Below are 72089 nucleotides of genomic sequence, written 5' to 3' on the forward strand. Positions count from 1 at the left end.
CTTTGCGCCACACGGCAATACAGTAAAAGCATGGACTCACAATCTAATTTACTAATTAAAATCTACTTGTCTAGTTAAATTACGGTGTCTACCAATTAAAACAACCTTGTAACCAAAGGCTTATATACAGAACGAAATATTATGCTACAACGTATTTACCAAATCATGCAAAATTTTAGAGGAACAAGGAACAACCACTACGAAAGACAGTGAAAATGAGCTTGGGGTGTGAAGGAAGGAGATGCAGACTCCAGGACGAATTAGCATCACGGGATGCGAACCAGGCGGTGCCGTACAGGCGTAAATATTAACTGTCAAAAATATCCGGCGAACTAAGGTTTTGGTACCTCCGACCTGTAAACCGTAATCTACGTGCGGTCTCAGACCTTTGCAAAGTTAGAATTAGTAGCAAATTGTGCCCTTTCGCCAAAGCTTTAGAGTCAAAATAAAGAAAAACTTTCATCACCATTCCTAACTCATCGAGCGCCAGAGACATCAACTTAGGGCCAGTTGTATCAACCACATTTGCCAGACACATCATCGTCACGCAGCAGACGTCTATGGAACATCCCATACAATAAAATTTAACGAACGCTTTAACGGTGACAGACGGTTTGATGCAACCGGCCCTTAGCCTTCAATCCTTTCGATAAAGTTCAAGATGACGTCCCACATCCCTTAACAAGGCATTCAAGGGTTAATATGTTAACATCCAACTTACTAGACATAACCTGTTACGCCCTTGTCTACTGGTCAGAATCCTCGAATCACTGCCTTCCGTAATTGTGTCGACACAAGGCCTATTGAACGCCAAAAACACCTAAATTAATCGTTACCACAGACAATAGGTTATGACGTCCGTAACCTTGACACTTTCAAAATAGGTATACCTAGCTTGCTATCTTTAGTTGAAAAGGTGAAAGAGCACACGTAGGTTAGTGGTGCAGAGCAGAGACTGGTGTACTCGGGCGTTACGCGGTACGTGAGTGTGAGTAAGGCTAAGCGGCGGACTATTTGCGTATCTTGGCCGCGTTGGCGGCGTTGTCCTTGAGAATCTTGGACTTGAGGTGGTCCTTGTACTTGAGGATGCCGCCCGTCCACTTGGTGCAGGTCGTGTTCTCGCAGATCCAGATCTCTTCGGCAACCTGGAATGAATGAAGGTCGTTAGTTGGAAGGCTATTCGTAGATTTTATAAAATATAATAAAAAAGTTTATCTTCTTTTACACCGTGTTTTTATTGTTTTCCATTAAATTCAACACGCAGTTAGGTTCATCACCAGAAACCATCCTGTATATCGCTTTTCGTTAAATTCGATTTTTTTTCCTTTCCACACAATAAATGAATTAATTAGTGTGACCTTAATCATAACATTTAAGTCAGTGTCAAGTATCTGACGGCAAATGTCAAAACAAATAACATAAGGAAGTGGTAAGGGATGCCATACACATGTACAGTATTATAATTTTTTTTTAATAATTCTATAACCTTAAGGGTTAGGACGCTAGTTTCTTAGAGAAATTATTTGTATTTGACCTAAAGAACCTTCCCTTTAAGTTAACGGAATTCAATAAAAACAGGGTGTAGTGCTAAAAACGATGAAGTTTTAGCTTGTTTGACGGCAAAGGTTCAAAAGACGACTCAAACTGATTATTGAATTGACACGACTTCTTGTTTAGGCATTAGGGGATGACATCCCCTAGTTCGACTTCTATTCCAGTCATATTTTTGTGGTAGTATTCATTCCGGATTCTTAAGTACGGTGTTGAGTGCAGAGTTGCAGACAAAGCTACAGATTACATACAAACAGCGCGCACAACGTACGGCACCGTGCCGACTGCCGAGCACCAAAGGCAGCTGATTAAGGCCAACGGTCAGCGCGCACTGTGTCCAGCCTGCAATAGACATAACATACGCTCATGATGCGCAGACACTCACCTGGTTGATGAGCCTGTAGTCGTGGCTGACAAGCACCAGTCCTCTCTCGAAGTCGATGGTCTCCATGTCCAAGTGATTGATGGGCTCGTCCATGAGCAGCAGGTAATCTGTTATACGATACAATTGACGCCAGTGACACCTATACACGACACTCACCTGATTTATGAGCCTGTAGTCGTGGCTGACGAGCACCAGTCCTCTCTCGAAGTCGATGGTCTCCATGTCCAAGTGTTTGATGGGCTCGTCCATGAGTAGCAGGTGTCTGCCACACGAGACGGCTGACACCAACGACACCTATACACGACACTCACCTGGTTGATGAGCCTGAAGTCGTGACTGACGAGCACCAGGCCTCCCTCGAAGTCGTTGACGGCGTCCGCGAGCGCGTCGATCGTCTCCATGTCCAAGTGATTGGTGGGCTCGTCCATGAGCAGCAGGTGGGGGGTCTGCCACGCGAGCCACGCGAATACCACTCGGCACCGCTGCCCGTCGGACAGCTGACGCATGGGGCACACCTGGGAACACCGGGCCAAATTAGTTTGCTAATTTTAAAGTGGATCGTAGTGTTTATATTTAGCGACCAATTCTTAAACGTCCGACCGGAAAGCCTAGGTATCGATGGAACACCGACGTTTATAGAGATTTGTGCGACATTTAAGCGGATGAATGCGAATGAATTTGCGTCGCTACTGGATAGGGTTAGGGTATAAATGACTAGCCACGCGCCACTAAATAAATAGATAGCCAATCTGCAGGGCATGTAGAAGAGACAGCCATCCACATCATTCTTGAATAGCTTGGGGTGACCGAATATCGTGCATAACATCGAGATTCACCGCGCTCTTTCCCCGAAGCCGTCGGCAACATCAAGGATCTGCTAAGCTTCTGCGAAGAATTAGGGCCCATTAGACGGTACGAGAACTCGCATATGACTTGATATTTGATAGTTGTTCAAAAATGTATGTAACCTCATCAGCTCGCAATGTAGCTAAAATTGCATGTGAGTTCGCACGCCGTCTAAATTAGGCCTTCGGTTAGCAAAGATACCGTCGAATAGTGCCGGCAACCCATCACGCAAAATAGGCGCAATTTTCTTATGTCCGGCATATATGCAATAACCGACCAAATTTCATAACCGGTTATGGTTTCAGTTACCTATGCTCGAAAAATAACCTATAAATAGGTTACGGTTATTTTCAACAAAAAATGGTAATTTTTCAATCAAATAATCGAAAAACACAATAATATAAGGTAAAGTATTAGGGAATGTAACAATAAGTTTGTGTTTCTATAATAAAATCTGCAAATTAGTAAAAGTCATAATAAGACCTTTCACGTGATATGATATTCAATCAGAATCGTTCACAAGTAAGGGAAAAAATATGATATATTTTCGTTACTAAAGTACACGAATGACAAAAATGATAGTCACAGGCAAAAAGGCAGTAATTTTTAGTCACTAAAAGATGAAATTCATCGAAATAACCGATAATAACCGTAACAGTTATTTGAGTTTCCTAATAATCGATTATGAAAATTTGTCAAATAACCGGTTATAACCGATTATTTCGTTTACGGTTATAACCGGTTTGCATTCCCTAGCCGGGCACTGGAGCTGTTTGTCAGTGGAGCGGGTATAGTACGGTACCTGCTGGCGGCCAGTGAGGCCGTACCTCCCGATGATCTTCCTCATCTCCTCGCGCTCGCGCACGTCCGGGAACTCCTTCATCATGTAGTCGAGCGGCGACAGGTCCAGGTCCAGCAGTTCGTGCAGGTGCTGGTGGTAGCGCCCGATGCGCAGGTGGGAGTTCTTGCGGATCATGCCCGTTGATGGTACCAGCTGGAAAAACAAGGGTTGTTTAGTGTTTGCTATACAACTTTTTCTTGTTTTGCGCGCATGTAACGTCTCGGAAGTTGCACACATTTATAGACTACAATGGAGGCATAGCTTGAAGTTGAAAATGGTATAAATAAGTATGGCTAAAACCTTGGGTAAGATTGCATCATCTTCTTTCAATTTCGGCGCTAAGTACGTGTTATTTATCTACTTATGTACACGGCTATACCTTAGACTACACCAGAAGAGTTGTGTTTTTAATAATAAAATACAGCAGCAAGGGACCTTAACCGGTAACGGTCTTAGTACACAATTGTAAAGATTTTCAGCAGAAAAATAAAGACGCTTATGAGACAGCATTGCCTGTGCCTTCTAGCTACACCATGGAATGCAGTTACTCAATTCACAACATTTCATATTTTTGAGTACTACTTTTTATAGTTTGGTTTGAAAGAACTCAATATTAAAAGATACACGTGTTTTTTTATCTTTCAAAAAAACTGCTAATTTAATGCGAAAATCCCTTTTTATTACAAATTCGAGCAGAAGCGTAAGTTGTTGTTTCATACACCTAAGAAAACGACAAAATCGTTCCTAAAAAAAGTTTTAACAGTCAGCTTAAACAGCCCGAGACGTCTGACTGTCAAGTGTCACTGTCAAAACATATGAATAACTACGAGCTATGGAATGTAGAAGTCAAAGACATATCGTCACTACTTTTAAAAAATCTCGTATCTCACGCTGTTCCTCATAGTTAAAACGCAGTAAGTCTAATGCATTCCATACATACTTACTACAATTTTATTTTCATTGACAGACGAAGATACAAGTTTTTTTTATTTAAAAGTAGTGACGATATGTAACTAACTCCGTATAAAGTCTAAGAAAAAAACGTACCTCAAAGCCACAGAGAAAAAGGTACGGTGGCTAAATGGCGTTACACCTTTGGGGAACGCTCGACTAGATGGCGCTAATACTAATATTTGACTTTTTAACACATACCAAGCTAACAATATGGGCCAAATTGTCAAAACTGAGGTTCAAAAGTTTTAAGCGTGTGTCGAGAGATGACAGTCTATGCACTGTGATTAGACATTTTACTTTGAAAGTAACTCTCTATAATACACGATCCTCTTTGGTAGAAGTATAAGGAAAGAAATCTGTCGAAGTAGAATAGTCGAAAAATGGCGTGTCAAAACTGTCAAACCCTTATGTACCTGCAATTTCAGCGCCACCAGGCCCCGTAGCCGAATGGCATTTCTCCGACGCCAAACGAAAGCGATACGCCGCTGGCTCTGTCGCGCCAATACGCAAGCGCGATAGAGATAGATATCTACTAGCGCTTCGTTTCGTGAGCGTTTCGTGAGCGATTGTGCCATTCGGCTAGCCACCCTGGTTTTATATCTGCACTTCTGAAACTTAAAGCTTTCGCTCCTTACCTCTAATCTCCATACTACGAGCGGTGATAAGTGTCACAGTCAAACTCAAATGACATCCCAACCGGAAGATTTTTTTGGTTATAGTGGCAGCTCTGAATAGTCTGAATTGACTATGTGACGTCACTTACCCTTTAAACTATTTTTAAGAATTTTTTACTAAAAATAAGGAAGAAAAATATTTAAAAATATATTTTTGTGATCTACAGGCGTATAACTCGAAATGGTTTTCGATTTAGGAACATTGAAAATTTTGAAACGTTGTCAATTGCCGTTGTTATTAGACCTCGAATCAATTTGGTACTATAATACTCACGTCTCCATATAACAGCTTGAGCAGCGTGGACTTGGCCGCGCCGTTGGGGCCCAGCAGCGCTAGCCGCGTGTCCAGGTCTATGCCGAACTCCAGGTCCTTGTATATCCGCGGCGTGTTCTCGTTGGAGCGGAACGACACGTTCTGAAGCGGGATACTATCGGATCTCTAATCTACATGGTATATACTTACATCTCCGTACAGCAGCTTGAGCAGCGTGGACTTGCCCGCGCCGTTGGGGCCCACCAGCGCCAGCCGCGTGTCCAGGTCTATGCCGAACTCGAGGTTCTTGTAGATCCACGGCGTGTTCTCGTTGTAGCGGAACGACACGTTCTGAAATGGGATACTGGTTATAGAAATAGTCATGGGACAAGTCAAATGGCTTTTCATCAGAAAATATGTTCGTAATAACTAAGATAATCTTATTTAAAAGCCAAATAACAGGGGTTTAAATACGGTCTGAGATATTTAACCCTTAAATGCATGAATTTTTCTTTTAACGAGATATGAATATACATAGTCTAGCCATAAGTTCTGTTACAAATGAAAATAAACATATTTTTAAAATAATGTAATTTATTTACCACAAGTAAATGTTTATTTGTAGGTAAGTTAATAAGGTTTCTAAACAATATATTTTTTATTCAAAATGCCCGCCTTTAGCTTTAATACATGCCCTCTTACGATCCGGCCACTCGTCTATAGATTTCCTACCTTCAAAGATTTTTTGTAACAGAACTTATGGCTAGACTAGGTATGTGATAGACAATGGTTTTCTGACTCTGGGAAAAATAATAAAAAAAATATTTAAGACCGATTTTTATACTAAATCAGTGTTAGAAGTTAAATCTTATTTATATAAATATATCGTTATTGGTAAGTTTTATTTAAAAAAAATGACTACTATTAAAAAGGTACACTATTTGTGAAACCCCTATGATAAAATGTTTAAACATAAACTAATTACTAACTTAGAAAAAACAGCCTAAATCACATACTAAAAATCGCCATCATCCTGTTTTTTTACACTTTTCCGCCATTTCATCTTAATTCTTTAATAATAAATAGTAAATCATTATATTATTTAATTTATTTAATCGTTTATTAAATAGTAATAAATAATGAGTAATAATTCAGCAATAAATGTGATTGTGGATAGCTACATATCGAGCCACGGGCCATCAAATATATGATGCATATATACATCACCATGCAGCAGCCGAAGGGCAAATGTCGATCTTCGCATAATGCCGAAAGCCCGAAGCATCCATTGGATCAGTGGCACAGATTATTAATAAGTTACTGTACGTAACAGATCCTTCACTTGCCCGCAAAAACACATAATAATATTATTTATTTACGTCGTCAGTGCCGTTCAGTGTGCTGTCCCGCAAACCCCGCTGGCTCCACAGAAAACCAGCGCCGTTGACCACGCTAGCCGTGTCATCTGCAATGCTGAGTGGAGACCATTTTAGGCCTCACATCGTTATTACTACTTTTTACCTTGTGCAACTTTTTATCCTATTTTATCTATTGATGTTTGATGTGTTTTATCCTACTTTATCTATTGTTTTGTACTTACTGATGTGTTGCCTGAATAAATGAGTTCTATTCTATTCTAAAGACGAAGGCCAAAGGCCGAGCTCTGCGTAGGTCCGAAGGCCCGAAGCGTTCACACAAAATCAAAACTGCTAAAATAAAGGCCACATGACTCACCTGAACCATGATGACGGGCGGCGGCACCTTGCCGCACGACGGGAAGTAGAAGTTGAGCGTCTTGTCATCGATGACCTTCTCTGTGAGCCCCTGAGCCACCATCTTGGCTAGAGTCTTCTCTTTGGACTGCGCCTGACGCGCGAGCTTGGCAGAACCGTGACCGAAGCGGGCGATGTAGTTCTGTAAACATAAAAGATATATAATATCTCGATAATGTAAAACCTAAAGAATTTCTATGAACTAATAGATCTCGCCAATGGAATGGCTACTAAGGTAAACATTGATAAATTTACTCGTATTGCAAATAAGTTGAATTTTTATTTATTAAAAAAAATGTAAATACACACATCTGAGACACACAAAGACCTGGAACGGAAGCACTAAAAGTAGCGAGGACCTGGATACAGTATAGATATCAGGTTCTCGAGCAGCTCCATTTTGGCCACGAGTCTCTAGTGTAGTGCTGTGTCGCTCGTGCCTGTAGCCGCACCCGCGCGTGCGAGAGAGACGGTACATTCATGTGCGCGATCTGGTCCTGCTCCCAGTTGTACTGCTTCATCTGGTTCTCGAGCAGCTCCATCCTGGCCCAGGCCTCTAGTGTAGTGCTGTGTCGCTCGCGCCTGTAGCCGCACCCGCGCGTGCGAGAGAGACGGTACCTTCATGTGCGCGATCTGGTCCTGCTCCCAGTTGTACTGCTTCATCTGGTTCTCGAGCAGCTCCATGCGAGTCCGCACGAAGGCCTCGTAGTTGCCGGTGTAGTACTTGAGCCGCCGCTTGCTCATGTGCACTATGTTAGTGCAGACGCCGTTCAGGAAATCTTGAGAGTGGGATATCAGCACCAGGATACGTTTGTAGCTGGAATGGAAAACAAATTTTAGTTATCTATATACATATTAATATGAATGGGAAAGTGTGGGTCTATTTGTCTGTCCTTTTTTCAAGGCAAAACGGAGGGACCAATTTTATTGAGAGTTTTTAAGTGGACATAGTTAGAAGGATGGAGAGTGACATGGGCGACTTTTTGTCTCTTTCTAACTCCCCTAAAATAGGGGGCAAAAGTTTGTATGCAGCATTCCGCCATTTTCGAAGTTAACTCTAGTAATAAATAAATGTGACAAAGATATAATAAATAATAGTACCACCACGCAGAAAACATAGTAAAAGGGTCGAATTGAATTATTTTCTAATGCATGGCGCGGTCAATTTTGAAATAGACATTTAGGGTTGTCAAAAATCTTCGAAATTACGTCGTTACGTTCCATTACAGGAGGTACGTAGCCGAATTCGCCCAAAGTGAACAGATTCAAGACGCGAAGAGATCAAACAGAAGAGAAGGTTACTTACTGTTTGAGCTCCTCCTCGAGCCACACGCACGCGTCCAGGTCCAGGTGGTTGGTGAGCTCGTCCAGCAGTAGCAGATGTGGCTGCACGTACAGAGCGCGCTAACACTACACGCAGACAAGCTGTCAAGTATGGTGGAGGCTTACTGTTTGAGCTCCTCCTCGAGCCACACGCACGCGTCCAGGTCCAGGTGGTTGGTGGGCTCGTCCAGCAGTAGCAGATGTGGCTGCACGTACAGAGCGCGCTAACACTACACGCAGACAAGCTGTCAAGTATGGTGGAGGCTTAGTGTTTGAGCTCCTCCTCGAGCCACACGCACGCGTTAGGTCCAGGTGGTTGGTGGGCTCGTCCAGCAGTAGCAGGTGTGGCTGCACGTACAGAGCGCGCTAACGCTACACGCAGACAAGCTGTCAAGTATGGTGGAGGCTTACTGTTTGAGCTCCTCCTCGAGCCACACGCACGCGTTAGGTCCAGGTGGTTGGTGGGCTCGTCCAGCAGTAGCAGGTGTGGCTGCACGTACAGAGCGCGCTAACGCTACACGCAGACAAGCTGTCAAGTATGGTAGAGGCTTACTGTTTGAGCTCCTCCTCGAGCCACACGCACGCGTCCAGGTCCAGGTGGTTGGTGGGCTCGTCCAGCAGTAGCAGGTGTGGCTTCACGTACAGAGCGCGAGCTAACGCTATACGCATGCGCCAACCTGGGAAGGAAATATTGTTTTAGAATGCAGACCGCAAGACTTTAAAATCTCTTTTTTTTTCTCTATAATCTAATGGCATCACGGAATTGTGTACGTAAAGTTATAACGTACATAAAAATTTATTTGCCTAACTTAGGCTAATTCCAATCTGGGTAGAGCCGTGGCTGTATAGGCACAGTTTATTAAAGAGTACTATCGTACAGTATGGCCACTCCCGCTCCCCGCTGAAAGTGCCGCCCGCCCGCTCTCGGTTACCTCACAGTTGCCGCCTGTCAAAAACGCGCCTCTTTCTTATTTGATAGTCATTATCCGAAGTGTCTCTTCTTCTCTTCTTTACATCCTGTTACCCTCTGCTGGGGTGTAGGGCTCGAATCATATTTCTCCATTTACTCCGGTCTTGGGCAGTTTGCGCAACCTCCTCCCACCCCCTGCCCAGCACCCTGAGCTCCTGCTAAACTGAACGACGAAGTGTGCTAAGACACAAAGTAAATTACCTCCGGAGAAGTCTTTAGTGGCCTTCTGTTGCATCTCCTTGTCGAAGCCGAGACCGTTGAGGATGTTGGCGGCGCGCGCCTGCGCCGTGTCCGCGCTCAACTCGTCCAGACGCTCATACACGTCCATCAACTGGTCTTGAGACTCTGTATAGAACAAATTAAGAGTGAAAGAGAGACGAACTTGTGAAGCGACTATTTAGTGATAAGTAGTTAAATATATTCAACTAAGACATGTCTAATGCTGGTTTTAGTGTCACGCGGACCGACCGACGCGGATGACAACATCAATTTCGTTATCGTGCGGATCGCTCCGCGCTGTCGGTCCGCGTGACACTAAAACCAGCCTACCTTTTATCGCCGCCGGCCGCAAAACGTCCGTGCTCATGCGCGCACGTTTACCTCGCCCGAGCAAATTTGCTTGGCAAGATGGCGGCCCTCGGTCACCTGTTCATAATAGTTCTGCACGAGAACACATATCGTCACTACTTTGAAAAAATCTCGTATCTCACGCTGCTCCGCAAAGTTAAAACGCAGTAAGTCTATATGCATTCCATACATACTTACTACAATTTTCTTTTCATTGACAGACGAAGATACAAGTTTTTTTTAAAGTAGTGACGATATTTATTGCTGTGAATCGTGAATGATTTACTTTCCTTTTTAGGGTTCCGTAGTCAACTAGGAACCCTTATAGTTTCGCCATGTCTGTCTGTCCGTCCGTCCGTCCGTCCGTCCGTCCGCGGATAATCTCAGTAACCGTAAGCACTAGAAAGCTGAAATTTGGTACCAATATGTATATCAATCACGCCAACAAAGTGCAAAAATAAAAAATGGAAAAAAATGTTTTATTAGGGTATCCCCCCTACATGTAAAGTGGGGGCTGATTTTTTTTTTCATTCCAAGCCCAACGTGTGATATATTGTTGGATAGGTATTCAAAAACGAATAAGGGTTTACTAATATCGTTTTTTGATAATATCAATATTTTAGGAAATAATCGCTCCTAAAGGAAAAAAAGTGCGTCCCCCCTCTAACTTTTGAACCATATGTTTAAAAAATTTGAAAAAAATCACAAAAGTAGAACTTTATAAAGACTTTCTAGGAAAATTGTTTTGAACTTGATAGGTTCAGTAGTTTTTGAGAAAAATACGGAAAACTACGGAACCCTACACTGAGCGTGGCCCGACACGCTCTTGGCCGGTTTTTTAATTCTTATTCAAAAGATAATGCGAAAACCACGAATTACATGCATAAATAAACAGGTGACCGAGGGCCGCCATCTTGCCAAGCAAATTTGCTCGGGCAAGGCAAACCAGCGCGCATGAGTGCGGACGTTTTGCGCGCGAGGCACTGCCAGTGTGGACCTGGCTGTTGACTTGATAGGAAGCCGGTACTTTTCTGGGTAATTTATGAGCAATTTGAGACTTAGAACCACCAGTACCGTCGTCCTCGCAGTGCGCCAGCTCCTCGGCCAGCCGCTCCAGCTTGACGCGCTCCTCGTCCACCTCCATGACGCACTCCAGCGCGCTCTTGTCGGAGGCGGGCATCTCTCGCGTCAGGTGGAATATGTCGATGTGTTCCGGAATCGGCACCTCGCGGCGACCGAGAGCAGAGAGGAGGGATGATTTGCCTGGAAACGTTTACAATTTAGATAAGAAAAAACTTATTGACTAAAAGTAAGTGTTTTGCGTACCTATGACTAATAAAGTAAGCTTAAGGTCAGTGCGGGCAAGACCGGCATAGTTTATTTGAAATAAAGTTTGAGTGGATAAAACTCTATAATTAATGTACTTTAGCGTAATGCGCATGGTCCTATGGGATAGCAAATATTATATTTTACAAAGCTTTTACAACATTTTGGTGAATTAAGGCACTTTTAAGTGATAAAAATCACATTTTTTAAGGCTCGGCGGGTTGACCGTCCTCCCGCGATGAGCACGGAAAGACCGTCTAGTGCTTGTTGTCGCGTAATTTCATATGAGACTAGGTTCCAAAATCATGATCATTGTTATTTTACGTAATAACAGGGCATAATGTTCTAGATAATTAATAAAATAACGTTGAAATTTTGAACAAATAAGCATTTTTCTATTTATAAGGCAAGACCGGCACATGTCCCGTAGATGGGGTTCATAACCTTTTCTTTTCAGGTCCAGATATTGCATAATACTGTTTTTCCAACGAACACCTGCGAATCCAATTTAGTCACGATAATTGACCCATGACACACTGACCCATGACCCGTTGACCCATGACAAATTTTATCAAAGTGACAGTCAGCAATGTCAAGATTCCCAATTAGTCATTAATTTTGTAGGGGGTAGGTAGGGCGTAGCGAATGATATTTGTGTGAGCCCAACTGGGGTAGTACCTTACAGAACCACCTTACAGAAGACCCCAGCCAAATAGCACTAGACCCTACTCATAGTGTTGTGTTCCTGCCGGTGAGTAAGGCTGCCAGAGCTCAACGAGGGTGCGGTGTGCTGATGACGGGAGGTCTTACGGAACTGAATTATTCCGTCTATTGTCCTTTGACTCGTCGGCAACCCGAACCCTCCTTGGAACTTGTACACTCCTTTTTACTGTGTATTTAACACAGTAAAAGGGAATGTACGGGTTTCTAATGGGGTGGCAACGCGCATGTGACACTCTTTGAGTTGCAGGCGTCCATAGGTTACGGTGACCGCTTTCCATCAGGCGGGCCGTACGCTTGTTTGCCATCGACGTAGTATAAAAAAAAATTGAAGTCAGCACCCCCAAAAACCTATTGACGACTTTTGTGTCAAGTGACAGTCAGCAATGTCAGATTCTAGATTGGTTATTAATTTTAGAATCAGCGCCCCTGAAAACGTATTTGACCACACCCATGACCACTTTTGTGTCAAAGTGACAGTCAGCATCAGCAATGTCAATTAACGGTCGGGTCGGGTGACCAACTTGAAACCCTACTCTCTTTGGAAATATTTGTCGTCGCATGTTGTACAATATACATAATTATACTTAAACAAAAATAATAAGAAACGGGTACAACTTACGATAATTCTACATTCTACCAACTTAAATAATTGAGGATGAATAATGCAGTGTAGGCTTACTTCTGTTCACCTCTTATCATTCTTAACAACCATCTCACATATATTTTATTTAATTACTTAATACTTTTGAATGATTTTAGTAACACCATACGAATCATTATGAAAACCGTATTTCGAAGTTAAAATCAAAAACGGTACAACTATCATAAGCCAAAAACGTACTTATATATTGTTATTGTTTACACTCAACTTATTTCCAATGAAGCCTAAAAAAGGTTGGCAACTCCTTGTTTATCATATGCCGGTCTTGCCTTTCTCTTTTATGCCGGACTTTCTGAGTAGGCACAATTTCTAAGTTACATATTTCAGAACATAATACTAGAAATTGAGCTCGTTTTCAGTAAATTAATAGCACTAGTCAGAAAGAACGGTTATTAAATGACTACGTTACATACATGATATACAAATATTCCGACTACTTCTATTTTATTTTAATTTTTTGCGGAACCATGTTGAACTCGATGTTCGAGTTCGAAACACGAATCAAGTTTATTGTTAACTAGTGTTCATCCTAGGGATATGTATTGAAGACCAATGGATTAAGGATGAAAAACTGATATACCTCCGGAGGTGTGAGAGGCGTAGATATATAAACACAAAAGTTATAGTCAATAGACGGTCTTTCCGGGTAGACGGTCTTCCCCACACTGACCTTATCCAGAAAAGCAGTATGCATCGTAAATAACTAAACTTGCAATGAAGTGCCCTGTGGAAACATGCTCGCGTTCTTGGAGTTAAAAATAAATAATTCAGTACTATTTTCGAGTTATTCAGTACTAACTGGTTTGCAAACTTAGCTTCCATTTTGATAATCCTACTTCATACAAATATCCACAATTAGGGTTCTATTGGATTGTCTAGGTTTTTGCGTGAAATAGTATCAACCATGCAAGTTTATAAAAAATGAAAAAGATAAATTCGCTCGGCACACAATGAATATGTAATCAAGCAAAGATTTTCATGTACGTTTATTAAAAGCGGACAATTGTTTAATATTGTTACATGTTACATTGCATACACAATATTAATATATTTATTTTATGTTAATATAAAGGTGATGTCTCTCTCTTCCCGTACAAATGATGTCGAATACTCGTAATATTCTATTGCACGGCGTTTGTCGTAGTTATTCAAACCAGCCGCGAGTACACGGCGGCTCGCCATGTTTGTAAATTGTATGACGTCGGCCACGTTTCAGTACGTTAATTAATAATAAGTATTGTAGCGCGTGATACTGCCATCCAAAGACATATATAACTCCGTATAGACAGATAAAGTCTAAGAAAAAAAACGTACCTTAGTACTATACAGGAAAAGGTACGTTGGCCTAGATCTAGATGGCATTACACCTTTGGGGTAGGCTCAGCTAGATGGCGCTAATATTAATATTTGACATTTTAAAACATATCAAGCTAAGAATATGGGCCAAATTGCCAAAACTGAGGTTCAAAAGTTTTAAGCCCGTGTCAAGAGACGGCAGTCTATGCACTGTGATTAGACATTTTACTTCGACAGTAACTCTCTATAATACTCGATCCTCTTTGCTGCCATCCAACGCAATGAAAACCTATTATTGATTTAATAATTAAACTGTTATGTCTATACAAACAACTGCAAATTACAATATTTTATACCGTTTTGTAAACAAATGTTTAGGTATTTAAAAACGAATGTGTCGCGAATTCTTTTTTTATATGCTGAAGTTGCGCTACTGCACGGGAAGCATGGTCGCGCGATAGACGATAAAATAGCAGGCCGTCCCTATCGCACTAATTGTAAGTGCTATAGGGACGGCCTGATGTTTTATCGTCTATCGCGCGACCGTGCTTCCCGTGCTGGTGTGATAATTTACTGTCCCGTACATCTTTATTACAAGTCGTGATCCGGAATTATGTTTAAACCCATATGAGATTATGAGAAATATAAGTACCTACACTTGTACGAAGAGTAATAAAAAACCGGTCAAGTGCGAGTCGGACTCGCTCACCGAGGGTTCCGTACAAACTTTCAATAGTTGAATCATCAAAATGTTATTCATAGAACTCTACAGATTTGACTAAATCCCTCAAGACTCAATTTCCCACATAACAAGTAATATTTTAATATACAATTTTATTGTTAGACAACGTCCAAATAAAATCAAGACTATTCGACTTCAATAGTTTACGACTTACGACATGTCGCAAGGACGCTCCTGAACCGACCTCATTATATCAGGAAAAAAACCGGCCAAGAGCGTGTCGGGCCACGCTCAGTGTAGGGTTCCGTAGTTTTTCGTATTTTTCTCAAAAACTACTGAACCTATCAAGTTCAAAACAATTTTCCTAGAAAGTCTTTACAAAGTTCTACTTTGGTGATTTTTTTCATATTTTTTAAACATATGGTTCAAAAGTTAGAGGGGGGGGGACGCACTTTTTTTTCCTTTAAGAGCGATTATTTCCGAAACTATTAATATTATCAAAAAATTATTTTAGTAAACCCTTATTCGTTTTTAAATACCTATCCAACAATATATCACACGTTGGGGTTGGAATGAAAAAAAATATCAGCCCCCACTTTGCATGTAGGGGGGGTACCCTAATAAAACATTTTTTCCCATTTTTTATTTTTGCACTTTGTTGGCGTGATTGATATACATATTGGTACCAAATTTCAGCTTTCTAGTGCTTACGGTTACTGAGATTATCCGCGGACGGACGGACGGACGGACGGACGGACGGACGGACGGACGGACAGACAGACATGGCGAAACTATAAGGGTTCCTAGTTGACTACGGAACCCTAAAAACGCGATGTAGGAAATGAGCGTTCAACGTACAGCGACATCTATCGGCAAATTGAGTAAACTAATGCGCGCGAGCTAGTATGGAAGATGATTTTTATAGAATAATTGTTTATTGCGTGAACCGATTTTAACCATTTTGCCTCTATTTGAAAGCAGGTAATTTCATTGTTATTTTGTTAAAAAATACAGGTACAATAAACACCTGCAAGGGTGTTGAAATTGAAAATGTAAATCTGAAAGGTTTTTTATAAATTAAAAAAAAAGTTTTCAAGATACGTGTACGATTTTATTTTTCCTGTAATATTCATTTTAATAGCCATGTTTGGTGAAAATTTCATAAATTTATGTTGGTAAACTTCGGAGATAAGGGGGGGGGGAACGGTATTTTTTTTTTACATTTTCCTTCAAAAAACATTTTTTTTCCACAACCAAAAAATTATAAAAAATAGTTTTGATATGCACAGTTTGAGCTCTTTCTAACGATACCCCACTTGACCTAGTTACTTGAAATTTTCAGTTTGACCCCCTTTCATTTTGGCCATTTTCTATCATTTATATTAATTAATTAAAAAAAAAATTCTTTCCACTTGTAGAGGTTCACAATGTTTGTAACTATTCCAAATTTCATATCGATAGCATAAGTAGTTCTCGAGATATTTAACAATGTGACAGACGGACAGACAGACGGACAGAGTCGCACCATAAGGGTTCCTGTTGTACCTTTTTGGTACGGAACCCTAAAAAGGGAATGATTCTTTTTTATTCGCTAGTTTTAAAACACACGGCTTACCATAAATCGCATCTTGAAGAAAGTAACACTAACTAACTTCTATTCACTAGCATAATTTTTGTACCAGGGTACTCGCAAAAAATTTTGTCCCTCCGTCATGGCGAGGCGCCGGGCGCGACGTTATTGTTCTACCTAATTTTAATTTAGTTTTACTAATCATATTTTATTACTAAAATGGTTTGTTACTTTAAAGAATAATTCAAGACTAAATAGACTAATTCTAAACGAAAAGTGAATTCTCTGATTGATCAGCAGAAAAAAAAATCACAAAATTTGACGAACACATCATAGAAAAAACTAGAATAACAGCATATTTTTTTTAAATATCTAATTTATCTAAACAGACATTATGTAAAATACTAACTAAAATGGAAAAAGTAAAAAGTTTAAAACTGCGCGCCGCGCCCGGCGTCCGGCCGGTACGAAGGCCACTCCACAACTGAACGCTACGCCACCGCGGCACTCTTTAAACTACCCGCAAACTACTCACACGCATAACTCAGTCTTACCTATAGTATACTAGCATATTGGAATTTAGTCTAAAAAACAGCAAAGCAAAGAATTCAAAATAGAACAACACTGTTGAATGTTTAGAGAAACTTCGATTTTGCGCTACAGAATTCTAAAAAGTCGCAAAAGCCAAAAGTTATCAAACATAACTAACCATTATCCTCCATCTTATAAAGTTCTATCCACGTTAAATATTACTGGAGCATTAGAGAACACAAATACGTACATTCAAGAGGAAAATTCCGAAAAACATTGCGATGCGCTACAAGAATGTATTATTCAACATTCGCTATGCATTACGTTCAATATTTAATTGTTTTTGTAATACAGAAATCTATTTGCTTGCAAGTGACGCGGGACCTGGTTACATTTATGTGTTCATACATACAAACTATGGGCAATAAACAAAATAAGTTACGAGATCTACACGTAACATAGCAAGGCAACTTTGCCCTTGCATTTAGAGCATCATCGCTATTTTTTTTTCTTATACACAGGACTTCAACAGTTTAATTCAGTCTTGCCTGACGTGGCTGAGTTGAACAGCGTGACAAGGGGCTCTAGTAAACGACATCCTATTCCATACAGCAAAGCGCCACGTTTCACTGTTTACTCTATCGACTATCTTAACTGCCAGTCGGTATCCGCTCGGCTGGTGTTGTCCTCATTTTAAAGTCTATGTTAAATCTTATGGAGTCAAAATAGTTCCAATGGCCCGGGCCGGCTCTAGAATTAATGTTTGACAGGTTCATGAGATCAGTGCCACTCATTCACGGGCATTTGCAGAATTTGGGACCCCTAATTAGCGTAAGTTGTTAACAAAAATTAACTCACTGTCAGTTCTGTGACTTCTGTGACGATAATTAAGCATTAAATTTCTATAAAAATATTGTCTTTGTGTTAATGATATAAACATTAAGCGATAATCTACATTCAGAATGTGAAAAAGTAAATTTTAAACAGATTTTATGCTTACTTGTCGTCACAAAACTGACAGCGACTTAATTTTTGTTAACAACTTACGCTAATTGGGGGGTCCCAAATTCTGAAAATGCTCTCAAACACATCTTAAACTAACTACTACAGATACTACAGTACACTTACCGCATCCATTGAGGCCGACGAGGCCGTACCGTCGTCCGCAGTTAAGCTCGAGCAGCGTGTCCTGCAGCAGCTCGGACCCGTAGAAGGTGATGGAGAAGTTCGCGATCTTGACGTCACGGGAGCGAGGGTGGACAGCCAGGGAGCCGGTGCAGGAACGAGCTTCCGAGTTTATGCGCGCCTCTTCTTCCAGCTTGAGACATAGCGCCTCTGTGGGTAAAGGATACTGGTTAGTGAGAATAGTGAGAACCAAACTGAAAAACAGTGTCTGAATAAATAGGCTAGTTTCCTACAAGTCAAATCAACTTCTTTTTAAGAACTGTCAAAACGATTTGCTAATATGGAATTACTATGAAATACTGAGGAGTGACGTCACGGTCAATTCATTTACTTTATATCTCTGTGACTTATTAAATGGAAATCATGTTTAAACATAACTGCTGTCCATATTTTTCTTCTAATTATGTGGTGCTTTATTTCGTGCACTGCATAAAATATTTCATTTTAAGTATAGGAATCTAGCCTATTCTGTTCCGATTTATTTCATAAACGTTTTTGGACAATAAATTCTGTCGAAATTTTCGGTCAAGGCAAGAATCAAAAGCAAAAAAAGGGTTTAGACGAATTGAGAAACTCCTTTTTTGAAGTCGGTTAAAAAGCGGTTTCGGACGGACATTGCTGAAAATTTTATTCGCAAAATGTGTTGAATTTTATTAGAAATTGTATCAGCATAGGTTTCCACGGTGGCAGCATAGAGTTCCCTTGGCCGTGAGTCTTAGCTTTTTTTTTTATTGGGTTCAGAGTGTTCTGACTTCCTCCTCTTCACTCCTTAATAGGATAAATAACATATTATTACTAGTGCTACTCAGAATCCGTAATTTTTTTAAGATTTTGATTATTAGGTACATATTGATGCCGCCTTGAAATCGCTGATTAATGCACGTGAAATCATGAATTGAAGTAAACGTGCGCGTATATACACGTGTAAACCAAAACTTCTTTCGGGCAAACAAGCAGCAAAAAAGTATAGTTTATTAGTTTTTACAAAGTTCATTGCCCCTTGGGCTATAGAAAGTTTGTCACGGCAGACTGGGCACAGTTGCATTTCTTACAAAAACTAGACTGCCAGCTATCTTGCTTCATATTTGATAATAGATTCCAATGTCATCTTGTTAAAAATTAAATCTTTTAAAGTCTGACCAAACTAAGTTGGCAGCGATTTCGATTGCACACACTATGAGAGTGTTAAATGACATACATTTAAAATAAAATAACACAAATAGATCGCAATAGACTGTAAATAGTAAATTACGATACAAGTGCGAAGAGTCGATTTAAAACCTACTAACTCGTGTCGATTTAAAACACTCCCTTCGGTCGTGTTTTAATTTATCGCCACTCGTTTCGAAATTCCTTTTCGCATGAGTATTGTACAACGTTTTTCAGAAAAAATGGTTCTGCGAAGTTTCGACCTGACAAGAAAGGAACCACTTCTCGCACTAGTACGTAAAAAAGCACCATCTGTACGGAAATAGTATATTACGATACAAGTGCAGAAAACAGGAAGTTCGAATCGGCGATAAACTAAAACTCGACCGTGTGAAGCAGTGTGTTTTAACTAGATATTTTACAGTTATTTAAATTGAACAAAATAACAGAAAATTTGAATGAAGTCATACATAACAGGCGTTTTACCGGTATATAACCGGTGGACACTCTATTTAATAATGCAAACATTGTAAAACATGGACAAAATGGTTCAGTTATATTTGCCCATCTTATGACAAGACAAGACCATCTTGTTAGCCACAAACACAATTCATCATCCTCCTTGCGTTATCCCGGCATTTGCCACGGCTCATGGGAGCCGGGGTCCGCTATGACAACTAATCCCAAGATTTAGCGTAGACACTAGTTTTTACAAACGCGACTACCATCTGACCTTCCAACCCGAAGGGTAACTAAGCCTTAGTGGAATTAGTCCGGTTTCCTCACGATGTTTTCCTTCACCGAAAAGCGACTGGCAAATATCAAATAACATTTCGCACATAAGCCACAAACGCAATTGTAACATTGCAACACCACTATTTTTTTGCAAAAGCGTAATTAAAAGTTTATTTTAGTTCAAAAATTATGAGTGCAAATAAAGCGTAATTACTTCTGTTGGGTCATTTTCGCGAAAACAATCACTAAAAATATTTTTTTCTAAGGTAGGTAAATTTTATGTTTTTCCTACTCAGAATCACGAGCCCTTTCAAACTAGGACAAAAACCGGCGAAGAGCGTGTCGGGCCACGCTCAGTGTAGGGTTCCGTAGTTTTCCCCAAAAACTACTGAACCAATCAAGTTCAAAACAATTTTCCTAGAAAGTCTTTATAAAGTTCTACTTTTGTGATTTTTTTCATATTTTTTAAGCATATGGTTCAAAAGTTAGAGGGGGGGGGACGCACTTTTTTTTCCTTTAGGAGCGATTATTTCCGAAAATATTAATATTATCAAAAAATGATCTTAGGAAACCCTTATTAATTTTTAAATACCTATCCAACAATATATCACACGTTGGGGTTGGAATGAAAAAAAAATCAGCCCCCACTTTACATGTAGGGGGAGTACCCTAATAAAACATTTTTTTCCATTTTTTATTTTTGCACTTTGTTGGCATGATTGACATACATATTGGTACCAAGTTTCAGCTTTCTAGTGCTAACGGTTACTGAGATTATCCGCGGACGGACGGACGGACGGACGGACGGACGGACGGACGGACGGACGGACGGACGGACGGACAGACAGACATGGCGAAACTATAAGGGTTCCTAGTTGACTACGGAACCCTAACAGGTAAAAAAAAAATTGTCCCAAAATGTTTAATTTTGCATACTTTCCACTTTGTAGCCACTGTACAAAGTGTTTGAAAAATGATAACGAAGTGGAAAAATTAAATTTGGGACTCTTTTTTAGGGTTCCGTATACTGGGGACGCTATTGCTATGTCTTGTATGGGAACCCTGCATTTTATGATTAAGCACTGAGACTTGGCACAGTTGTTCATTGGGTGGCCCTGAGTAGATAAAGATCGGGAGGCATCGAGAGCCCCCCTTAATTTAGGAGGGAGGAGGGGGGGAAGGCTGGCGCCTCCGCGCTTCCTTTGAAACCATATTTCTCTAAAACTATACAAAATAGGGCATGCGATATATCATTTTCGGATAAATGAAGGACGAGGAATTCATTTTTTGAACAAAAAAAATGTATTTTAGAACAAAAATACAAAATAAAATGGGAAATTTTAAAAACGAGATTTTTTTTATACATATTATTGCACATTTTATGAAAACTGTAATGGTTTTTTTTAAATGAAAAATATTATTTAATAGCTACATTTATTTAGTTTTAGAAAATGTATAATTTATTATAGAAATATATTATAGGACGAGTGATAAAAAATAATTTACATCGCCCGATAGATTTGAATGCTCATTTCAATAAGTTTTGTCAATTATTTCAGGTAAAATCACTATTTTTAACACACGAAAGCCGTAATAATTGTAGTTTATGGCTATTTTAGTGATTAATGTACTTAAAACAATAAAAAATACAAAAATTAAAAAAAAAATGAAAATGTGATAACTTTTTTATAACATTATCCTATTTTTTTTTTTTATTTTTATTATCTAAAAGAAATAAATTTCAATGAAAAGCCACATTTATGTAGTTTATAAAAATATATAGTTTGTTATATAAATATATTACGAAACGCGAGATAAAAAATAATGAAAGTGACGTGGCAGGGCGATCTTTATGTACGGTACGGGTCAGCTTGTATGATTCGATGAGGTGAGGTAAAGGTACTCAAAGCTCTCAAAAAGTGTAGTTATTTATAGTACTTCAAATTAAACAACATACTCCCATGTAGTCTGAATTTAACTATTTATATTACATGAAATGATCGATTGATATGATATATACATCTGATCCTAATACATACATCTTGTGAAATAGTAGTTATCTATATGATTTGCATAATTTATGGATAATTCTTACTTGACATATTTATTATTCCAGATCTGCGTCCTGTACTTTGGTTAACGAGTGCCGAAAATAGTTATTAACCAAAAAAGACCGCCAAATTAACAGCATTTCACCGACAAAAGCTGCCTTGCACCATTTTTGTAAGGGTTATAGGTATATCAAGGTGTCCATGTATGGGGTCAACTAAACCCAATTCAAAATTTGCCATTATTTGCTACTTGTGGCTGGACGAAAGTCTGTAACAATTGGGATTTGGGAGCCTACTTGCCCGCAACGTTGCCTGTTCCTGCAGAAACATGCCTCGAAATTGTCGGATGCAGGCCCCGTAGCCGAATGGCATTTCTCCGACGCCAAACGAAAGCGATACGCCGCTGGCTCTGTCGCGCCAATACGCAAGCGCGATAGAGATAGATATCTACTAGCGCTTCGTTTCGTGAGCGTTTCGTGAGCGATTGTGCCATTCGGCTAGCCACCCAGGTGTAATAAAAAACAGTGCCGCGTAAGGTGCAACCGTAAAAAAAGACTTTTTAAATTAAAAGTTCGGAGCTGATGTGCTTATGCAGTGGATGTTGTGATATATACATAATTAAATTCAGACTATTCAATTATTCATGTTGTTTTATTTGAATAACTCAAAATAGCTACACTTTTTGAGAGCCTTGAGTACTAGCCCCGATACACATGTTTTCGTCTAGTCAGACCATTTTTTGAGGTTCTCCTTTGTACAAAAGCAATTTCTTAGTTCAAAAATCATTAATGTTTAATGCTAATACGAACGTTTATTTTTTATGGCACTATTGCGCAATAACTATCATTGATACTGAAAGGAAGAATATGACGATTTTTATTTTATCTTTTATGGATGGGTAAAACCGATTTAAGGGGGCCCAAAGGAAGTAACTAAATTCTGCTAGTAAACTAAAAAATCTTCAAGCCTATGCATACAGAACTGCTTTAGGAGAGGAGAACGTGATTAAGACATTTTTTTTTAATATAAGTCACATGCAATTTTATTTTACAATCAAAATAAACTATATTATAGGACTTTTACAATTTTCTGTACTGGGTCGTGATATACCTACATGTGTAAACGTTATTAGAATAATTATATTTCTGTATTACTAGACGAACTCCACTGCATAGCGGGTAGTACCTTTACCTCACCTCATCGAATAATGCAAGCTGACCCGTACATTAAAATTTTCATTTTCATTATTTTTTATCTCGCGTTTCGTAATATATTTATATAACAAACTATATATACTTATAAACTGTATAAATGTGGCTTTTTATTGATATTTATTGCTTTTAGATATATATTGTGTAGAAAGAACAAAATAGGATAATGTTAAAAAAATTATCACATTTTTAATATTTTTTTAAATTTTTTTATTTTTTTTTATTTTAAGTACATTAATCACTAAAATAGCCATAAACTACAATGATTACGGCTTTCGTGTGTTAAAAATAGTGATTATACCTGAAATCATTGACAAAACTTATTGAAATGAGCATTCAAATCACCCTATCGGGCGATGTAAAGAATTTTTTATCACTCGTCCTATAATATATTTCTATAACAAATTATACATTTTCTAAAACTAGATAAATGTAGCTATTAAATAATATTTTTTATTTAGATAAAACCATTACAGTTTTCATAAAATGTGCAATTATATGTATAAAAAAAAATCTCGTTTTCAGATTTTCCCATTTTATTTTGTATTTTTGTTCTAAAATACATTTTTTTTGTTCCAAAAATGAATTCCTCGTCCTTAATTCATCCGAAAATGATATATCGCATGCCCTATTTTGTATAGTTTTAGAGAAATATGGTTTCAAAGGAAGCGCGGCGGCGCCAGTCTTCCCCCCCTCTTCCCTCCTAAATTAAGGGGGGCTCTCAATGCCTCCCGATCTTTATCTACTCAGGGCCACCCAAGGAACAACCTGTGTCAAGTCTCAGTGCTTAATCATAAAATGCAGGGTGTTGTGCAATAGCGTCCCCAGTAGTAGTCAACTAGGAACCCTTATAGTTTCGCCATGTCTGTCTGTCCGTCCGTCCGTCCGTCCGTCCGTCCGTCCGTCCGTCCGCGGATAATCTCAGTAACCGTTAGCACTAGAAAGCTGAAATTTGGTACCAATATGTATATCAATCACGCCAACAAAGTGCAAAAATAAAAAATGGAAAAAAAAGTTTTATTAGGGTACCCCCCCTACATGTAAAGTGGGGGCTGATAGTTTTTTGATAATATTAATATTTTCGGAAATAATCGCTCCTAAAGGAAAAAAAAGTGCGTCCCCCCCCCCTCTAACTTTTGAACCATATGTTTAAAAAATATGAAAATAATCACAAAAGTAGAACTTTATAAAGACTTTCTAGGAAAATTGTTTTGAACTTGATAGGTTCAGTAGTTTTTGAGAAAAATACGGAAAACTACGGAACCCTCCACTGAGCGTGGTCCGACACGCTCTTGGCCGGTTTTTTACCTAGTAAGATCGAAAGGGCTCGTGATTCTGAGTAGGAAAAACATTAAATTTAATTATTTTTGAACCTTTTTTTCGCGAAAATGCCCGTCAACATTTAAACCTAACCATGAGTGTCTAAGAATAGTTATTTGTTATACAAGGGGGCAAAGTTGTATTTTAACGCCGAGTGTGGAATTGAAAAACGAGCAAGTGAAAGGATTCTATAGTTGAACCACGAGCAAAGCGAGTGGTTCGAGAATAGAATCCTGAACTTGCGAGTTTTTTAACACACGAGAAGTAAAATACATTTGCACCCGAGTGTAACACAAAACTTTTCCCCTCACTATAGCGAGGAAACTACAACGCAAAAAATGCGTTTATCACTGCTTCCAGTAGTTCCACAGGTGGTAAATCATCTTTATTACTAGATTCACCTACTTTTATCAATTTTAAAGCAGTTAATTTGACTTTATTCAAGGTCAAATTAGTTTACCCACTAGTGGATAAAATGCGTTTTTACTCACTGGTATTAAAGGACAAAACACGTGTTTCCGAGCTAGTGAGGGGAAAACAAACTAAAATGGACTAAGAGTCGACATCTACAAAGTGAAAACTTTTAATGAAGTCCCTATTGTTAATGGACTAATCAGGAATCCATGAAGAAAATGTTTACAACTTTCTTCTGTTTTTAACAGGTTTAAAAATGTAGCACTAATTGTATCAGCATTGAGCATTCTTAACACTAATATGAGCTATATCCTCTTCTATAGTCACACAGAACAGAACTTAGACATATGGTTTATTGGAGGTCAACAACTAAATGAAGAATTACTAGAGAAAATAGAGACAGAAAAAATGATAATTATTAAGGTTAGACCGAGATTCTTCGGTAGCATACTAAGTTCTATGAAGTCTTGGCCAGCCATAGTCTCGGTCACGCCTTAATAATTATAGTAGGTAGGAATTAAAAGACATCTGAAGTCAAGATCAGATTTCATTGCTACTTAATTCAATAGCTCTGAACAAAGAAGTGAACAGCAAACAAGAAAATTATTAAGAGATTTTAAATATTTTCTATGAAAATAATTTAATTTGTTCTTAGAGTATTAAGGGCAACGCCATCTCTCTTCGCTAGCTTGTAATCACCTGAGCTGATTCAGCTAGGAGGTCGAACCATGCTGTTCTTCGGGCCTTCGCAAATGTCATATACTTCGAAATTTCGACCCTTGCCTTTGTGTACCGATAGCCAAGTGGTTCAGGCATCCGTCTGGTAAATGTAGTACGCTGGTTTGATTCCAGCTCGGAACACTTGGAGGCCTTGGCACTTTTTCTTTGTATATGACATTTATTAAATGTTTATAGCAAACAAGAAGATTCAAAAAGAAAAGTGTGAGAGTGCTGCCCGAACAGTAACCTGTAGCTTCCAACTCCAGAGAACCAGGTGGAACGAAAATGAAACACGACAAGTGAATGACAGCCCTACTTCTGACCGGGCGTTCCTACACTACATCTACAAGAAGGAAACAGCAGACAGAGATGCAACATCATTTCAGTTGTTGTTTTGTATTGTGCTTAGCATTTCAGAGCCTAATAAATAAATAAATAAATAAATATTGGGGACACCTTACACAGATCAACTTAGCCCCAAACTAAGCAAAGCTTGTACTATGGGTGCTAAGCGACAATATACATACTTAAATAGACAAATACATACTTATATACATAGAAAACATAGTAGGTTATTTGTAAATAAAACCATATTGGAGGTTACGGATACTTTGAGTATATAACCTCTAACCTCCAAAGTTAGGTTCCGATTCAAATGATGTAATTCATTTGCAGTTGAATGTTAAGTGTATGCAGAAGTGTTCCCTACAGGAAAAATTCTAGGTACTTGAATCCATGCAATAATCATTGTATATTAAACAAACAATCTTATTCACTATTTTCTGATATAATATTGTCATCCTAATGTTAAAACATAGATTTTAAATGCTCTAACTGTAAAAGAAATACTTGCTATAATAATTTTTATTTTGACAATTAATTTTTATATGCAAATTTAGGAATACATCATAAACTACATTTGAAAAGACATAAAACTTATAATGTTTACAATCTCATCACAATGGACAAGAAAAACCACGTTACGACAACACGCGAAATAGGAAGTAACACTGAATAATGAAAATGTTCGAGTCAAGCGTGACCATATATAGGATAGGACAAGACTTTTATGAGGGTTATGCCACACGCGTACCTTCTGCCGTGAGCTCCCGAGTCTCCTCCTTTCCAGTTCCGTTCGTCGCGGTACCGTTCTCCTCGGCGGTCGTCACCCGAGTCACATTCTTTTTGTTCCTATTACTGGCTGCCTCTTTCTTCTTCTGTTGTGCTCGCTTTTTCGCGTCTGAAGGCATCTTGATCCGAACCTAAGCTGAAGGAAAAAAACCATTAATGCGTCACCAACACATGAGTGTAATCATAAAAACGTTGTTAAAATTCACTCCACCAGAATCAAACGTATCACTTCACGGTTTTTTCCATGGGTACCAAATTTCCAGGGTCACTTGGGAGGTATCTATTGATTCGCAATTTCACAGGCTTTACTTTGGTAACAACTATACTATTAAAAGCTTTTAAAAATAATCAATTTACCGAAATTATTCTATAAGATGATAAGCAAGTCGTCCGCGTCTACACGTGCTGCTATGAAAAGGAAGATTATTGAAAATTTGAGAGGTAATACCAGTCGTAAATAAAAATGTCTGCAAATGACAATGACTCATTTGTCAAATCGCAGCTGTTTTGTTGATGTTAGGTTTGTAATGTTGTCATACCTGATTTTTCTAGTTATTTCGTTTAAAGTCTCATCAGTTTAGGTATATTTTCATTACAAAAATCGCTTTATGCCTGTTTTAAAATTCACTGCATTTATCAAATATTAACCGCAAACGACTCTGAAATTACCATAATAATAACCATGAATAGAAGGGAAGACGGACGAAACTTTCATTCGGTTTTTTCTGACGGAATGATAGGATAGGAGTGAAGGAAACATTCTAATACAAATTCGTAACACAGATGGCACAGACCATATAGTATATTGAATAGAATGGTATAGAGTTATCAGTCTCGATTTTCGATTGCAGCGCCATCTATTGTTAGTTTACATCAACTTTTCATGTGACTTTCCATGCGCTGCAGGTACCTTATGGCATATTAAGCATGTGGGTCCTTTAGACATGGAACGCCACATATTTATGGCGGGCTTTTTATGGCCCCTGTACACACATGGCCAACGGTTCCACCAAACCCCTTGGCCAAGCGTGTAGAGGGCTACTTGGCCGTAAGTTGGCAGTTGGCGCTTGCGCTTGCCGGCCAACCGATTGGTGTCGGTTTTTTGTCCACACATCAAAGGATCTTGGCGCCAATGGCCAACTGCGTTTACACGTTGGCGCTTCATTCAGTTGGTCGTCAGCCGTCAGAGAGGACGGTAGTGAAATATTTATGGCCGCTGTACACACATGGCCAACAGTTCCACCAACCCCCTTGGCCATGTGTGTAGAGGGCTACTTGGCCGTAAGTTGGCAGTTGGCGCTTGCGCTTGCCGGCCAACCGATTCGTGTCGGTTTTTTGTCCACACATCAAAGGATCTTGGCGCCAATGGCCAACTGCGTTTACACGTTGGCGCTTCATTCAGTTGGTCGTCAGCCGTCAGAGAGGACAGTAGTGATATATTTACGAAAATAATAAGTTTATCTATGCCAATAATAGTGTAGATTTTAGGAAATAAAATAACCTTGCAAATGTTTAATGTATTTCCTAAAAAAGATAAATGTTCTCATCAGAATATTCAAAAAATTGTTAATATTGCAAATAATTTAATTTTACTACGGGGTTATTATTTTTTAATATTTTTTTTCTGACAACGTCTATGACCAAGAATTTCCTAGATTTTTTCATTCCACGTCCATCTTTCATGAAGAGCCAATGCCAAGTGATTGGTTCGCCAATGTGTAAACAGCGGCTCTTATCTTGGCCAAGGGGTTTCACAAAGGGCTGGTGGAACCGTTGGCCATGTGTGTACAGGGGCCATTACGAAAATAATAAGTTTATCTATGTCAATAATAGTGTAGATTTTAGGAAATAAAATAACCTTGCAAATGTTTAATGTATTTCCTAAAAAAGATAAATGTTCTTATCATAATATTCAAAAAATTGTTAATATTTCAAATAATTTAATTTTACTACGGGGTTATTATTTTTTAATCAAATTTTTCTGTCAACGTCTATGATCTAGAATTTCCTAGACTTTTCCATTCCACGTCCATCTTTCATGAAGAGCCAATGCCAAGTGATTGGTTCACCAATGTGTAAACAGCGGCTCTTATCTTGGCCAAGAGGTTTCACAAAGGGTTGGTGGAACCGTTGGCCATATGTGTACAGCGGCCATTAAATAGGATTGATGTTTGCATTCTGAGGCTATGTTCAGACCTATTAAATATTTACTCATTGATTCGTAGTGCTGTACCATTCGTTCTAGTGATCCATTCAATGGTTTGGTTTGGTCACGTCGATCTTTCATGAAGAGCCGAAGTGATTGGTTCGCCAATGTGTAAACAGCGACTCTTATCTTGGCCTTAGGGGTTCCACCAAGGGTTGGTGGAACCGTTGGCCACATGTATACAGCGGCCATAACATCATGTGTGCTTAGCTGGCGCCTGGCTGTTATGGCCGCTGTACACATATGGCCAACGGTTCCACCAACCCCCTTGGCCAAGCGTGTAGAGGGCTACTTGGCCGTAAGTTGGCAGTTGGCGCTTGCGCTGGCCGGCCAACCGATTGGTGTCGGTTTTTTGTCCACACATCAAAGGATCTTGGCGCCAATGGCCAACTGCGTTTACACGTTGGCGCTTCATTCAGTTTGTCGTCAGCCGTCAGAGAGGACAGTAGTGAAATATTTACGAAAATAATAAGTTTATCTATGCCAATAATAGTGTTGATTTTAGGAAATAAAATAACCTTGCAAATGTTTAATGTATTGCCTAAAAAAGATAAATGTGCTTATCAAAATATTAAAAAAATTGTTAATATTTCAAATAATTTAATTTTACTACGGGGTTAATATTTTTTAATCAAATTTTGCTGATAACGTTAATGACCTAGAATTTTCTAGCCTTTTTCATCCCACGTCCATCATTCATGAAGAGCCAATGCCAAGTGATTGGTTCGCCAATGTGTAAACAGCGGCTCTTATCTTGGCCACCAAGGGTTGGTGGAACCGTTGGCCACATGTGTACAGCGGCCATAAACAGCAGCTCTTATCTTGGCCAAGGGGTTTCACAAAGGGTTGGTGGAACCGTTGGCCACATGTGTACAGCGGCCATTAGAATTGACCTTGAAGGATAATTTTGAATCATGAATGTTTTAAGTTTACAGATTTGATATTTTACACTTTTCGGTGTCTGTTTCTTGAAACCTTATGATTCCACTTTTTGATTTTGATCATGCGGTCATGGGGTCTCATCCGGAACATCGTATAATTAATGTCAAACCAAAATCATAGATGGCGCTACGTGCCACGATTAGCCATTATGACCTATTTATTCAATAAATTTAAAGGTCTCAAAGGTATTATTTTAGTCTCATGCATTAAGAATATCATTAATTTAATACACAAATCCACAAAAACACGAATTCAATGCAATATTTTTCAAAATTCGAATCTAAAATTTATTACACGACTGAATACAACATCAGCAAACTCGCATTGAACGTTATTGAGTCGTCTAAGTATTATTACCTCTCGTCACTAGATGGAGTGACTGTGCATAACGTACGTAATATAATTAGAATAGCCACTTGAGTGCGGGCTAGTCATACGCCAAAAACCAGTGTAAGGGCGCTCTCCGGAACCATGATCTTCTTACGCGTCTAGACGACACATTTTAGACTGGTTACGTAGCCGCATTCAACTCGTGTGCACTCCGTAACCACATGGTATCGTTAATGAAACTTATGAATGAATGGCGTTGTTGGTAAAACGAAAAGCAATATGTGAAGCCTGGCGTCCACTAAGCGATTCGTCACCAATGCACGCACTTTCATAACAAATTCAGAAGGCGAATTAACCCTTAAGAGGATACGATACGATACCGAAGCACGAATTCAAATTTCAGATTTTTAGGTCTTTAATAAAGACCTAAAAATCTGAAATCTTTATCGCCGTCGCGCTGACGGGGGTGGAACCCACAGAGAGGCCCTGTGTGCGTGCGCGTGGCGCACGCACACAACCGCGTCCGCCGCCGGCGCAAGTAGCTACTCGCGATCGAGCGCTCTCTATATTTCTCTAGTTTCGGACTTCTGATGCGAAAGTGGCTTTCTGCGGGCAGCCGAGCGGCACCGCCCCCGACTGCGCGATGGCAATAAACACAAAAATCACAAATTTGAATTCGTGCTTGCCTACCTTATCGTGTTAGTTCTTCATTATTAATAAATCATTTTAATTGTTGAATGTTGATTAGAACTGTTATCTGGGACATTTTTATTTTTGACGTGATAACGTCTAATAACTCGTTACTACGGGCTGCATGCACGAAAAAGATGACGTCATTGTCCCGTTCCTCAAGGCCACCAAGCAAGAGCAAGTGGTTTGTGTATGGACGGTTGGGGTATAAGCAAAAGGGGCCCGATTTTAGGACTTAGTTTCTGTCTCTGGCGCCTTAGTAATGCTACGGGAAAATTGTCCAACTTTGCACCACTCTAACTCCTAAATCGTAAATTAGTAGGTTTTGAAAAAAAATTTAATTTATAAAAGATGCTTATTTTAATGCATTCTTTCAAATAAGAACAAAAAAACGTGAAAAAAGTCCTAGAATCGGGCCCCTTTTGCTATACTCTGACCGCCCCTGTCTATACTACTGTAATGTTTGACGTTATCACGTTAAACTACCGTCCGTAAACCGACTTTACAGACAACCAATTTTTTTTAGTCCTACAACACTGGCATATACTTTTTTTTCTTTCCGGTGTTTTCGTTTGGTTTTGGCAGTTGAGTGAGAAGAAAATATTTTGCAACGTTTTAAACAATAAGAGAAAAGAAATATAGCGAAGAATCTTTAACCGCAAATTATAAGCAAGAGTAACTCAAAGTTGCAGTTATTGCGAGAAGCAGTAAGTATTCAATTTTTTATCACACTTGCAGTATTTTTCAACGACCCACACAAATTTGCAAAATGACAAAGAATTACATTTCGACGCAGAAGTTCCTTTCTTTGCTGAAAAGATTTTGTTTTGCAGTTAGAATTTGCTTTTAATTCATCAGTTTTTAAGTCCTAATGATCACCGACAGTCAATACATTTTTTACCATAACTTGGGACATGCTTGTGACGGCCATCATGTTTCGGAGAAATTATTGTGTTTTCTTTTTGATGATTTGTCGCTTTGTGTTGATGGAGTCTTCTGGATTAGTTTTTTGGGAGCTGATATTATTATTGAGATTCCGATGTATATTTATTACTTACTTTTTCGAAGACCACATAAACCGTAATAAATACTTTTGTGTCGTTAAATTTTTATCTTAAACTAGTGAACTGATTCGGATTTTTATGGATTACACAAAACGAACTTTACAACGAAACCTTCCTCAGGAATTAATTAACGCCTGTATTCCCTAAAGAGATAGGCTAAGCACGTGAAAATGTTTTGAATTCAGTGTTATTCACAATTTTAACAGGTTAAAATAAACCAAAATTGTGATATTGCAGTGGTATATTGCTAGCTCAGGTGGCGACCACACCACTATTGATTGAACCCGATCCGACAGTCGGAACTCCTATGGGTCAATCCGACGCAAGAGTAACATGAGTCACGATTTTATGGCATGTTCCATTTATTCACAATGCAAGTTCAAATGATAATGTATCTCTAAATAAGTTACTTTCCCGATATATGTGTAGATCCTTTAATTTGCGGCTGTAGTTCAAATAAACACGTTCAAAAAAAAAAAGGGTAGGCAAAGAAAGCACACGTCATTTCACTTACGGTTTTTTATTTTGGGATAAAAAATACCTAATTGTTTTTTTACATCTTGAGAACTATACATATGTGTTATTAATCACCTCAGTGCCGCCCACAGTTATTTTCAACACTTAAAAATCAAGAACTGAACATAAAACTTAATTTCTCTTTTGTGCAAGTCATAGTGCAACAATCGCCAAATGGATCACTTGTCAAAGCTTCAAAACAGTGTGGAAGAGCTGAAGGCGCTCTTCTCATCTCGGATGGACAGTTTTGAGGAATCCCTCCCTGCGCAGGATTTGAGTGCTCCGGACTCAGTGGCAAGCAAATTTAATGAGTTCAAAAAATTCATTTGGACAGCTGTTGAGAGCTTGCAGACTCAGATGGATCTTGTTTTGCACACTCTTGAGGACCTGGAGACCCGGTCTCGTTCCAACATCTTGCTGCTACATGGAGTCCCAGAGGCTCAGGATGAAGTAGCGGTCGAAACAGTTTTGAGTGTCTGTCAAAATAAACTCAAAATGCAGGGTGTCTCTGAGTCTTCCTTCATAGTCTGTCATCGTTTGGGGAAGAATACATCCAGAAAGAAACCCAGGGCCATTCTGATTAAATTTGTCTGTCCTCGCACCCGGAGTGTCATGTGGTCAGCGAAGAAACTGCTCAAAGGGTCGGGCCATACAGTCTCGGAGTTCCTTACTAGTGCCCGGCATGCAGTCTTTGTCGAGGCCCGGCGAGTATATGGAGTCAAAGGCAGCTGGACCAGTGAAGGGAAGATTGTTGTGGTGTGTCCAGATGGTTCCCGGCGTAAAATTTCGACAATGGCAGAGTTGCTGGCTTTGCAATTGCCTTCAGGAGTGTCGGCCAGGTCCGAGCAGCCACAGGAGCGTCCGGGTGTGGCTCAGCAGTCGGGCGCAGCTTCAGCCGGCGGTGCGTCGGCGCAAGTGCTCCCTCGCCCCAACCGGGCCGCGAGGAAACCGGCCGTTGACACAGGGTCCCGATAGTTTTTATGTTTAGATTTAGTTACCGTGTTTCTCTCCTATAATGCATGAACTTTTATACACCACGCCTTAACTATAATGTCCTAACTTTTATTTTCTGTTCTACCGACATTTCTTTATTTTCTTTCGATTGCTTTTGATATACAATCACCAACAATTCTCAATAGAAAATTAATAGTCAAGTCAAATCAAATGACAAATTGATAATTCAATCATCAATGTCACTTTGGCATATGTCAATTTGATCGCGTTTTGTTATTGCTAATCTAAAGGTGTATTTTTCTTTTTAAACGTTTGTCGGTGGTTATAGTTGTTCCCGTGTGACGCGGGACGGTATTAATTGTTATAAATCAAGTGTATAGATTGAATTTTACACGGAACTTTATTGCATCAAATTTATATATTACTTTAATTATATTTTCATTGTATTTACAGCTGCTGGCGAGTAAATGAGGTGCCATACAACCGAGAGGATTTAAAAACAGCACATTTTACTCACACAAGTACATCACAAATTACTATATTTTTATACCGTTTTATTTATTTACACGTTTACTTTTTAACTTAAACAATTATCAGTACTTACCATGTCAGATGAACTTAACTTAAGCAATGATAGCGAGTTTTTCTCTTTGTCTTCCTCCAGCCTTTACGACTCTTTGAGCGATGGGTCTGATGTACCTGATCTCGCCGATCGCTTGCATAGCACGTTTCAAACCAACACAAAAAACTTTAATGTCGTGCACATTAACGCACAGAGCGTACCGGCCCACTATCCAGATCTCCTGGCTACTTTTAACAGCAAGAATATTCACGCAATTTTGATCTCCGAGTCGTGGTTAAAACCTTCACTTCCATCTACCCTCTATCCTTTGCCCGGCTTCCGTCTTATTCGAAATGACAGAACGGGTAGTAGCGATGGCGGAAACAGCATGGTGCGAGGCGGTGGGGTTGCCATTTACCTGAGAGGTGAGATTGCTTGCCAAATTGCAGCTCAGTCTCCCACTGTTTATTCGAATTCTCCTGAGTATTTATTTCTTGATGTCTCATTATATCATACTAAAGTTCTTCTTGGAGTTTTTTACAGCCCTTCCTCTAATGTTGACTATTTTGACACTTTAGAAAATACATTATTTAATCTTTCCCCTCAGTTTGAGCATATTATAATAATGGGTGATTTTAACACTTGCCTTGTTAAAAACGACCAACGTTCAAAAAGGCTTCAATCTGTCGTTTCTTCTCTCAATATTCATATTTTACCGCTTACTCCCACTCATTTTCCGCATAATGGCCCACCTTCTTTACTCGACTTAATCCTTACTTCTTCTCCTGCGCATGTGTCATGTCTTGGTCAAATTAATGCTCCTGCTTTTTCGAATCATGACTTAATTTTCGCCTCCTTCAAAATTCGCCCCCCCAAAAGACGTCATAAAATTATCATGAGGCGTAACTTTGCCGATATCAATAAGCATGCTCTTGTTACCGAGTTAAGCGAAATATGTTGGATGGAAGTGTTGGACTCCTCAGCTGATGTAGACCAGAAGGTAGAGACTTTCAACAATATTTTGCTTGAGGTTTTTGACAGACACGCTCCTCTTAAACCCACACGTGTCAAACATTTCCCAGCTCCGTGGCTTACTTCCGATATTAGAGACCTTATGAATAAGAAGAACCGGGCTCGTATAAGGCTAAGGCACGATCCCTCGGAACGCAATAATCAAGCTTATATATCGCTTCGTAATCGATGTAACAAAGCCTGTAGGGACGCTAGGCGAAAATACATACATCGATCTATAGACGAATGTTCCCCTACTAAGCTCTGGAATTTTTTAAAAACACTTGGTGTTGGCAAGCCTAAGCCTGGCACTATCGGGACTCTAGACCTGAACGCGCTTAATCTATATTTGAGCACTTCTCCTGTTTGCCTTGATCCGCGAGTTAAGCAACGTTCTTTGTCCCTTTTAGCCAACTCTCCACTCCCAGATATCTCAGTTTTTAATTTTGACCCCATTTCCCCACAAGAAGTGATCTCAATTCTCAAATCTATTAAGACTAAAGCCGTCGGGGATGATAATTTGAGCCTGGATATGCTCATGCTCGTAGCGGACTCAATAGCTAACGTTCTATCGCACATAATAAATTTTTCTTTTTCCTCTGGTGTTTTCCCTTCGTGTTGGAAACTTGCACATATAATCCCACTTCCTAAAATTTCAAATCCTTCCTCATTTTCCCATTATCGTCCCATTTCCATCCTACCAGTCCTTTCCAAGATCATTGAACATTTTGCAAATCGACGTCTCTCTTCGCATCTCAATAGGCACAATCTTTTCAATCCTCTCCAATCCGGTTTCCGCCCCGGGCATAGCACCACCACCGCTCTTGTTAAGGTCACGGACGATATTCGTTTGAACATAGAAAATAAGAAAGTTACTATTTTGGTGCTCTTAGACTTTAGCAGCGCTTTCAACTCAGTTGATTTTGACATCCTCCTAGCCTTCTTAAAACTTTTAAATATCTCACCCACTTCTCTGTCCTGGTTTCGCAGCTACCTCTTGGGGAGGCGTCAGAGAGTCCGAGTTGATGATAATCTCTCTGATTGGTGTGAACTCTCTTCTGGTGTCCCCCAGGGGGGTATACTATCTCCACTGCTTTTTTCTATCTTTATAAATAATATCACGAAATTATTGAAATCATGTTATCACCTTTACGCAGATGATCTCCAAATTTATTCAGCTGCTAGCCTCGATGAGTTTGAAGATCTCGTAAGCCAAATTAACGCTGACTTGGAAGCTGTCTGTTTGTGGGCTTCATCTTTTGGACTTAAAGTTAATGCCATGAAATCGCAGGCGATCGTTTTCGGTAGTCCCTACTACGTCTCAAGACTGTCGGAGCTGGTGTCACCTAGTATTTTCTTTGATGGTGTTCCAATTCCTTTCTCACCAACCGTCAAAAATCTAGGGGTCACCATGGACCAAACACTTTCCTGGGCCCCTCATGTATCTGAGATCAGCAAAAAGCTCTTTGGTTCTCTCCACTCACTGAGGCGCCTACAGAATTTCCTGCCTCTCGATACCAAAACTATGTTAGCTCGCTCACTGTTACTGCCGTTACTCGACTATGGCGATGCTGTGAACCTCGACATGTCGGAAGATCTTTTAAATAAGTTAGAGCGCTTGCAAAATGTTTGCATACGGTACATTTTCGGTCTGCGGAAGTACGACCATGTGTCTTACTACCGTCAAAAACTTAACTGGCTTCCTATCCGCCGCCGTAGGGATCTCCACGCTGTTTCTCTTCTCTTTAATGCTCTTTTTACACCTTCTTCTCCTTTATACCTCTCTGAAAAATTTACTTTTCTGGCTGATGGCAGTGGCCACCGTCTGCGTTCTAGCGCGAATTTATCTCTTGCCATTCCCCCTCACAAATCTCGTGGATACCACAAGTCTTTTGCTGTCCGTGCAGTGAAACTATGGAATGAACTGCCCGTCTCGTTTAGGCAGGCACAATCGGTCGCGTCGCTCAAGGAGAGGTTAAAGAAGCTATGGTTATCTGACTAATTTGCCTTGTTGCTTTGTATATATTTTGTGTTCCTTGTCAACTCTTTAGTGTATCTTTCACATTCCTTTTTGTGTGATATAGTTAGGTTTATCCTATTACTGTATGTGTATTTATTTATTTATTAATTATTTATATATTATTTGCCCATTGTCTTTATGGTACCATGTTGTACAAATTGCGGAATTTGTTACCCTCTTCAAGTTTTCTCTCTCATTTACTCAAAGGTTAACTGGAAGAGATCCCTCAAAGGGATAAGTTCGCCTTTGTACTTCACATCTTAATGTATGCTTTTTTTTTATGTGTTTTTGTACAATAAAGAGTTACTACTACTACTACTAAACACACAATGAAGTTGTGACTCACCTTACTTTAGGTGGATTCACCCCTATAACACCCACGGGATGAAAGGGAGTGGTGAAATTCTTAGCTTATCTGCACAGGGGGGCTGAGCTCATCACCAAAGTTTTAAGAAAGTCTCAGGAATAACTGAAACGAAAACCAAGGATTCTTATAAGATATTTTTCTCTGATAACAGAATTCTGTCCACCAGCTATCATACTTAGCTATAGCTTACATACAACTCAATACACTTACTTGGAGAGACTATACACCTCTAAATCATTTAATTGTTTTAGTATTATGAGATGGGACCTTATATATCCCTAATTTTTATTATTACCTACATAGACACACCATACTTCTCTGATTATTTATATTTTTTAAGATTATTTTTAAAGTAAAGTTTTTCATGTTATTTATGTTAATGTCATTCTATTTCATGCCTTGTGCATATTGACAGGTAAAAGAGCCCTTGTGTTTTTTGGATTTTGTATACTGCTTACCATATAATAGGGGCCAGAAGAAACCTCGAACAAGATGGGAGGACAAACTCAATCTTACAGTGGGCCCGAAGTGGAGAAGAGTGGCCCAAGATAGACCCCAATGGAAAGAGCTAGAGGAGGCCTTTGCCAAGCGGCACACTGAATTAAGAGATTAAAATTCAGAAATTAAAATTTAAAAAAAAACCCCGACCACGACATACTAGACCGATTTTCATGAAACATGGCTAAGAACACTCCTGACTTACTCAGCTTTCAGACAAAAAAAAATAAATCCAAATCGGTTCATCCGTTCGGGAGCTACGATGCCACAGACAGACACACACACGGACAGACAGACAAACAAACAGACAGACAGACACGTCAAACTTATAACACCCCGTCGTTTTTGCGTCGGGGGTTAAAAAGGGGCTTAATAGATAGATAGATACTGCACACCAGAGGCAACTGGCAGATACTTATTCTAATTAATTTTGTTTTAAATTTCAGGTGCCGATTAAGGCTCAATAGTCGCCATGTGCAAAAAGACTGCAGCTAGTGAGTGTAAGCTGGGAGACAATGTTCCCGGAGAGGTAAGTGATTGATTACTACAATCATACTAATACATATTATAAAAACTGTGTGCCTGTCTGTTACTTCTTTATACATAAACTGCTCAATGGAATGACAACTGATCTGGGTCTGGCCTATTGTGTAGTGACCCTGCCTGCGGTGTTGAGTTTAAAGTTGCAGTGGTCCTGGGATTGAATCCACAGTATTTGTGTGATGAGCACAGATACTCGTTCCTGCATCATGGATGTTTTCTATGTATGTAAGTATTTGCCATAGAGAACATGCAATTCCCAGGGAAGGATAGCATATTTTTCTATGTCACAAGTCATCCCTAAAGAGAGTGACAAGGGGACTGACTCCCCTTGGACTGGGATTGAGAAAATAAATAATTAGCATTGTTATTTATGATGTTTATATTGTTTGTTTAGCCTGTGTGGTGACGGTTAAGAATTTCACCATTCCCTTTCTTCCTGTGGGTGTCGTAGAAGGCGACTATGGGATATGGGTTAAATTGCGCTGTAGGCGAGAAGCTGGCAACCTGTCACTGCAATGTCACAGTTTCGTTTTCTTTCAACCCCTTATTTGCCAAGAGTTGCATTAAAAAAAAAGTTTCATGTGTTCTGCCTACCCCTTTATGGGATACAGGCGTGATTGTATGTATATTGTTTATTAGCGGGTCCACAGCCACACTGACGAGCAGGCCCTGGCTCATGCGCGCACGTATGCCTCTCCCGAGCAAATTTGCTCAGCAAGATAACGGACCCCAGTCAGCTGTTCAATATAGTTGAGCCGAAAAATAGGTGTCTATTCCGTGCCAGTGCTAACATGCCGCCAAAAATGGCAGCGTAAGTGTTTATACGATGCCTTTTTCAGGCGGCGTTTTTAGCTTAGGCGCCTCAAAATAGGCTTCGTTCATTGAATCCTTTGCTGCGTACCATATTCAGTGTGGGGTGTTCTTTCCGTAAATATGTCATTTCGCCCCCTTGAGAGAACCTACTAACTAATGTCATGTGTTTAAACTTCATTTATAATTTTTCAGGACATCCTGGTCAGTGACGAAGACCAAATGGACACCGATTCCGACGACTACTACTCAGAGAGCAGTTCCGACGAGGGCGCCTCCGAATCCGACGCGGAATCCGCCACCGGCAACCGAGTCACCCCGGCCATGATCGTGTGGCTGATGCTTAAGGAACAGGGCATAATCACACAGGAAAGGTATAACGAGAAAGCTGAGATCTGCGAAGATGATATCAAATCTTTGATACCTAAATTTCCTAAGGCAGAATCGGAGAGTTCTGAAGATGAAAGCGAGGGAGAGGATTTGCGGAAGGCGTTCTTGGAGAATATTGCGCGGATGAAAGAGAAGAAAGAAGCTAACGCGAATGGAAGTCAAAATGAAACGAAAGATACCAAAGATGCAGCTGCAAATAGTGGAAATAATGTAAGTGAAGAAAATAAAGCAACTGATGATAAAGCAGCTAATGGTGAAGTTACAACAAAGCAAAAAGAAGAATCACAAGAGAACATTGAAAAGGTAGAGAATAATGTGCAAGAAGTACAGAAATCTTTAGAAAGTAATGAAAAGGAATCTAAAGGTAAAGAAAAACAGCCAGAGACATCTCAAAATGTAATAAATGAAACTGTCAATGAAAAACCAGTTACAAAGGAGATTACCGTACCGAAATGTCTTAAGTGTTGTAATATTTCATCTTTGGTAGAAACTGCTGTTGATAGCAATAGACAGGATGATAACATAACAACTGAAGAAAACAACAAAAATCTAATGAATAAAAATGATACAGAACCAAAAGAGGCAATCGAAGATGAAGAACAACAGGAGAATGAGGAAACACAAGCGGAGAAATCTGAAAAGGCGGGTGAAAAATCAGAGACATCTGGTCCGGTCACCGGCAAGAAAACTAGGAGCTTCAAATTTATTCTAAAACATGTTGTCAAAGAAAAGCGAATTTCCGAAGAGTACATATACGTCGACGTGCTGGAAACTTATGTGAAAGAGTTAGACGCTCAGTACAAAAATAACAAGGCTAAAAACAAGTTCGGCACATCCACAAGATCGTTAAAAGAGTTTGCTCTCTTCCTAAATTTCTATTCACCATCATGTTACAAATATATCGTTGAGACCTTCAATACTCCACTACCTGACCGAAAAGAATTATGCTTATGGTACCTTAAAAAGGACGAACAACCAGGTCTCTCCGAAAGAGCCTTCAATATTTTGAAACAGAAAGCCGCTAAAAAAAGGCTGACATGCGTCTTGATGTCGCGCGATATATTCATGAAAAACTACGGTTTTGACTACGATCAAGTGGACTACGGCGGCGGGTGTAATTTCGAATACACAGACAAGGCCATCATGACGTTCGTTTTCGTCCTGGTGAGCCTCGATGAAGACTGGAAGATACCTATCGGCTACATTTTTGCCAAACACATCCCTCCAGAGTCCCAAGCGGAGTTGATCAGAGTATGCTTAACGCAATGCCACGAAACTGGGGTAGATGTAGTTGCGGTAACTCTAGACTCTCCCACTCCGGCAGAATTCTTAGGCTGCTCGTTCCAAGATGTTAACAACTTGAAGACCATCTTCAAACACCCGGTGTGTGACAGTGATGTAGCGGTCTGGGTCGATCCCTGCTTAGCGGTCCGCAGCGCGCGACATACGCTTAAAGTCAAAGGAGTTCTACACGACGACGCGGGAAATAAAGTACGCTGGAGTCTCATCAGGAAGTTGCGAGGTCTCTATTCCGATGAAACAATAGATTTTGAGCAACCAAAGTTCTTGGAACTGCGGAATCACATCGCGAAAGTCGGTCTCACGACGGAGATATTGAGCGAGAGCCTGGCGCCCGCGCTTAAGCTGTGTGAGGAACTGTTCCCGAGCTTCCGAGACACCGCGCCTACACGAAGATACATCGAAATTGTAAACTCCCTGTACAACATCCTCAACTCAAAAGTCACCAGAAACTTGGCCGAGGTCGAACAAGAATTGAACGCGGCGAAAGACTACATGATATCTCTGTTCTGTAATCGAGAGAATACCCTGTCGCCTTTTGACAAAGAAAATCTGGTCGAAAAACTTAAGTTCAGATCTTTCGTGGAAGGCAAACCGGCATGTGGATTTATCACCTTTCTGATCTGCATCGAGAGTTTCAAGCACCTGTGTACGACTTTAGTCGAGAAGGAGCAGAGAGTAGAAAGCTTGAACCCGCATCGATTGTGCAAGGACCACGCCGAAAATTTTGTAAAGAGTCTAAGAGCCTTTGAGCACCTGCAGCAGGCCGAAGATTTCAACGGCTACTCTTTCCAATCGTACTACGATTATTTATTCGACATTCTCGAGGAAAATCCAAACTTTTCCGATAAGAATGTTAAACTGGAGCACTGGCCGATGAAGAATAAGTATTCGCCGTCGAACGTCATCGAGCGTACGTCGAGCAAGCGCGAATTCGACGAGGTGTACTCCTTCCAGTACCGGCCTCGGAAACTGCCCAAGACTACACACAACGACAACGCCACCAAGCTCGTCCGCGACTACTCCAAAGCGATGGATACCGAAATGGACTTATCGACTAGAAAGAACATGGTCGGCTACTTAGCCGGATGGATTGCTGCAAAATTCGCAAGAAGTCTCAAATGTGAGACGTGCATAGACGCGATGTGTACTGACAAGAGGCAGTGGTTCCACAAGTTTATAACCTCAAAACATCTTAAAGGAGTATGCCTGCCTAGTGAAGAACTGTTTAGAATCTGTTGGGAGTGCGAGCGAGCTCTCCGGATGAAGACATCTCCGGCTCGACTGAGGGCCTGGGTGCTGCGAAGATTAGTCCATCACTTCCCGTGGACTCATACATCTGGTCACCATCCCATCCATCACATACAACTGGCCCGCGCTGTCATAACTAAGTACATTCCTATGAGGATCCCGGCGCCTCTGAACTCCAAAGACAAGCAGCGGGTCACAGAGATGTTCGGTATATTCTCGCTCATGAATAAAGGAGTCAGTGAATTGCTGCAGATGAATGCCAATAATGATGTAGATTGAATTGGTTACTGAAAATTTCACTTTACTTATAAGAAAAAAGAATTCAACGTGTAATTTGATTTTAAAAAGTTGAATTACTAACTATGCAAACTGAAAACGTTTTATAATTAAGTATTTTGATGATTCATTTTATGTTCAAGATTAATCGAAATTTTAAACATGAAGAATTTTAGGTTTGTAAAGTCTATGAGTCATTGAAAGCGATATGTTGATTTAATTACTTCAAAAGTGAGTTTTGTTTTCTTTATTTCAAAGTTTTTGTGCCAATTATTATCTATTTTTAAAATACTATTTGTTATTCAATTTAAGATTACAATCTTAATTCACTAAGTGAAGTTCTAAGATAGTTCTTAAGATTAGAATGTGAAAGACAATTTATAATAATCATTGTTTTAATTTGAAACTGATATGATCAGGGTTTAATTTCAAAATGTTTATGCTGAATAAGTGCCTGTAATACAAATTATTAAGAGAGATGAAGATACAGATTATAAACATAAACATGTGGAGGCACACTGAATGATCAGGACAGTTGTCGCTACAACAGCCGTAGCACAGTACAAGACCAGGCAGGCATGTATGGTCGCGCGATATATGATAAAACATCTGGCTATCCCTATCGCACTTACTAATAGTGCGATAGGGACGGCCTGATGTTTTATCATTTATCGCGCGACCATGCTTGCCTAGCTGTAGTAACTCTTGTAACAAACGTACGCCGCGCGGTGTGTATGTGTGCGCGCCGTGTCTGTACGCAACACAAGTAAGCGGATGAGAAAGATTCGTTCTCGGTCATTCTCCGCTTACATGTGTTGCGTACGTCCATGGCGCGCACACAGACGTAACGGACGGCGTACAGTCACCAGCACAAATAAGTGATGATTTCTGTACCTTGTCACTTTAACGTCGTGTTTGAAATGTCAAACGATTAAAAGCGACAAGGTACAATTATCATCACTTAATTTATGCCGGTGACTGTACGTTTGTAAGAAGAGTTATATACTGGTTTTATACTGTGTATGTAGTTAAGGAGTACATATTTACTGTGTTGCAAAGTCAGAAACAAATCTTCTAATAATTAATGTGTTAGTAGCGGATAGTAGCGCCACCTGGCGTGACAAAATGTTTGTTTGCCTCCTCATTTCTGTAAATTTCTTAAGTTTACTGTTTTTAGACTAAGTTTATTGTTTTCAAGATTTTGCTCTGTCTGTTAATAAACTGAGTACAGATCCATTCACGAAAGCGAATGGAATAAACGAAACTTGTTCACATTTTCATTCATTCGTTCCATTCGTGCCAGCTCTTGTGAATTGACCTGTGCCTCGAGAATTTCTGTAGTAAAGTCAGACCAACATAAATTGGCAGCGATTTTGATAGCCTCGCAAGGGTTAAAACGTCATAATTTCATTGAAATTTGACGTTTAAAATATTTGGTGAGGCTGGCAAAATCGTTGCCAACTTATCATGGATTAACCCCTCGTATGCAAGACACGGTTCCTTGCATGGGAATTTTAATCTATTGTTTTAAATGTCACTATTTCAATGAACAAAATTGACAGGCCGCATATGAGGGGTTAACTCTAGTACAGTCAAGTGTAAAAATATGGGTGCGTACAACTTTTTTTTTTATACAACGTCGGTGGCAAACAAGTATACGGTCCGCCTGATGTAAAGCGGTCACCGTAACCTATGGACGCCTGCAACTCAAACAGTGTCACATGCGCGTTGCCACCCCATTAGAAACTTGTACACTCCCTTTTGCTGATTTTGCTCACAACTTATCAAAAATATGTCCCATAGCACTTTATGTCGGCGGAATAAGGTCTCGGTACATATTTTTGAGCGGATAAAATCGATACGTATTTTTGCACTTGACTATACATATATACATACACCATTGGCCATGATGGGAAATTGCAGATGGTTCCTATCTTGTACTTCCAGTTCTAGCTAATGGCTGCTTACTCGAGGGTGAAAGTATTGCCTAAGGTTAGTGCTCGCAATGTGCTTCTACATGTATGAAACACATACTAATTCAGAGAGCCGTTGAAGAGTAATATGGGATTGAATAAATATATCTATAAGTATCACTTTTTTGTGAAAAGCGCCTGAATGTTAATGCTGCATTGCAGGCAATGAACATTGCTATTTTATTTCAGCAGGCGTTATAGATATATTTATTCAATCCCATATTACTCTTCAACGGCTCTCTGAATTAATGTGTGTTTCATACATGTTGAAGCACATTGCGAGCACTAACTTTAGGCAGTACTTTCACCCTCGAGTAAGCAGCCATTAGCTAGAACTGGAAGTACACCCGCCAACCTGACGTCAGAATGGCGGGTGTCATTAATTTCTTAAATATCTCTGGAGTTCAAAGAGCACATTGCTCGAATTTTGGCGCACATTTGGCACATTGCTAGCACTAACTCCTGACGTATACCACACCAGGATTGCTTGATGTACACCCGCCATTCTGACGCTCACAATCTTGTTCGTTTAAGCTGCAAGTAAGATAATTAAAATAGTGCCGCATGATAACTGCTGTGTTATTATTGGAACGTAAGTATTACGAAGATGCCATTAAGACTGTTGATTGTGATTATTCAGGCTGTTCTTAGAGTAAGATTCAATTTGTTACTTATGAATAAAAGCTGATTATAAATTACGCGTTTCATTAGTATCAGTCCATAATTCTTTACCTTGGTGCTCTGTATATTCCTATTTTGTCCCCGGCTCGGCTCATGTACAAAGTCACGGATGGGACAAATGAGTACATCGGCCATCACAAGAGGTGTCGGTGTACAGTCAGCCAAAAAAGTGGTTTACCACTTTTCGACCCTGTGTTTAAAAATAGTCGAAAAGTGGTAAATTAATTTCAAGAGGAAAGGCATGTGTGGTCCGGGGTTGTAAAAACCGAAATCAAGTTTCCAAAAAACCAAAGATATAAAGAACAACAATAATTTGTCGTTTCACCGGTAAGCCATTAAAACATTCCAGATATAGGCTTCCCACAGACAGTCTTAAAAATTCATAATCTTAAAAAAAAATTGTATGCAAATTGACACTGACAGATCTGTCAGTGTCAGTTTGAACTGTCAGATTGCATACAATTTTGACGTGAAACGTTAGGTGAACGTCTTTAAAAACCCGTAGTAGAGTGACCGGACCGAAAACCAGGCGGTTAACAACATGTTCTTGTCTTTCTTCTTTTATTTTTCACTTTTCTCTCTGATTTACTCTACTCCAGTTAAAGCGTAACTGTATTCTACTCCAATTACAGCCTAGCAGTACCTAATTGGAGTAGAATAATAAGTAGAATCGGGCGTTCCTAAGCCTTTTAGGCTTAGGAACGCCACAGACAGTCTTAAAAATTCATAATCTTAAAAAAGATTTGTATGCAACCTATCAGTTCAAACTGACAGAATTTTGACTGAAGATTGAACTGACAGATTGCATACAAATCTTTTTTGAGATTATGAATTTTTAAGACTGTCTGTGGCGTGCCATAATCATTCGCACTTTGCGAACTTTGTTGTTCGTAGTAATATTCACTTGTTTGGAAATGGAAAAGTACATGTGAATTATTTCGAATATGTTTATTAGGATGTCAAATATTAACAGACAATAGTGAATTACAATAATTAACAAAATATTTTTTTCAACGTTACAGAATACAACACGTTGCATACATATTTAGGCATGGAAACTCTGCACACATTTTGATTTTACACTAACCAATTTTTGAATATGAAACTTTGACTTTAATTATATCTACTTATTAACTTGTATTAACGTTTCAGTAGCTCACGTTTTAACTACATCGAGAGAAAATTGCTAGAGGTATTACAAAGGTTAAACAAGAAAATGGATACCTAATATAGTTACTCAAACATACAAAATAAATATATGTATAACAGATTCTCTGAAACAAAAATCAAAATAATATGCCTTTGATTTGTTGTTGCTTGAAGCTTTACTCGAGCTTTCCTTTGCAAGTGTAGGAAAATTTCGCTTTTCAATGAGCACTGAAATTAAGAAAAGTAACAATCACTGAGACAGCGAACTGTTACTTACCATTAAAGACTGGCGTTTACTTAGGCACGCCACAGACAGTCTTAAAAATTCATAATCTTGAAAAAGATTTGTATGCAACCTGTCATTTCAAACGGACAGAATTTTCAGATTGTACGGACAGATTGCATACAATTCTTTTTTTAAGATTATGAATTTTTAAGACTGTCAGTGGCGTACCTTACGCCGAGTCGAGCCCGTCGAATAGGGCCTTATCCATACATTTACTATGAAGGGGTGAATTCGATGCCTCGAACTTTCATATTAATTACAGAAAAACAAACAAAAACATGATAAAACTACTTAAAACCAAATACCTAACCTACTTATAAATAAAAAATTTGGCCTAAATCGCCGTCAATGGGCAAGGTACCCAGAAGGCTGGCAGCATTTCCACGCTGTATAGCGATACTTATACGTTGCGCAAAATACTGGCCAGCCCTCTGGTTGCCTGAGGTCTCTATTAGGCGAGATGACAAATGTTTATACAAATGACGGGCACTGGGCCCCCATGGCCCCAAGGTCTCAACGCCAAACGCCGCAAATATGTAGCTGGTTCCTAGGGCGGCATATTTGCGGCGCTTGATGCTTTCGGCTGAGGATGCCGCAGCGCCAGCAGCAACGCTGGTGACTGGAACATGGGACGGCGCCAGTGTATCAACGCAAGTAGCGTCCCAAACTAGCGGCCGACCCATGCTCCAAGGCACCAGTGTCATACAGAAAGCGAAATATTGAAATTCGACTCGCCGAGCCTGGTGGACACCAGCCTTAAAAATTCAGTCCGGGATTCCGTTGTTGCAACTGCGGTGAGCCGGTGACCTTAACAGTGACCAACTAGGAAGGTACTTAACTGAAAAGGTTTTTCAAGAACTTAATTTAAATTAGCTAAAGTGTGTAACTGCAATAAGATAAGTAAATGGATAGGGAGTACACTGGGTACAAGTACATACTTCACGGTCTTCTGAACTGTAGTCTAATGGATAGGTAGATTGTTGCTTATCCAATAAATTCAGAATTTCTTAGATTTCTTAGAAGATGAAAATGTTGTCAACGTAACAGCACGCACGCACATATAAGCCTAGAACCTAGCATATCTAATACAAAACGACACATAATTTGTTGACTAGCTACCTAGCTACAAAATAATTACATCAAAAATGTTAACTTGGTGTCTAGATTCAATTCAAGACTTGCCTAAAACTGCACTGTCACTTTTCTTATTTTCAGAATCTTTTCAAATTTTTGTAATTACTTCTGGATATTCACGTCTCAGATGTTCAGTAATTAATTCTCGGAATAACTTCCGTTCAATATGTTGTTGTGCACTCGATAACCACCAAATGCCACTCTGCTCTGAGTGCCTCTGAGCCACAGACAATACAATACATACATCAATTTATTTCGTGAGCGTTGGGTGGTAAGATTCAGGTATCGAAATTCTGCAATAACAGCCCATAAGATGGACTAAAAGGGTGGCGCCATCTGTCATAACCTTCGAGTGCGCCTCCTCATTGCTAAAAACCCACAAACTTGTATGCAATTTGTTAAATATGAGTAGAAAAAATTTATAAAAGTTGAATTAAATTTATATGGAACTGGTATTTTAGGCAAGTCTTATCTGGTAGAAGTGATTGAGACAAATTGATCCTTATTATTATTGCTAGCTAGAGGAGTAACTCGCATTCACGAATTAGCAGGGTAATTGCCCTCTGATAGCGACGGTGGTTCGTTAGTTTAATGTTTAAACTTAATTATTATGTACCTATTAGTTAATTAGTTAATGTACAATGTGCCCATATCTAGACTGAGGCTTTCTCTGTGTGTTATATTAAAACAATAATTGGCGTTTTTTAAGTAAATCCTGAAAACAACCAACCGACCGATGACAATCGCATTATTTTGCAACTACCCTGCATTAGTGGCAGTTTGCGGTGTAATTAGGACAGAAAATGATAGCAATCTTTTTATGTACCTATGATTGTTACACAGCGTATTCCACAAAGTACAAGTTTCCTTCTAGCTTTACGTTTAATGGTTAATAAGAGGCAGGCATCATGGCCGTTTTAAAATTTAACTATCGAATAACTATAATCTAACATTTATAGCCAAAAACATTGAAAGCCCCAAGAATGCATTAAAAAAATGTTGAACTCCAAAACCAATAATATTTTAGGTGTACTACACTACAGATTAAATTATGACCGAAATATAAACAAGTAGGTACCTACTGAAATATAATCTTTCTAGTCGCAAATTAATGCGAATGTTCATAAAATTTAATTAAAATGAATTCATCCGAGACGGATGAGAAATGTACATAATAAGCGCCAGACATTATTTTATTTTCGTTACCACATATATATATTCCGGCCGGAATCCCGTAACGTCTATATAGACAGCCTTAAAAATGAAGTCAGCAAAAAATGCGTCACTCGAATAATCCTTTATTTTTAAGACATTATTTTATATTAACATAAAAATATTATTATGATATTTTATAAATTATTTAATTCATGGGGCTTTCATAAGTGTATATATAAAGGCTTAATAACTATTAAATATGGAAAATCACTGTATAGTATTTGAAAGACTATCTAATATTAGAGACGAGTCAATTATAGAGACTACTTATGTCTACACACAGTTGTATTGTACTACAGCAACACTCTTAGCTAACCATCGCTAGACGTTATGACCTTGTAATAAGGATTACAAATGTACAGACAGCTAACAGTGTTGCCAATGGTAATAATAATCCATATGGCTTTAATTTAGCGACGTCTCTGTGCCATATATTGATGGATTTTGTTTTACTCGTCTTTGCTTAATAAATAAGGATAGTTTGCTAGGCAAACTTCCACCAACGACTTAAGATTATTTTGAACAATAAATGTACAGCAGCAAGATAAGTACTAGTCCGTAAACAAATTTATATGAAGTCAATTCTTTTGCTGCTGAAAGTACAGTTATTATCATATACATACGGAGCGGCAAAGGTCGTCAAAAAATGTGAACAAATTCGCTATCGAGCGAGTTCTTTGATATTCTTGACCTCCTTAGGCACCGTGAAGTATCTGTGACGGAGTTTACAAACAAATGTAGGTATATCTAGTACTTATTGTACCGATTTAGAGTGTGCGCCCACGGACGACAAAGTTGCTCGGCGACTTTTTGATCGCTCACAGCCAGTATTTAAGTATGGTCTAGTATGAAAGTGCGCACACCTGAATGTGAGCGCATACACTTATGACTTAGTAAACCATGAATAATCCACCTTAGCGTATTCTAGTACTTAATAAAATGAGCCAAGAAATACTTCAGAACGAATAGAGATAGGTATACTCTTTAGTTCTAAGGAGCACGTTTTTAAAGGGCGGTTACACATACTAGCGCGTATATATGAGCGTTACGCTTGTTTTTGAAAGCGCGTATATACTGTCAAATGTAGGGACGCGCGTAATCGCGTAACGTCGGAACGACAGACAGTGAAAAATAGAACAGTAGCCTGAAACCGCTGTAACTTAGTATTAGACGTAGGAAGATATTATTAAGGTATCCTACTAGCTATACTTTTCAAAAGTTATTTTCTCAACATCTACCTATCTAAAGTTTTAAATTCTATCCAGGGTACGTAGCCGAAAGGCATAAACGCTCACGAAACGAAACTAGATATCTATCTCTATCGCTCTTGCGTATTGGCGCGACAGAGCCAGCCTACCTTTGGCGGCGTTTCGTTTTCGTTTCGCGTCGCAGAAATGCCATTCGGCTACTGCACCATTAAAGATAAATCGCCTATGAGACATTTATTAAACGTAGGTAAGTTAAAATATGTACCTACTCATTTGAGATTTGAATATAATTATTAGGTCTAGTCTATTGAATGGAATCTTCTCAATATTATAATAAAGAATTTGATGATCGCATGCAAATATCCAAGTTGATAATATTTTTTTTTAACTATTAAAAAAGACGAATCGAACTTAGGGCTGACATAGGCGCAGAAACTTAGCAGTCAGAGTACCAACCATCAGTTTAGCGAGGCAGTGGAACGTAGGTATCTGTAGGAATTCGGTCGTGAACTGACAAAAATATAATAGTGGGCCACATTCTACGGGGCGTTACAGGTCCTTCTATTTAACTTGTCTCTCAAAATTTGACATCGTGTATAATATCGTGTCAACCATGTACAGATGTAGTGCGAAAAGTGTTTCCTTCGGAAAGGTTCGTATTTGTCATGCTAGTTCAGTCAGTCTCAGTACATCTTGTACTGAGACTGACTGAAATAGCATGACACGTTCGTACGTTTCCGTAACAATACGAAGGCAACTCTTTTCGCACTACATCTGTAGACGTGTTTTGTTCGTACTAATGCTATTAAACGTTCGATTTGAATTTCGTACATGATCTATATAATATATTTTTCCCCTCACTAGCTCGGAAACACGTGTTTTGTCCTTTAATACCAGCGGGTAAAAACGCATTTTATCCACTAGTGGGTAAAGTAATTTGACCTTGAATAAAGTCAAATTAACTGCTTTAAAATTGATAAAAGTAGGTGAATCTAGTAATAAAGATGATTTACCACATGTGGAAATACTGGAAGCAGTGATAAACGCATTTTTTGCGTTGTAGTTTCCTCGCTATAGTGAGGGGAAAAGTTTTGTGTTACACTCGGGTGCAAATGTACCTATTTTACTTCTCGTGTGTTAAAAAAAACTCGCAAGTTCAGGATTCTATTCTCGAACCACTCGCTTCGCTTGTGGTTCAACTATAGAATCCTTTCACTTGCTCGTTTTTCAATTCCACACTCGGCGTTAAAATACAACTTTGCCCCCTTGTATAACAAATAACTATTTGAGCTTTAGCAGCGCATTCCACAATCCTTCATACCAATCATATCTTACCCTAATCACAGCTCTCACATTTGACATGATTTTCGCCTTGTGATTACTTACATTCTATGGACATTTCATGTATGGATATATTATGTAGTATTTTTGATACGAAGCACAGAGCAAGCGACTTACTATACTCTGTCGTTGTGTTTCGTTGACATGTAAAAGTGCCCCTGTGGCGTATGGTCAATTTCTATGCCCAGCTTAGGCCCCAGGCAAAGGTCATGAATCCTCTATACCACCTCCTGAATTCATACGCGTCCCAGCAATTAGCGTTGCTCGTATTGTTCGGTATCCACCTCACGGCCCAACCGTATTGTATAATCGAGGGATTGTACACGACAATAAATGTATAATTATTATGTCTTGTAACTGAAGTGCAATGAGGAGGCACACTGACATTTTATCCCGCCAGGCGGCGCCTGTGCAAGTGTCTAGGCATGTCACTGTCATTCATATGTGTGAGAGAGAAAAAACATATTATCTTCTCGCTCTCACGTATGAAATTCTTTATCTGTGCAATGTAGTGTAAAGGACTAATAGGGTGGCGCCATCTGCCATAACCTTTGAGTGTGGCTCCTCATTTGTCAGAGTGATTAGACTCTATAAAAACTATTGGAGACTCCGTAATACTTGACTAATCCTATATCAGTTAATATAGAACAGTAAGTTTAGGATGGCAAGCAGACGCTGGCACCCACTCGATAGAGTGAGGCGAGGCCAATCATTCACGATACTCGTTCTTGTCTACAGTATATTTTGCCTCATATTCCATCATAGTAGGCGTCAACGGCGCAGAGATTTTTCTTTAGAGCCGGTGACGTCATACACTAATGTGAATCTGATTTTTTTATACCACGTCGGTGGGAAACAACCTGATGGAGAGCGGTCACCGTAACCTATGGACGCCGACAACTCAAGGGGTGTCACATGCGCGTTGCCGACCCATTAGAAACTTGTACACTCCTTTTTTGAAGAATCCCATACTGTAGTTCATCGGGAATACCTCGGCAGGGAGCCATTCCACAGCCGGAGCGTCCGCGGGAGAATTTATTTCTAAAAATACCGCACGGTGCGCGACCATTTAGATTGCAAGTGTGTGGATAATTGCTTTGGAGTAGACAAATACCATTCCTATGTAAACTTTAGTGTTAGAAAAAAGTAAAATAAAAGAAAAAAAAATAAGCCTAAGGAGCCCTAGTTAAGCCAAAAACAAAAAGGAACGAAAAAAAAATCAAACAAAAAAAATTACGTTATTTATTATAATCACAGATGCTACCCAACCGGGCCGGACAAAATGCAATCATTAGCTCACCATAGTACGATGCGCACTCAAAAATGGAATATGTCACATACATAGAATAAATAAGACTTACATACAGCTATATACAATCAAATGCAAAATTTGCTAATATGCTTAAGTGATAACTCTGTGGATGCGTGTAGAGGGATCACGTCATGTTGACTCCTAGGGAGCGGCTGGCGTATTCGTAGACGACGTAGGAAATGGAGACGGCGGGGATGACCTTGATGAAGTTGGGCGTGATGCCACGGTACAAGCCGCGGACGCCTTCGCGCTGAACGATGTCCTTGAACACGCCGCGCATCGTGCCTTCCGCCACTTTTGCTGCTTTTTCTGCAATCATAAAAGATTGGTTAGATGTTGAAGAAAGATCCAGACGAAGGAATGAATTGAAAATGGCGTACAGATGTAGTACGAAAAGTGTTTCCTTCGTATCGTTTTTCGGGAAACGTTCGTATTTGTCATGCTAGTTCAATGTCAGTACATCTTGTACTCAGACTGACTGAAATAGCATGACACGTTCGAACGTTTCCGTAACGATACGAAGGCAAATCATTTCTAAAGCCTTCATATTTCAAGTTTCAACAGAAATAAAAGACCCCCATTCTCGAGTCATGGCTTGTCCAACAGATCTCCATCATCATAACGCGGAGTAATGTTGCTTGTGATGGAGATTTTGGACCCGGTATGACGCAACGGGTTTCAATAGGCAAATTTTAAGCGATATAATCCGTTTCCATAGCTTTTTTTCATGAGTAACTATCGCGGTAACCGAAGACAATTAAATTATAATGTAAATGATTTATTTTAATGAATATAGTACCTCCCAATAAAAATCCCGAGGCATTGCAACGGTGCTCTTACACGGGCAACACAATTCCAAGCAATTTACACACCATTGCCGCGTTTGCTCCATAGTTGATGCGTATTGAACAACGTAACGCAGCAATGGTATGTAGATTGCTTGCGATTGCATTCTCCGTGTAACAGCACCGTAAAGCTAGCAACCTATCACTGCAATATCACAACTGAAACTTTCTGAGCAATTTCAATGTTCTGCCCACCCGTACAAGCGTGAGTGTATGTATGTATGTAATAGGCGAGACGACTAAAAAAAAGTAATTAGTCCGTCAGTTAGATTATCAAAGAATCTGAGACACGTATGTACAGTGCGATGAAGTTTCGCGTGACGTCACGCCTAAGTACAATTTTTACTTAGAAGTGACGTCGCAAGCCCCCACTCCGAAACTTTGATGCTTTATATCTTTGTATTTTTTCATTAATTAGAATAAGCGAAAAATATGTATTCAGTATTTTTGGACGATCTAACTGACGGACTAAACAGAATGCTATTTTTTATGTAGTCGTCATCACTATTAGTAAAATGCTCACCTTGCGCTTGTAACCTAGTCCTGACGAGCGCGAGCGGGTACGAGCACACCTGCCCCAGCGTGCACGAGGCCGAGCCGCAGGCCAGCAGCAGCAGCATGCCCGGCTGCCCGTTGTGGTGGTACTTGTTGATGTACTTCTTCTTCAGCGTCTCGTACACCGCCAGGTCGATCCCCGCGTACGGCACGATCCCCAGGATATTTGGAATGTAGCCTTTGTAGAAGCATCTCAACCCTTCTCGGGCGTATATTTTCTTCGCGGCGTCCATTATACCGCTGTACTGGCCGGTCTTTCTTAACGCTAGGCGCGTTTTGAGGACCTCTAACGGGTATATGACTGTTTGGCTGATCGCGCCGGCCGTGGCGCCGGCGGCGAAGCGCTCGTATATCTCTAGGGGCTGGTTCTTCCTGTCGCCGAGGATCACGCGCTTGACTTGCTCGTACGCGGCGAACTTGATGGCGGACTCTGGGGCTATTTTGATGACGTTGATGCCGTTCCCTCGCCAGAGGCCGGTGATGCCGCCCTCGCTTATCATTCGCGCTAAGCACTTGCTCATGCCTTCTCTTGTTGGATTCACCTGGAAATTAAGATGAGTGGTTAATTGAGTGTCGTCTAAAATTTACTAATATGTCCCAAAATCGAAACAGTCGGCAGTTCCTAAGAGAATGGTTGCTGAGACAATCATTAAGGGAAATTACATAATTAAAATACTCGTAACAATACTCGTAAAGTGCAACGACGGTTGATCTTGATACAATCATTGCAGAAATTCTACGACGTACGTTACTCTAAGCAATACATAGGTGCAAAAACCAACCTGCAGGAAAACTTTAAGTCTGTCCAAAGGCGCCGTGCAAGTCCGGCTGAACGCTCCGGCGATGCCACCCGCCAGCAGGTGGCGCCACCACTTGCCCGTCTGGAGTTCGCTCTGTGTGAAATCGTCGGGGACGTTCATGTCCTCCCCGATGTCCAGATACTGAAACGAGAGGGATCTTATTAGTTTATGGTTGCCTGGTACTACGGATTCTGGTATAGTACATTCTTATGCCCCGAGTTACATTACACACTTTTTCATCACATTTGCAATAAAAAATATGTAAAATGATAAATAAAGGTATAATTTTGTTACAAGAAATTTCATAACTCCCTCGGGAAAAACGTTTTTCTTCCGTGCAATCGCACACGCACTGAGCAAGTGTGATGAAAAGGATATAACCCGTTCGGTGTGCAATATTATATAGCGCTTATTAAAATGATCGCATAGACGTATAAATTAATTCGCAAGAACAGTTTATACTAGTTAGTACGCTTGCCTAGAACATCTGGTTATACGTAATAGCTAATAGCTTACACCTTACATTAAATTATTTAGAAGGAACTATATGGGTATATTCTCGGCAGCTGAAAATATTTTGATGTGAGTGAGATACATTCTACTGACAATGAAAATCAGACAGCAAGTCAAGTGATATGTGGGAAGGATTACTCTTTTTTGGCTACTGCGTAGTGGAACTAGTGGTCATTATTTGTATAACTAGAGCGTTTGCCAAAACGTTAAAAATACTCTAGCGATTAGTATGATAATGGACTAATATTTGTTAGACTCAACATTACGCTCAAGACAGGATATGTATATTGTTTGTAAACTCGTAATACGATGAAGAGATTTTACTAATTTGTGATAGGTCTAGAATGGCACGATCTCTACCGGCACCATAAATTAAATATAACAAGATCATACCATCCCATACATTAAAATGCGACCGCCTAAGACCGCGCTTACAGTCCATCACACATAGATGGCGCCACAAAAAAAATGTCTTGTAGCTTTCGATTACACTTGTTGATGGCGTTAAGTGTAACTTTTGACATAGATTTAATAATTTACGGCTCGGAATTGACACTTAATGCCAATCTACAAATAATCGGTGGCAACAAGGCATTTTTTTGTGGCGCCATCTATGTGTGGTGGAGTGTAAGCGCCTTCGTAGGCGGTCGCATTTTAATGTATGGGATGGTATGATCTTGTTATATTTAATTTATGCCGGCACTGACAAAAAAGCTAGCCCTTATGTGACATTTTATGACCGTGACATGTTGTGGAGCAATTCCAAAATATTGTGTGCTTAGATACAATGATTTCGTGATTTTATTTACCTTAAATGGAATTCGATTTCGACACGTAAACTGTCCAGTGTCCCGAAGATGATATGGGTCACGAAGAAAGTCTTATTAAATAAAGACGTAAGGTTGACAATTTCAAGCAAGACAGTTAACGTGTTAATTTTATTTTATTATATGTATAAAAATTTTAACAGTAACTGACCACTTAACAAAATGTCACTTAATTTGTAGCATACAATTTTATTCACTAACATGGTCTATGACCATGTATGATAGATGTGTGCGTGCGTGCAACAGGGTTCCATCCTGAAGTGAAATGGGCTAGGACCTCCCGTTTAGTCTAATAATCGAATGATATCGTGTTACAAATGCAACACATAAGTGAGTTGCAAAAGTGCATGGCGAATTTATCATAATTTCTCCATACAATTTCGCAAGTAACTGTACCTAACCACAATGTATTTTTAGCGAAGTGGCCAGCTACTGGTAGACCGTGATCAGTAGTTTACCACAGTACAATAGTCTACATGTTGATCATACTCTACATCGTCATCATCATCGTCCTCGACAACGTAGGGCTGCTCGTCCACTTCGGGTCTCACGTATTTCACTTTTTTGTATTTTATATTGAAATTAGTCCACGCGTGGTACAGTAACCGCTCCGCCTGTGAGAAACTAGGGTCAGATACTCTAAAAAAAAACTTGAATAAGTAATATCTAACGTATAAAGAAGAAGGTAATTTGTCGACTATGGAAAATCTTTGGAAGCGTCACTTGATCTAGAACTAAAGTCAAACTCGTATGAAACTATATCTTCTGAATAGAAATTTGCTACTTACTTGCCGTTAGCCCTTTCTCGTGATATATGCATATAAACGAAATAAAATAGGAATAAACCGTTTTATGCAAAAGTCTCTAGATATTAGTTCAGTACTATTTTCTGATAATAGTTTTTATTATTCGCATAAAGCAAGTCAGCGACCGAGTAACAACCCTCGGGTAGATTTTGAAGTGCTTCAACCAATATTGATTCTGCAAGCTAGCGTATCAAACAATGCAGCTAGATTTATAGTACTTTGAATCAATATTTGCGATTGAAACTACTTGCTAAAGAAGTGACTTTCACCGATTATATATTATATTGATATCTCATGTAACTTAATTTATGAATTGTCAAAAGATATTGGACAAATATGTTTAAATGAATCAGGTATGTTACCGCAGTCTCCTTAAATTTGTATTGACCCATGATGGTATGTTCCAAACCAACGGTGAGAGTCAGCAAAGCAACGTAGGTCTGCCAAAGCATGGCTTGATGGTGTCCTGTATAAACGATAATTTTTAACACTAATTTTCCTTTGCTAATCATTATTTTAAATTTTGCCCACCAATGTGCGATGCCTAAGCATGTTTTCAAGACTGTTGACTTTGACAGGTGTCAGATTACGGCTGGCATGAAAATAGAAGCTCTGAGTTTGTATATGTAGGAGATTAGCAGAAGAGAGGTTGAGTCTGTTCGGAAAGAGAAGTCGTGGAATAGGAACATGGAATTGGACCCCATACATTTCAAGACTCTTCTCTTTCTGAACAGACTCAACCTCTCTTCTTACTTTCTTTATTGTTTTAGTCGTCGCCTGCTAGCTACTACGTCCTTTAGAAGTAGTCCGAAGCATGTAGGGATGCGGATGACGCGAATAGGTATTTGTGATGCCATATATTGATTTGACGACCGGTCTGGCGCAGTCGGTAGTGACCCTGCCTGCTACGCCGTGGTCCCGGGTTCGAATCCCGGTAAGGGCATTTATTTGTGTGATGAGCACAGATATTTGTTCCTGAGTCATGGATGTTTTCTATGTATATAAGTATTTATATATTATATATATCGTTGTCTGAGTACCCACAACACAAGCCTTCATGAGCTTACCGTGGGGCTCAGTCAATCTGTGTAAGAATGTCCTATAATATTAAATTATTAATAATATTATTAATATTATATATCGTTATCCAATCGAAATGAAAGAGACACTATCACTAATGTTCGCCGGATAGCCTTCATGTAGATGCAGCATTTGACTAACTATACTTTTCCTTGCTGAGCTAGGTTGCTGAGGTAACCCATCAACATCATACAATCTTGTAACAAACAACACGTGGATAGAACAGCTGGCATTACGGCATTGACAGTATATTTTAGTTATATTATATTTAATGCGAACTTTTCTCATAATTGCATAAAACAAACATCATTATATTCCTAGTTTTCTCATTACATACTAGACTGTGATCATTAAGAGGTACCCAAAATAGTTATTTGTTATACAAGGGGGCAAAGTTGTATTTTAACGCCGAGTGTGGAATTGAAAAACGAGCAACTGTAAGGATTCTATAGTTGAACCACGAGCGAAGCGAGTGGTTCGAGAATAGAATCCTGAACTTGCGAGTTTTTTTAACACACGAGAAGTAAAATACATTTGCACCCGAGTGTAACACTAAACTTTTCCCCTCACTATAGCGAGGAAACTAAAACGCAAAAAACGCGTTTATTACTGCTTCCAGTAGTTCCACGGGTGGTAAATCATCTTTATTACTAGATTCACCTACATTTATCAATTTTAAAGCAGTTAATTTGACTTTATTCAAGGTCAAATTACTTTACCCACTAGTGGATAAAATGCGTTTTTACCCGCTGGTATTAAAGGACAAAACACATGTTTCCGAGCTAGTGAGGGGAAAAAAATATTATAATTTGTACTATTACGTCACTTATTCGAAACACATTGATTTACAAGATATAATACCATTTCGAATCATTAGACTCAATGTAAAGTTACGTATCCTCTAACCGTATTATGTATGTATGTATGTATGTATGTCATTAGTCGTTGACGAAACATCCGGAACCCAGACTTAGCGTGAGCCGGTTCCATCCAGAAATGGAAAGTGGCCGCCTCACATCCGCGAAATTCTTTCTTTTGTGTTAAGTAATTAGAAAGTTATAACGTTTCGGCGTTACGTTTCTGTTATGTATGTGGACTTAGAATATTGATGAAACTAGCAGCCACGATCATTTCTTCGTTATATATTTTAACACATTGTTTGCCAGGAACCCGCCTGGCGCTCGTGAACTTTGCTCAGATGTCGGACAACCCGCTAGGCGGGTGGTCGCTATACAAGATATCGGTTGTAGATACGATCGGTTTCTGGAGAATCTGAAGTATTGCGAAATTTTTGGTCTGGCATAGAATGTGTTAATTAGCAAGTATGTATATTTAGAAAAAAAAAACTGAGCAAGAAATATGTCTTAGAGAACACGTTACTGTTAAATGGCTATCAGTGTCAGCACCCAGAGTCAAACACAAGTTTAGAGGAGGTCATCACAAAATAAATAAAATTCTATAAAGCTTACGAATATTAGTCTACATAGTCTAGTCATCTACTGGTTAATTACGTAAGTATCGGTTGCTTTCTACACGCGCGGCTATTCATGTAGAGAACATCTTTAAAGTACCTAAATACGTTTTAATAGCCATATTACATGGTGGGTAAAAACTGTAAAAACTCCCTGTCAGAATTACGTAAGTTCGTCGCTAGAACAATATAAAATATTAGTGAAAAGATTGAATTAGAACAATTGGATATTAATCATTTCTGTGCCACATAAGGCGGACTTTGATCAACGGCGGCGGCGGCAGCGTCACACATGCGGATGTAACGGTACCTACCCAAATGATATGGTTTCATGTATTAAACGAGTAGGTAAACCGTTATAGGTATTTTTCTAGGATTAATAGACTATACACTTTTGAAATTTTACTTAACCTAGACATGGTTTCCGTAGCCAGCAATAAATAAATTATTTTATCTGTCATTAATGTATAAGATCAGAAGTAATGAACTCTAAAAAAAAAGTTTTTGAGTTAAGACCTTTGGTTACGAGTTACGACGTATGTCACATATGGAGAAAAAAATATCTGTATCGAACAAAAATTAGGTTAGTTCAGGTGTTCACATAATATGGAGGATAGCGACTCATCTTCAAATTCAAAAAGTATAACTTCAGATTTCTTACATTACAATAATTATGTTTTATGACCTTTTAGGAGTCGTTTTGTATGTAAGTATAGTTAACCTTGCCGCAGCCTTCTAACCACATTCGTTACATTGAGATCCGTCACTATCACTGTCGTCATTTCGTGGGTGTTTCTGAAATGTCAATGCTACTTGTATAGAATGCGTGAAGTACACATTCCTTGTTACTGGACTGCAATATTATTTGGCGTTTCAAAAGAATATTCATGACAAAGCGTCAAACAGCTATAGTCATAGCAAACTAAGTTATCAGCGATTTTGATAGCCCCACAGCCCTTGCACAGGCGGGACTAGCAAAATCGCTGTCATCTTAGCTTAGCCTGACTCCACAAACAAATCAATACTGGTTTAACATTCCATCCCGCTAGATGGGGTAGACCAGTGGCGGGCATTTTTTTTCCTTTGGGGCTTGAAGTAATTTAGAGGCAGGCCAGATTTACCCCACAAATGCACTTTTACTACAGTTCTGGCCATATCACACACTATTTAGAAGGACCGGTGGCGGGCTGCATACAATCCTTTAGCGGGCCTTAAGGCCCGCGGGTCGTACTTTGCCCGCCACTGTACTAGAATCTAAGTAATTGGGTCGCTGTTACAGCCTCGCGGAGTTAGCCGACCAAATTCGACACTGACCCCGATAGACAACCTTCGCAATGCCGCGTTATGAAACTGTTGCTTCAATACGGCTGATAAAAACGTTAAGTGGACGGATAAAAAGTTTACCAAACCGTTTTGTTACACATTTTTTGGTTCCGGTCAGATTTTATGTGTAAGAAATCAAGAATATGATTTTTTGTTTGAATCGAAATAATAAGACGATCGGATCGGAGTTTACTAAGACCCACTGGCAACAACCACTTAACCTGTCTGGGGTTAACCCACCATTTTATATGGAATTTGACAGATGGCAGCCCACTAACCCTGATTTAATTGGTTGGTGCAAGTGGACCTAAGTGTCTTAGGCGAAGGCATTGTGATTAACATTTTAATGGAATAATATCTAGTCAAAATGTTATTTACGAGTAAACATCCAAGGCGTAAGCGAGAGAAACTAAAACCTAAGGTAACAAAGACCGTTAATATGTTGAAGGTTGAAGTCACTGACAGGGATCTTTCATATCGTCTGAAGACTCCAAAGGGTTAAGAAACTATTTGTAAAGGTGTGTCTTCTAAACCAAGCTACTAATTACAAAAAGAACTTGGCATATTCATACCCAACAAGAGCTTTTCAATTAGTTAAATACATCTTAATATGTACCTAACTAGTTCTCTGAATTGGCAACGCGCGTTGATATATGAGTCATCGCGTCATTGCACGAGACACACTCGTGACATAACTTATAAAATTATATATAGGTATAGCAGTGGACATCCCCAAAGTTCTTGGAAACATAAGTATTGCTAGATATTTAGAAGTACGTTATTTATATTTAGAATTGATGACGTTTGGAGTCGATTGTTCTCGACTGTTAGTTTTGTTTGATAAGATAAGGGCCAGATTATTGCTCTGACTCGGTGGTATTGCAATGTCACTGTAACGGGGGCGTGCCAAGAGTTGATAGCATCGGCGAAAGACATTACATCCATTGCGATTAAGTAGGAACGATGTACGCTTAAACCTATGAACATATTTAGCGTTACCGATGTCTAGTCTTCATATTATTTCGTCAGGGTTCATTTCATCCATTCTATTTAATCACTGATGATTTGATGAAGGTTCGTTAAACCTATGACTCAAGTACAAGGTCATTGCATATGAAGCATAAGGTCTATGTAAAATAAGTGTGTGTGCAGTGTTGGTTTAAAAATTAGAGGAACATATTTAATTTACGTTATCTACCATATTAACCAATTGACATATGTAATGTATATTCGTAATGCTAACCTAATCATCAGTGATCGGTTTTTTGGATTCGACATGGGGTGAACGACCTCAATCATTATGTTAGTATGGATATGCCCCGGGAATCCGGGCTTAATGTTGTTAGAAAAGGCAAAAAAATATGTACAATGTCCACAATGCCAAATGGTTTTATTGCTCAACCTAAAATATAAAGCAACAACATTAACATTATAAACTTAAACTAAAAATAGTACATAACGTAATAGGCCTTACTAACATGCGATTTCATAACCACTATAAATCTCTCCAACAATTTAAAAATGTGAACTCTTTAGCTTTGATATTCTTACAATAAAATTTAGAAAAACAATTTAAATTTAATGTTCGGTTTGTATAAATATCATGATAGATGTAAGGTAATACTTTGTGGAGGTTCTAATATATTTTGCTTAATAGAGTGTAGAGATTAGGAAAAGAATAGAAGTTTTTGTCTCAACTGGTTGCCATGTAAGAGTAAAAAGTTCCTGAGAGATAATTTCGTCGTATCAATATTAACTTTTCTACTTGATATCCCGCGAGGGTGAATCCAAAAAACCGATCACTGCTAATCATACTCGTACTTTGCCTTCTCATATCGAGTTATCGACGCATCAAGTCACTTACAATTTCAACAAAAATGTAAAATATGTAATTATTAATGTAATAGTAACGCGTAGTTATTTAAATTAGTAATCAGTGCTATCAAGACAGGTTTATCAGTGAGCGTCATCCATCACCATGTCTGGAATGTGATGAAAATGTGAAAACCCATCGCGCCAGGCTACCTATGTCCTGAACTTGACTACGTAGTCTTGACTATGTGTTAACTAAACTGTCAGTAGTTTTTTATTTGCTATCCCATATCGATGTTGTAAATATAAAATTAAAACTCTTAAGACGTATCTGTGACGGATCGTTTTGATTTTTTTAAATTCTTATTTTTAAAGATGCTAGATCCCATCAACATTTTGCAAAAACGGCCTTATTGAGTATGCCGAGTTTTCGATAAATCTAGTTAATAACACTAGTATATTTAACTAAAATTCCCAAATTGAAAGGGGGGCTTCCTTTCCATTTTAGCATTTTCGCTCCTGTAGCGTATTTAAGTCCGCTGAAGCATTTTACATTAAAGTCCAAAAAATTAGAAATTAGCAATATTGACACTACAGTATTCGCACTTTTTAGTTTAGATAACACTTTGGTCAGATTTTAGGTGTAATGTTAAATATTATCAAACTATTTATGACACTGTTACACATAGAATGACGACTTTACTAGTTTGTCCGACTCTAACTTTAAACTACTTACATTTCTTTATCTTATTTCGTTATATTAGCCATGAATAGCATTTTTAGTCTTAATTACTCAAAATATATGTCACCGTTCCAATTTAAACACTTAAGATAATTTCAAAGGCACGTGTATGGAATAAATCATTTCAGTTGACATATTCATGTAATAATATGTAGTGAATGGTCACAATAACATTTAGGTCGAAGCGGTATCAGACAGTTTATAGGTCATAAAATGACGTCTATTGAACATTATAAACACCTTCGCATAGAAGAACAGAATGTACACAATACATGTGCGACATTTCTTCATGATTCTAACAAATGTCTAGTATGTACGAGTATATCTATAGCAGCCACATCGTTACGGTTTTGACAGCAACATTATGAACATTAGGTATTATCTCGAAAATCATAGTATTAATCAAAATGCGAAAAAAAAACATTGAATATTTTTCTAACATCTGTTTTACCATAGGTATTAACGATTGACACGTCATTCAAGAAACTATACAGTATACACACTTTTATAACAAAAACAAATTTTTATTAAACTTATTAATTTAGTCGTAATGAAGATATTTGTTGTTATTGTCAAAATTGTTATGTTCAGTTTTAATTATTAATTTAAAAGAATATTGAACATGGTTAGATTATTTTGAGCACCTGGACCGTTTAGCAACTTTGGCGGCTATCTCAAAACACGTGCATCGGTGTTGCAACTATTAGAATTATCAGCTTTTTCCACTACACTATGGGCTTAACCAATATGCGTGGTACATACTTAGCCAAGAGTGGATAAGCCCGTTGTAATGAAGGGGTTCACGTAAAGTACCATTGCAGAGGGTTTTGTTTAAAGTAGATAAAACCATTCAAGCATTGATGAGGAAACATTAAATTTAAACACTAACATACTTATGCAATTACAAGCGGGGAGTACAGTACCGTCATCGGCTAAGCATTTATCCTCAAAATTTCAAACGAAACGTAATAAGGCTGTTCCCACACTTATAGCCACTTTGTGCTTAATAAGGCTTAATATTCTTAATAAGAACTGTGCCTTATTATTGAGCTTAGGGCTAAACGAGTTCTAGAGTGGGAGTTAGGCTTCAATCTTTAATATTGGTATTTATTTAACTTGCAAAATAAGAGATCAGATCACTTAGCAAAAAACGTGAGTCATTATTTCTACTTGTTTTCAGTGGTTTTAAAGTTATGTATTTGTAATTCCACGAACGCTGATCCTGCTATTTTCCTGCCAGTTATCGGAGACGTAGTTTCCTGCGCTGCGCGGGCGCGTGACGTCATGCGCACGCGTCGACGCGGCGTCACCCGCGAATAGGGCCGTCACGAGCAGTTAGTGTTATTTGCGTTTTTGATTTACGCGTCGGGTGTAAAAATTAGTGTCTGTGGGTATAATTTCATGTGTCACGGCCAGTATAATAATTCAGCACAATATCTACATATGACAACTAGAGATTACTAGACTCAAGCTAAGCTCATTAGGTATGCTGCGATTTTTACATCAAAGAGTCTGCAAATGTTATTTTAAGTTGAAACTTCGGAACATATGAAATTATGATTGGCACAGTCTGTCAGTACATTTATAAAATACGGAAAATCATTTACAATAATAACTTTATTTAAAGATATATTCTGATAGTCGCGACTTATTAGTTGTCTGGGAGATATCTTAAGACGTATTAAGAGTGCAATTCGAACTCAGTGACAACCCTGCAGATTGTCGTCATTTTACGCTGTAATACAATAGCCATCGGTTCCATTCCGGATGAGGAAAATAAGAAAGTAAATCACCAAACTTGGTAGCAATGTCAAGTTTTAATAACATTGTGTTATGAAAACTTCAAGGAAATCTACAGTCATGGTGATTACGGGAGAATTAAATTCAATATGGCTCCACTACCTCAATTTTGATGGACCAATCCAGAAAACAAAAGTATTGTGTGGTCTCCTCTAGCCTGCCTCTCTAATGGCATTGCACTTACAATGACCTAGACAAAATGGATGACCTTTCTGAGGTAGTGTATAATGGTGCTCCCACACTGACTGTTATATGTACAGTCAACCAATTGGAACCCTAGCCAATCACTGTAGAACTATGTCATAGTGACGTTATAAATCAGATTGTAAGAAATCTCTTACTGCTTGTCATTTTTAACCCCCGACGCAAAAACGACGGGGTGTTATAAGTTTGACGTGTCTGTCTGTCTGTTTGTCTGTATGTGTGTGTGTCTGTCTGTGGCATCGTAGCTCCCGAACGGATGAACCGATTTCGATTTAGTTTTTTTTATTTGAAAGCTGTGTTAGTCGGGAGTGTTCTTAGCCATGTTTCATGAAAATCGGTCCACTAGGTCGCGGTCGGGGGTTTTTCAAAATTTTAATGACATGATTGTAGAGCGGCCTAGGGTTCCAATTGATTGACTGTACTTGTACAATAACATTTGTAACAGCCGTGTGGGAACACCACATTTGAACAGTTTACGAGTACAAACTAAGAGCGATACCAATCATTCTCTCAATGGTGGAAGCTTGCGAATGTATAAAAATGTCATCTATAATTTTTGTAAACAACTATAAGGTACAGCGTGGCAAATCTCGACTGGGGGGCAATTGTAACTAATCCATTTTTTCCATTATTACACTATGATGTTGAGTTCTACATGTATCCACTGAACACGCCTACCATACATAACCGGTGGACACTCTATTTAATAATTCAAACATTGTACAACATGGAAAAAACTGGTCAACCAGTTTCATTTGCCCCCCAGTCGAGATTAGCCCCGCTGTACCTTACTAGTTATGTGACATGCCTTATATGGGTCAAACACAATATTCAGTGGACGATAGACAAGCGGTAAGTGGGTCTATAGCGCTGCAAGTGTTAGTTTAACCCTATTCTTTATCAGATATGGACTGTCACGTCTGTCACGTTGCAGTTTTGATAAGTCCAGGAATGTAATACAGGATGTAACATTAATGCCGGTGATCCATTTAAGAGCATAACCGGTATCGAATAGCGGTTACGAATACCACTTCCTTTTTTTAAAATAAACACCATGAAAATTAAAGGTACTATAGAAGGTAATGTATAAGCCGTAGGATTTATCTTCGGCAATTATGTTACATAGTGTATATCGGGTACGCGATGGGCGTGTTAGTTATAACAGTCAAACTATACATATATACTTTAGTAAAGCTATATTACGTACAGCCAACCAATTGGAACCCTAGGCCACTGTAGAACTATGTCATAGTGACGTTATAAATCAGATTGTAAGAAATCTCTTACTGCTTGTCATTTTGACATGGTTGTAGAGTGGCCTAGGGTTCCAATTGGTTAACTGTATGTACTTGTACCCTTATGTATTATGTATCATATTTAAATAAATATAATTACAATAAATAATGTACGAAATGGGACACGAAGCAGTTTTAAAGTGTGGTTTTTCATAACAGAAAGGGTATTTACGATTCCAGTGATTTTTTTTTTATGGGATAGGAGGCAGACGAGCAGACAGGTCGCCTGATGGTAAGCAATCACTGCCGCCCATGCCCATTTTACCAGAAATTACAGAAACCACGATATGATGATCCTTATTAAATAAATTATGAAAAAAATGGTTCACATATTAATAAATATGCCGACCGGTCTGGCGCAGTCGGTAGTGACCCTGCCTGCTGCGCCGCGGTCCCGGGTTCGAATCCCGGTAGGGGCATTTATTTGTGTGATGAGCACAGATATTTGTTCCTGAGTCATGGATGTTTTCTATGTATATAAGTATTTATATATTATATATATCGTTGTCTGAGTACCCACAACACAAGCCTTCTTGAGCTTACCGAGGGCCTCAGTCAATCTGTGTAAGAATGTCCTATAATATTTATTTATTATTTATTTATTTATTAAATATGGTTTTTATAGAATGTATTGTAATGTATGACGTGTTAAATGTAATGTATTTTATATAATAATCAATCGCACTAAAACCATAAGGACCCTTGTCTACCGGCAATACACATCCACATTCATATACCTACGCGGTACAAACCTCAATTAGTAAACATTCTATTCCTTTCTTACATATACTTAGATACCTAAGCCAAAACGAGTTAATAACTAACTCTTGATAACTGAGTATAATTTACGATTAATAGGAGATCTAAATATGTAGGTACGAGTAATTGAGGTCTGTGGGGCGTTTGATAAGCGTAATAGGAAAAATGTAACACTTATGTACCAAACGTTTGTCAAATATAATATATATTAGGTACCTATACCGTATACATGATATAAAATTAAAATAGTTCGTATTGGGAATAGCATGATAGTAGATAAGGCCATGGTCCATGGCACTCATATATGTAAGTATACAGAATATATAAAAGTCCTCATATTTATTAGAAAATGTGTGACATTTTTTCTTTCATTTTTCCAAAAATATGAGAAAATTATACTTCTATGGCTGTATATAATGAAATAATAAATCGCTTAGCAGATTATGAATGTAGAGTGAGCTGCGAAATTGCATGGAGACGAATGAAGTCATTTATTCTTAAATTCGCCATGCACTTTTGCAGTTCACTGTAGTACATAGAGTGAGGTAGAGCTCTTTTGGTTTAAGACTTAGTTGGAGTACCTCTGATCACCAAGTTTCTCATTCAGCAGACCAATAAAATACCGTATACCTATAATAAAAGTCGCATGTAAATTCTCGCACCGTGTAAATGGGCTCAAAGTTAATGATTAGCCGACAGATCTCTTCAATGACAATGATTCATGCTAAGTTGCTATCAGATTTGCAATGAATGGCGGGACTAAACCCAACTGATAAACCTGTTAGGTATATTATATCTTTTGGAATTTCATTTGATGACGTGTTCTTTTAATTACTGTCAAGAGACTCAAGAGTATTTCCTCGAAGCGTGGTAATTTCCCCGTCTGTTCTATTTAAGCATTTACCACTGCATTTACATGCTTAGAACAGACAACAGACGCGGCAATCATTATATTTAATAGTATAATTAGCCAAGATATTATTTTAGATATTACTTCTATGATTGACTGATGAAATCAAGAAAATCCTCTATTAATTAATTAAAATTCGCTCCATAGGCTGAATAGATGAATTCAATATTAGGTAAAATCTAATATTCTTATAATAACTTTAATATCTTGAGAAAGACAATGGAATATTAACCATTTTTAAAATACAGATAATTAGTACCTATTCAACCGTTCGCTTTTATAACACTCGCATAGCAACACCGACGCTTAATTCTAAAATAATCATGCATATCTCCAACAAGCGTAAGTCCACTGCATACCCGCTTACCAGCCGTTACTAATTTAAATTTTACCCATTTTTTTTATATTTCGAACGGTCGATCAGTCTTTCGTTCACCTAAACGCCACACACATGTCAAGGTTCTTATTAATATTGACGTAAAGCCTAATACGGTTTGCATTATTAATTTTAATGGTTCCATAGGTCGACCCGTTTCCCTAGCAACAGTTCGCACCACGTGGGTACAAGACATTCCGCACGAGAATAAATGAGCGCGAGGCGCTAGAAAGAGTGCGAGTGGGTAGAATCTGACAGTTTGCCAGTTGCATTGGGAATTTACAGTTCCGTATTTAATAATGCAAATCAGACATATTTGCTGTGACTTGAATGCTTTCCAAATGCCACAGGTGTCACATCTAGACACCCCAAGGCTAGAAAGTGGTGTTTAGTTCTAAATGGTTCTTGATTACCTTTACGATCCATTCCCAAGCGTCGTAATAAGACTCCATATCCATGGTGAAAGTCACTTTTTATTTCTAATGTCACTAAGGAGAAAGATCAAAGTACTGTCGGTCGCAGTGACCTAACAGAAGTCTAGGCGCGGACTGGCACCAGCGGGCCGCTAAGCACTAATTTAGAATGCATTTACCTTTGCCAAACATCTTCGAAAGACGATCAGGAAGTCCTCGAAGACGTCGCCCGTTCCGACTGTGAGCTCCTCCAGTTCCAGAGACATTTTGATATTATCTAGTTTACACGAGTAAATAAGATAAATACAATTTTTTATTAAATTCTATGATCACAGATCGTTTGCTTTGGACTATCAGATCTTATAGTCTATAATACTAGTATAGCTAGGAGTGTGGGACGCGAAACGCGTTCGATTCGACCAGCGAACGGTGTCACACTGGCCTGGCGGTCCTCATGTCGGCGTTTCGTCATCCTGCACGATTAGTATTCCAAACGCTTTCCATTTACAACGCTCACTAGAACCACTGTGCGCGCGATCTCTGATAACGTTAGTTTACACGGTAACGGTTCGCCTGGGCGTGGAACCGGCGAGCGCTCGGTAAGCAAATTGGAATGCGTGACGAGTTTGTAGAACTGTGAACCGCATGGCAGCGGTGCGAGCCGACGGGCCAGTACCACGATATCCCACGACTCTAATCAAATGAACAGTTAACAGTGAAACTGGCGCGAGAGACAGTCGTCTTAGTGATACAGTGGTACAGGCATAACAGCTGATAAAGAACGTTCGGTCAAGACAGGTTCACTGGGGGCTCGGCTGCGCGAATTGCGATAGCGAGTTTAGGTAGCAACGTCGGTTGGACATAGTCGATATAAACGAAGGTGAAAGCGATATGTATTATTATATCTTCTAGAACGAAAAGGTTATTAAATTCTGCCGAGCCCCTCAGTATATAGACAGCATATTCCATTTAAGGTTACAATTTTGTTATTTTGGAAAACCAAGAAAACTAAGTTTTGTCTTTTGTTTCCATCCCCCGAGGTATTTTAGAATGATAAAACAGCGGTGATGTTCTTAGGAATAGTTGATTATATCTATATATGAAAACATGAAATATTCATATATTCGGCCGCCTGGATGAACACAGACGGTGACAGATCATTGTGTGAGTGACCTCCTATCCTGCCATAGCTATTTTTGTAAGCAGTTTCATAGAATTATGACATAAGTACATAGTTACATATTTTTTATGTTATATTTTTTCTGACACGTGCACTGAGTTATTCCATACCTTCACCTAAGGTTAGTTTATAAATTACTAGCTATTGTCCGCGGCTTCGCTCGCGTTTTATTCGAAAATTGCGGAATGCTCCATACAAAGTTTCACCCTCTATTTTAGGGAAGTGGGGGGTTAGATAGAGACAAAAGATAGCCTATGTCACTCTCCATCTCTTCAACTATCTCCACTTAAAAAATCACGTCAATTGGTCGCTCCGTTTTGACGTGAAAGACGGACAAACAAACAGACACACACCCTTTCCCATTTATAATATTAGTATGGACTATAGCCACAAGCAAAGAGGATCGAGTATTATAGAGTTACTGACGAAGTGAAATGTGTAATCACAGTGCATAGACTGCCATCTCTTGACACAGGCTTAGAACTTTTGGACCTCAGTTTTGACAATTTAGCCCATATTCTTAGCTTGATATGTGTTAAAATGTCAAATATTAATATTAGCGCCATCTAGCTGAGCGCACCCCAAAGGTGTAATGCCATCTAGGCCACCGTATCTTTTTCTGTATGGTACTGAGGTATGTTTTTTTCTAAGACTTTATCTGTCTATACGGAGTTATATACATATGTCTTTGGCCACAAGTAAGGAACTCAACAAATATGTATTTCAAATAACTGTATTTATTTCCTTTGCAGTATGCTGCAATAAATAATAGTACTTAATGCTATTAGAACTGCAATAACTATTGAAATGACTATTGCGTTAAATATAACAAAATACATCGGTTACAAAAGAACTTCAGGTATTTACATTTAGTGGTTGAGGTAAATGATGTTTCTGAAGAATGCACTTAAGTAATGTCACAAGTGTTTATGCTATTATGTAGACCGCACAATATCATACACTTCAACAATAAGTAATTACTAATTGATTGAATCTAATTATTAATTACTAGCGACCCGCCCTGAGAGTTCATGCTGCAATAAATCAGATATTACTTGATCTACGAGTCTAATAAGAGGTACTCCTAACCATATCTCGGGACTATGGGGGTCCCAGATCTTTAGGAGGCGTACGTGGGGCCGAAGCCAATTAGCAGAGGCCCTTTCGAACACTTTCATCTAAAAGTAAGGGATACACGCGGCGGATACCATCCCCGAGCGCACAATGATACATCCGGAACTGGTCTCCGCCAAGTGCAAAGAGTATTGCAGTGCAGCACTTTTGTTCTGCGATGGGAGCTAAGGTCTATCAAGGTCGGTCACAAGGCTATTGTTTTGTAAATTGGATGGACTGGTTAATGGTTTATGGGAGGAGAGGTACTTCTTTATTATTTTATATTTGAACTGTAAAATTATTCATTGTCCTTTCTTTTGGTACCTTACTTATAACAATGGAGTCTCTTCTACGTACTGAAGTCCATTGTTCAAATTCAATATTTAATCATGCATC

At 39.1% G+C, this 72089-nt stretch overlaps 3 protein-coding genes across 5 annotated transcripts in view; all 3 read right to left on the bottom strand.

Moving 5' to 3' along the window:
* Positions 1-903: 903 nt before the first annotated feature.
* On the bottom strand, positions 904-27292 carry LOC125240817 (ATP-binding cassette sub-family F member 2). Of its 2 annotated transcripts, XM_048148940.1 has the most exons (12): positions 27199-27292; positions 26804-26977; positions 18054-18260; positions 11211-11399; positions 9771-9914; positions 9153-9276; positions 7895-8093; positions 7239-7418; positions 5715-5855; positions 3585-3776; positions 2248-2451; positions 904-1145 (listed from the first exon to the last, which is right to left on the bottom strand). In XM_048148940.1, the coding sequence occupies exons 2-12, from the start codon at positions 26958-26960 to the stop codon at positions 1011-1013; spliced, it is 1872 nt and encodes a 623-aa protein (XP_048004897.1). In that variant the 5' UTR covers positions 26961-26977; positions 27199-27292; the 3' UTR covers positions 904-1010. The 2 variants fall into 2 exon arrangements, with proteins under 2 accessions (XP_048004897.1, XP_048004898.1); XM_048148941.1 differs by lacking the exons at positions 18054-18260; positions 26804-26977; positions 27199-27292 and adding exons at positions 16440-16571; positions 16804-16902.
* A 25491-nt stretch (positions 27293-52783) lies between these two features.
* LOC125240751 (calcium-binding mitochondrial carrier protein SCaMC-2) overlaps positions 52784-72089 on the bottom strand; it is a 77684-nt gene continuing 58378 nt past the window's right edge. The window contains exons 1-4 of one of the 2 annotated variants that reach the window (XM_048148807.1): positions 69580-69836; positions 55052-55210; positions 54238-54811; positions 52784-53178 (exon numbers count right to left, since the gene is read on the bottom strand). In XM_048148807.1, coding sequence (XP_048004764.1) covers positions 52994-53178; positions 54238-54811; positions 55052-55210; positions 69580-69666 — 1005 coding nt within the window. In that variant the 5' untranslated portion in view covers positions 69667-69836 and the 3' untranslated portion in view covers positions 52784-52993. Of the gene's footprint in view, positions 53179-54237; positions 54812-55051; positions 55211-69579; positions 69837-72089 lie in introns of those variants that run through there. The other variant, XM_048148806.1, reaches the window with a different exon arrangement.
* Positions 56296-58051, bottom strand: LOC125240753. Its single transcript, XM_048148808.1, has 2 exons — positions 57578-58051; positions 56296-57023 (listed from the first exon to the last, which is right to left on the bottom strand). The coding sequence occupies exons 1-2, from the start codon at positions 57725-57727 to the stop codon at positions 56856-56858; spliced, it is 318 nt and encodes a 105-aa protein (XP_048004765.1). The 5' UTR covers positions 57728-58051; the 3' UTR covers positions 56296-56855.

Source organism: Leguminivora glycinivorella, chromosome Z (genome assembly GCF_023078275.1).
Source record: "Leguminivora glycinivorella isolate SPB_JAAS2020 chromosome Z, LegGlyc_1.1, whole genome shotgun sequence".
Classification (NCBI taxonomy): Eukaryota; Metazoa; Arthropoda; class Insecta; order Lepidoptera; family Tortricidae; genus Leguminivora; species Leguminivora glycinivorella.

Coding starts and splice junctions, on each gene's coding strand:
- LOC125240817 (XM_048148940.1), bottom strand. CDS start 26,960: ATGCCTTCAGACGCGAAAAAGCGAGCACAACAGAAGAAGAAAGAGGCA. Junction 9,915..11,210: donor GGCGCACTGCGAGGACGACG/GTACTGGTGGTT, acceptor TGTTCTATACAG/AGTCTCAAGACCAGTTGATG. Junction 3,777..5,714: donor TCAAGCTGCTGTACGGAGAT/GTAAGTATATAC, acceptor TTGTTTTTCCAG/CTGGTACCATCAACGGGCAT.
- LOC125240753 (XM_048148808.1), bottom strand. CDS start 57,727: ATGATTAGCAAAGGAAAATTAGTGTTAAAAATTATCGTTTATACAGGA. Junction 57,024..57,577: donor ACAAATTTAAGGAGACTGCG/GTAACATACCTG, acceptor AGTTTCTCACAG/GCGGAGCGGTTACTGTACCA.